This window comes from Dipodomys merriami, unplaced genomic scaffold (assembly GCF_024711535.1).
Source record: "Dipodomys merriami isolate MVZ:Mamm:240054 unplaced genomic scaffold, mDipMer1.0.p SCAF_379, whole genome shotgun sequence".
Taxonomy (NCBI): domain Eukaryota; kingdom Metazoa; phylum Chordata; class Mammalia; order Rodentia; family Heteromyidae; genus Dipodomys; species Dipodomys merriami.
In genome coordinates this window covers 205,491-277,385 of record NW_027205370.1, presented here as the reverse complement: position 1 = coordinate 277,385, position 71,895 = coordinate 205,491, and the positions used below count along the sequence as shown (strand labels likewise).

The following is a 71,895-nucleotide window of genomic DNA, read 5'->3' as shown; positions in this document are numbered from 1 at the left end:
CCCAGTTCACCTTGCTGTAGAATACTGTTTATTGAAGCATGTGTAATTCTGTTGCTTTAGTCTAAAGGGTCAGAGATTGAATCTTCTTTTTCTTCTTTCAGTCCAAGATTAGTTTTAATTACATAAGCACTGAAAAGTGGAAGGCCTTGAGTGGTGCAGAGATGATCTGTTAGTCCTAGAGCTCATCAGACTATGATTTTACTCGCGGCTATGTTACGGTTTCAAATCTGTCTGCTGACACTTTTCTTGCTTCTTTTCCGATTGCCTTGTCTGAGGACAAGGTATTCTTCCCTTTTCTCCCACCTCTATGAGCCTGCCTCATCCTCCCATCTTCTGACAGGGACAGGTAGGCCAACTGAGATCACAAAGTGTGTACTTACGCTTGTGGGAGGTAGAGTCTCCTCACGTAGGCGGCTGTTTTGCTTGGTCCAACCCCAAAAAGCAAAGGAACATGACTGAACATTTCTTTGTGCTCTTGGGGATTTCTGGCACAGCTTGGGTTTTCTTGATAAGCAGATGAGTCACACTATCCTGTCCTTATATGTCCTGTGTACCCTAGCATACTCTCTCCTTTATAAAGGAGTGTTTTAGACAGAGTTTTAATTTCTTAAATGAAATAGATGGCATTATTGGATAGTTTCAACTTAGATTTTAGAACTATACATGTTTTTAAAGCACAGTGTACTCTGTACTAAATTTAATGTGAATATCTCTTTTTGGGTTTGGCAAATTGTTTAGATGTATTCTATTCTGGAGTTTAAAAAATAGATAATATAGATAATAGATAATACTAAGGTTCTACAAAACTTGAGCAGTTTAGGAAGTTTAGGCACTTTCAGCTGGTTTGGCTGTTAACTGCTTTTTGCAATTTAGGCACTGACATACTGACCCATTGTGATATTAGTCTGTGTTAACTTGACTTCTCATTTACTTTACTGTGGTTAGTTCACTGAAGCAAAGCATTACCATGCCAAATTGGTGAATATAAGAAAAGAGATGCTGATGCTTCATGAGAAGACATCCAGGTTAAAAGTAAGTTGAAAACTCTTTTACATTCTTTATAAAACTGAAAGTTTGTTTTCATTTTTTGACTTTTTATATCTCTACCTGCAGTAACATACTTAAATCATTAATTTCTTCTAAAAAATTGTCATTTTGAACCCTTCTTAGCTTTACTGTTACCTTGGGCTTGACAAGCCCATATTTTCTGCATATACAACTACTATTTCATTTAATAAGGGTTTGGAATAACTAACACATATTTTGTTGAACCAAAGGACCATAAATTACCAAGATCATATTTATAAACCAAATGTGTGATGTCTTGATTATCTCAAGCCAAATAATCACTTTTTTTTTTTTTTTTTGTCGGTTGTGGGGCCTGAACTCTGGGCCTACGCACTGTCCCTCAGCTTTTCAGCTCAAGGCTAGCACTCTACCACTTGAGCCACAGCACCACTTTTGGCTTTTTCTGCTTATGTGGTACTGAGGAATCGAACCCAGGACCTCATACATGCAAGGCAAGCACTCTACCGTGGAGCCACCTTCCCAGCCCAAAGAATCACTTTTAAGTTAGGGCACCATTTTAAAATTAGGTCAAAAACTATAAGCCTTGATTGTTGACTTGAGTTTTAATTTTTATTTATTTTTTGACACAGAAAAGAGCACTTAAACTGCAGCAGAAGAGGCAAAAGGAAGAGCTGGAGAGGGAGCAGCAGCGGGAGAAGGAATTTGAAAGGGAAAAGCAGTTAACGGCCAAACCAGCTAAAAGGACATGAAAAGTCGTGTTTGTGTGCATTTTCTTTTCTTGTCCCATATTCTTTGGATGTAAGAGGAAGTGTGTGGAGTGAGGTTCAGGTAGTGCCTTATACCTTTGTGGTGGATAGTTTTAAGTCCTTGTTCCAGGATTTCTGTGCTCCATATCTTCCTTTCAGTCATTCAAGAAGCCTTTCTTCCTAAATAGTAGATACAGTATCATTTGTTTTTGATAATTATATGTACTTTTTCAACTTTTGCTTAATTTAAAAATTCATTCTTTTGATTTTAGAGTAATTTATAAAGTAGAAAATGCTTTGACTACAAGTATAGACTCAAACAGGCGCTGATGGCTTACACCTATAATTCTCGCTTCTCAGGAGGCCGAGATCTTAGGAACACAGTTCATAGCCAGCCTGAGCAGGAAAAGTCTGTGAGACTCTTAACTCCAATTAGCTACCAAAAAAGAAAAAAAAAAGAAGACTGAAAGTGGAGCTGTGGCTCAGGTGGTAGGGTGCAAGCCTTGAGCATAAAAGCTCAGGGATAGCACTTAGAGCTCAAGCCCAGTATACACAGAGTCTAGACTCCCAAGTATTCAACATGAGTCCGAATGTTTTAGCTCCTTGAGTGTAGACTTAAAAGTTTTATTTTAATATATGATATGAATTTGTTTTTTCTGTAGTGCAACACTCATTTTTGGTAATTGCCTTTTATTGCTTAGTTACTTAATACCAGTTGTTTAAAAGTGCACTGCTAGAAAAACGAGACGGTAAGTCTTTGTGAAGAATGTTATGGGAAAATATGTATATATAGGAAATAATAACACCTTAGATGTAGACTGTGGTGGGTGCCAGTTTCTAGCCATGTATTCTCTGTTTCTTAGTGTTGATGCGTATTCAGGTTTTGGCTTAACGTAGGTTACATCCATTCCTAAAGTTTGGCAGAGATCGCAGAGCTATCACATACTCATCTGTACTTAGTCAAATGTAGTAACGGTTTTCACATACTGAGCTACAGTTCCTATATGTACAGCTTTTAAAACTCCTTAGATGGATTGAAATGTACCAACTCCCCGCTTTACAGGTAACAATAGGATTGGTAGAAAATTAGTAAATAGTGTCACAAAAGAGGCGGCATGATACCTTCAGTATTATTTAGGATTTTTTCCGATATTGTATATATGAACTCCTTATGTGAGGGAAATTTGAGGTTATAAAACAAGCGTGTATTACTATTATTTTAGTATATCCAAATGGTCTCTGATGTCTATTATGTATGTACTGTAAAAAACCTGTGAAAGTGTGTGAGTAGAATGTATATCTTGTACAATCATATCACCACATGGTAAGCTGGAATCACTACCTCTGACCATCTTCAGGCCAATGACAGAGAAAGCATTAAAGTTGAATGTTAAGAACGGACCTGTTTAAAGGTTTAAACAATTTCATGAGTGAAATATGACATTACAATTCACTTGACTTGGACATTATATTGAAAACTATATTTTATTTGAGTAGGTGTTGGTCTCTTGCTAAGTTTGTGTAGTAGGACTTGCAGGCTAGTGTCTTCTAAATTGTTGAATGTACTTATTTATAATATATGATAAAGGCTGTGCATTGTTTTGCCAGAGTAGTTTTAGACCAACTTCAGTTGTTGTTTAAAATGCTGGTTCCTGGACATCACTTTTCAATCTGTTGAAGTTAATCTATTTTTATTGTTGTTGCTCTATTTTATTTTTGTTTAAAAGGTTCCCCCAGTGATTCTTATATACCTTGAAAGATCAGAACCACAGGTCTGGTGGCCAAGGTCTGGGCTTCTTCCCACACTAAGATGCATATCAGCTTCAGTTGGAAACTTGAAATATACACATTCCAAATTCTTGTTTATTAGTTCTGATGTGAAGACCATATGTTTTTAGAGTGCTCCTCAGATAAATGTGAAGAAAGAACCAGATGTTTAGAATAGTTTAGCCGTAGAATAGTTTAATCAATAGCATTTGGCATTAATTTTAAATTTTAAACTGCTGTTTTTGATATACAGTCAAATTTAAGGCTGAACCCTAGCTGGCAGGAAATAGATATGTAAATCTGGTAAACTGATTGAACTTTAATGAGTTGTATTAAAGTGAATCATGTTTATTTAATGAGTGGCAAGGCATATGGACTTTCAGAATTACATTGCTGAAGTTTTAAAAACTTAAAAATCACAAAGCAGCAGGGTGCTGGTGACTCACACCTGTAATCCTAGCTACTCTGAGGATCATGGTTCTCAGGATCACAGTTCAAAGCCAGCCTGGCAGGAAAGTCTGTGGCTCAAGTGGTAGAGCGCTAGCCTTGAGCTGAAGAGCTGAGGGACAGCGCCCAGGCCCAGAGTTCAAGCCCCACACCAACAAAATAAATAAATAAATAAAAATCACAAAGCAAATATATATTACCCATTATTTTAAGGTCATGGATAAATCCTTACCTTGGTAATTAAAATCTAAAACTTTAGCCTGTTACAGTAAACTAGAAACTTAACTAACTAAATTAGAGCCCGTACAGTTAGTCTTAATGTGTTTTTTTTCCCGCAAAACAGGGAATTGATTGAAAAAGTTGCCTTTATTTTGAAACTCTGAAATGTGTACTGAGCCGAGATTATGGGTACTGCGCAGTGAGCATTATATAAATATGCAGACACTGAATCTGGTACCGATTGTGTCCACAGGGAAGATTTTGATGGATTCAGCCTAAAATATACCAGTTACCAAACCTAAAACATTTGTCTGGTGTTTGTCTTGTAAAACAGTGATTACTTTTTGTGCATTTAATAAAATCTCTTAGTCAGTATTTATCTAGCAGCATCCTGTACATGGTGTGGTATAGTTCCTTCTTTGTCTATTATGCATCCTACTTTTTTGCTGTTCTTCTCTCTTCTTCCTCCAAGGTTCTTCATGGATTGAGTAACAAAAATGCCAATCTACTTCTCTTCAAGAAAAATGATAGGAAGTATGTGAAAAGTATAGTAGACATACCCTGACTTCATAAAGTTCCTTGTTGCTATTGTTATATTGTTATTTTGGCAATATTGGAGTTTGAACTCAGAGCCTCACACTTAGTATGGGCTGGTTCTCTACCATTTCAGCCACACCTCCAGCCTTCTTTTTTGTTGGTTATTTCAAGGTAAGGTTGTCAAGTTTTTCAGCCTGGGCTGGCCTTGAACTACAGTTGTTCTGTTCTCGGTCACTGGACTATCTGGGATTACAGGTATGAGCCACTGGTGCCCAGTTTCCTTTACAGTTCTTTTAGAATAAATATAATAGCTATAACCTAGCTGTCTAATCCTCGGGAGGCTGATGTGGAAGAGCTATGAGTTTGAAGCTAGCCTAAACTACATAGTGAGGTCCACCATTTTTAGAAAAGCTATTTTAAAAGTTTGGCAAAAAGTGCTTAGCTCGGTTTGCTTTGTGAAGCCAAATGCCATAGTAAGAGTAAAGCAAAAAACAAGTAGTCTAATGACTTGTGTCTGTAACCCTAGCTATACAGGAGGCTGAGATCTGAGGATTGTGGTTTGAAGCTGGCAGGGGCAGGGAAGTTCATAAGACTCTTATCTTCAATTAAGAAGCAGAAAATGAAGCTGTAGCTCAAGTGGTAGAACACTAGCCTTGAGCAGAAAATGCTTAGGGACAGTGCCTAAGCCCCGAGTATTAAAAAAAAAAAAAGCATTTAAAAGAAAAACTCCATAGACAATGTAAGTAAAGGAAAGGCAATTAGAAGATGGGTAAAATTTGGAGCATGGGTGATAATGTAGAGGTAGAAAAGGAAAAGACCATCACCAAAGTGGAAGGCCAGGACACTCTGAACATTCCATGAATAAGGCCTATAGGCTAGTAAAAAAAAATTTCACTTGCTTTTAGGATTAAAAAAATAAGTAATAGAAGGTTGCCCACTATCCTCCCTTCATTATCAACTGAAGAAAAGGCAGTTGCTCATTCTGGTTTATACCATGGATGTATTCCTGATGTACTCCAGGAAGTCCACAGTAGTCAAGTTCAGGTAAGGATGGAGCAGAAAAATGAGTGATAATGTGTGGATGCTGAATACTTATTTTTTATACTTGATGGTTTTATTAGTCCATTTGAAAAGATGGTTGGAATATGAAGAAATAATAAGAAACAAATGTCTATAGACCTGAACCTTCCTGGCCTCTGATGGTAAAATTTAAAAATATTTAATGCAGGGGCTGGGAAGGTGGCTCAGTGGTAGAGTGCTTGCTTAGCATGCACGAGGCCCTGGGTTCCATTCCTCAGCACCACATAACCAGAAAAAGCCCCAGAAGTGGTGCTATGGCTCAAAACTAGCCTTGAGCATAAAAAAAGCTCAGGAGCAGTGCTCAGGCCCTGAATTCAAGCCCCAGGACTGGCAATATATGTTCTTAAGACATTAGGTCCCTAGTAATAAAACGGCACTGTGGACTCTGAAGCAAGACTTGTCTTGGTTCATTTTCCTACTTGATTTGGGGTCTTGGAGCAAATTGTTTAAATTCTGTATGTCTTTTTTTTTTTTTTGGTCCTGGAGAGATCGAACCCATCATTGATATGCAAGCACTTTGCTACTGACCTACCTCCCAGCCCCAGTTTCTGGAAAGTTGGAATAACCCAAGAGTTTCTTGCTTCATAAGATGGTGAAGTTTTGCCAGTTTTTGTATAAAAGTCTTAATAGAGTTCAAAGGTTGAATGTTATCTGAGTGCCTAGACATCACAGGTACACTCAGGGGAGCATACTTAATTTTGCACCTTTTTTTTTTTGCTTATAAGTTTTCTATTGCCAGGCTGGGAAGGTGGCTCAGTGGTAGAGCACTTGCCTTGCATGCCTGAGGCCCTGGGTTCGATTCCTCAGCACCACATAAGCAAAAAGAAAAAAGCCGGAAGTGGCTCTGTGGCTCAAGTGGTAGAGCGCTAGCCTTGAGCTGAAGAGCTGAGGGACAGTGCCCAGGCCCAGAGTTCAGGCCCCACGACTGGACCAAAAAAAAAACAAAAACAAAAACAAATAAGTTTTCTATTGCCTAGAATCCTTTGTCCTGTAATCTCTGTCAAGACTCCATTCTTCACATCCTCAAGAACTTTTTTTTAGTACTTTCATTTACTCAGGATATTAAAAACCTTTTTTTTTTTTGCAGTAGTAGGGTTTGAACTCAGAACCAAACACTTCCCAGGCAGGTGCTCTGTTACTATTGGAGCCAGACCCCTATCAAAATCTTAGTTTTCTTTTCAAAATTTATTTTTAAAAATGTATTTTCAGTAGTAGAGTTGGAACTCAGCTCCTTGCAGATAGGTACTACACCACTTGAACCATGCCCCTAGCTCTCAAAAGATACTTTTTTTTTCCTGATCTGTAGTTGATGTGTTAAAGGTTTTCCAGAGAAACAACCAGTAAGATGCTTATTTTTTGGTGGTAGTATACACCAGTAGTACAAGAGGTTTTATTCATGTTTATATGTATAGGGAGGGGTACATGCATTCATGATAGGAATAAAAAAATGGGTTTGTGCATGTGAGAGGATGTGAAGAAAGGGAATGAGTAAGGTTAGACTGAGATGGAAGCTAGCAAGTCTGAAATTTTTAGGCAGGGTGGAGACAGAGGCTTAGAATTTATTTTGCAGTCTGAGTTCAGAAGTTGGAAGAATTGCTTCTTCCTCGGGACTTCAATCTTTTTTTAATAGAAAAAGACCTTCAACTGGGTTAAGCCCCTGTGCTCAGTTGAGACACCATAGGTAACCTGCTTCCCTTGAAGTGTACTGACATTGTTTTATGGGATCTAATGACTTTTCAGTCGAGGCAGGAAGGTCTCTAGTGAACTCTGATAAGTTCCAGCATATTTTACTTGTACTTAGCGCCAACATTGATGCATGGCAGAAAGTAGCCTTTGTCTCTCCTGTCTTTTTAAGAGGGTGTGGGGCAAAAATAGGCTCTGAGGTGTTGTAGAAAGTAGACTTGGGCTTGGCTTCACCAAGAAGAAAGAAGATCTCATTAAGAGGAGAGATGAGATGGAAAGTGGGATTACCATTATGCAGAATCCATGCCAATACAAGCTCTTACACTGGCTTTTTGGGAGGCAGGGATTAGTGTTGGGAATTACATGCATGCATGCTAATCAAGTTTAGTACTGAGTTATAGCCCCAGCCACTCAGATTGGTTCTTGAGCAGACAGGACATGGAGGATGGAAAATACAGCTATGTTCTTGCCAGTGGTCTGGACAACAAGCTCTATGAAGACCTGCAGTGACTAAAACTAGGGTCTATACAGGGTTGTGTCATACTGTGACCTCATCAGGTTACCATGTAAAATAAACCATCATTTTTCAGATATATTTGGGGATCTAATCTAGTAGAGAAAGGATACATTTTAAATGACTATAATGATTATACATTAAGCATCATAAAGTTACACGTTACACAAAGTATTCAATTTTTGAAACTCAGACATGTCTAAGGAACTCGTCCTAGTGGCTTGTTCAATCTAACCACTGCTTTCATGCCTACTTATATGAGACTAAAAACTAATGATAACAGGTACCAAGATCTTGGCATGAACTCAGAGAGAAAGAGTGGACTGTAGGACAGAAACGTAGATGCCACATATGTACTGTTTAGATTTATACTGTCTCTAGTTGGGGCTGGCCACATCTCAGAGGAGAGGTAGGTAATTCTAGAGCAAGCTCAGCAGCTGAGCCAGACGTTTTTTTTAAACAGCGGCTAAAGTATAGATGGCAGGATGCTGCCATCTTGTGGTAATACTCTGCCACTTCTACAAATTCTGACATTGTATAAACTTTATTAGTCTCGATAGGTTCAATGAGATTTGGCTAAGCCATTTAAACTACAGTTCTGGTAAACAGTAAATCTTCGAAAGTTATCTATGTTAATTATCTAAATTAGTTTAATTTTTCTCACTTTGCCTCATTTAATTTGATATTGGCCTGAGGACTTCTGAGAGTTTTGTTCTCTACCTATCTCTATCATTATATATACCTGTCCTCAAGCAAGCTCGGTTTCCCCTTAAAAACAGCATCTCAAGATCTTGCTGTGGGACAAAAGCCCAGAGAATTCTTTTTTTTAAAAAAAATCTATATTATTGATTGGATCTGGGTGAATACTTGCCTTGAGAACTGGTAAAAGCTGTGGCCTATAGTGCATTTCACTGGCTCAGTCACTGTCTTTAGCATTTTGGGGAAATTATAGTAATGATTCCATTTCTATTTTTATACTTTAATAGGTGAAGTGGTTTTTTTTGTTTGTTTGTTTGTTTTTGGGGGGGTCCGGTCATGGGGCCTGAACTCTGGGCCTGGGCACTGTCCCTCAGCTCTTCAGCTCAAGGCTAGCGCTCTACCACTTGAGCCACAGCGCCACTTCTGGCTTTTTTTCTTTTTGCTTATGTGGTGCTGAGGAATCGAACCCAGGGCCTTGAGCATGCAAGGCAAGCATTCTACCACTGAGCCACCTTCCCAGCCCATAGGTGAAGTGTTTTATCTCTCTCTGTCTCTTTCTCTGAGTCTATGTTGCCCCAATGCTGATCTTCAACTTTTGTTTCTCCTGCCTCAGCTTCTTTGGGATACAGATGTACTGGGGCTAGGATGACAGTTTCTGGTTCTCTTTTTTTTCCCCATTGCCAATTTGATTGATCTTTCCAAGAAACCAAACTTTTCATTTCATTTTCAAAATTTTGTTTATGATCTTATTTCTTCTGTTGATTTGAGATTTGATTATTTTATTGCTCTTAGTACAAGTTAGGTTGTTGGTTTGAGATCTTGTTTTATTCTCATCAAAAAGTCTTTTAAATGATAATCAGTACCCCAAGTAAGAACATGTAACACATTTTTGAATTGTATCATATAGTAATTTTGGTGAAGAGAAGTCCAAACAAGTATGCTAGTGTTCATTATTCTAAAACTTAGCCAGAATGGAGTAATTCAAGTTTGGCCATTGCTTCACACACATTACAAATTTACTAGTTTTTCATAGACAAAGCCCTGCCCTTCAAAAAAAGTCTAAGAGGAAAATTATTGAATACATGTTTTTTTCTTCAAAGCTCTTTTTCCTAGATCTAAGAAAAAAGTCAACATTGATACACATGTTGCTTGAATTAAATGACACAGAATAACATAACATATGCCATTAACTTTCTAAAAATATGAAGTAAAAGTGAAATGTTTGGCCAAGTATCAAGTCTGAACAAATAAGGTAGATTTTCTGCTGTCAAGGTGAAGGTAACCACTCTATGATGTATAAATAATACCTTTTCATAATAATGAGTTTTGGGGGCTGGAAGGTGGCTCAGTGGTAGAGTGCCTGCCTTGCATGCATGAGGCCCTGGGTTCAATTCCTCATCACCACATAAGCAGAAAAAGCAAGAAGTGGCACTGTGGCTCAAGTGGTAGAGCACTAGCCTTGAGCCGAAGAGCTGAGGGACAGCGCCCAGGCCCAGAGTTCAGGCTCCACAACCAGATAAAGGCAGGGAGTTTATCCACCATTCAGTTCATCCTGGCTCTGCCAGGAGGTCTGGAGGATGGTCATCTTCCCCGCTTCTCCTCTATTTCAGTGTTGCAATGATCATAGGATCCCAGTGTGGTGCCTTCCTCGATCTTGACCTCTCTTTTTGCAGGTTTCAGAGCTTCAACTTTGCCTGCTTCAGCCTGTGATTCTTTTGTGTACAGTCTTGGTATCTTGTTAACCTGCTTCTCAGCCTGAAGTAACTGCTGTACAATATGGATGGGCCATTGTGGCAGCCAGTGAGGTAAGTGATCTCAATTGATTCAGTAGCTCCAGGGGTCAGTTGACCTGGTACCTCCTGTCTTTTATAGTTTCCTCTGAGCATTGTTTTTACTGTGTCCCATAAAGTTTTTGTATGTGGTGTTTTTATTTTCATTTGTGTCATTTCCTTTGTAATTCATTTTTGATCTGTTGGTTATTCCCACAATTTTGTGAACATCCCAGTTTTACTTCTGGTATTGATTTCTAGCTTCATGCCATTTTTTTTCAGAGATAATTTGTATGACATCTGTCTTTTACCATTTATTGAGACATACTTTCTGGCTTAACATACCTGGAATATGTTCCATGTTCACTTGAAAAGAATGTGCTTGTTAGCCTTGCTGGGTGTACTGTAAATATCTGTAAGATCCAGTTGGTTTATTGTGTTAAGCCCTCTATTTTTTGAAATTTATCTTCTGTCTGGTAGTTCCTTTTATTTTTGAGGGTGAAATGCCAAAGTCTCCAGCTATTGTGAAGTTTTCTGTTTCTCCCTTCTATTCTGTCAAGTTTTACTTGATGCATTTTGATGGCTTGGTTGTAGGTAAATACATTCATGTTTATAATTGTTATGCCTTTTTGTGATATTGAACATTTTTTCAATGTATATTGTCCCTTGAGTCTTATAAACTTTTTTGATTCAAATTCTGTTTTGTCTAATCCTGTTTGCATGGAGTGTTTTTCTATCCTTTCACTTTTTTACATAGTTGTGACTTTTGATCCAGAGTGAGTCTTTTCAAGTCAGCAAAAGTTGGATCATGTTTTTTAATTCATTCTATCAATTGCCATCTTTTCATTGGAGAGTTTAATCTATTTACATTTTAAGTAATTATTGACTAGGAGGGATTTCTGTCATTTTGCTATTTGTTTTCTCTTTGCCTTAGAGCCCTTTTCTCCCTTATTTCCTGCCTTTATTCTAGTCTTATTTGGTTAGTTGATTTGTTTTTGGTAGTAAGCAATTAAAATTCTTTAAATTTCCTTTCATGTACATTCTATAGATTTTTTTTTTGGTGACAGTAATGGGTATTGCATTTAACATTAAGTTGTAACACGCTAAGATAAACTTTTGCTAGATGAACTTCAGTAACATATGGAAACTTTGCAAACTTAACAACTCTGTCTTCTACCCCTTTTGTCTGTTGTTATAACACATTTGAATCTTCATATACCATGTCTTCTAAATATCAACTAATCTTTAAAATATGTTACATAAAAATATGGAGTTATAAAATTATAATAATATGAGTTTTTAGGCTAATAATTGCTTTTTAAGTCATTTAGAAAACAACAAGTAGAGTTATAAACTACCTTGTAATAAAACCTTTTTGTAATTGCCTACATATTTACCTTTTTGGGTTCTAGTGATACTGGAGCTTGAACTTAGGGCCTTGTATTTGCATGGCTTGCTTGCTTAGCTGGCATTGTACCACTTGATCCATGCCTCCAGCCCTGCCTTTTGTTGGTTATTTTGGAGCTGGATTCTAGCAAACTTTTCTTTCTGGGCTGGTTTCAAATCTTGATCTTATTATTTCAGCCTCCTGAGTAGCTAGGTTTATAGGCGTGAGTCATAGGCAAGTAGCAAACTATTTGATAACTATTCCTATCACTCTCTCAGTCTGCTTTGTGCTGCTGCAACAGAAATACAAAATGTGAGTAACTTGTTAGGAACAGAAATTCATTGACTTGAGCTTGTAATGAACAGAAACAGAACTGGCTTGCAGTTTGAAGGCTGTTCAATGTCAGGGTGTGGGCACTCGATGCACATCATGGGTGTAAGGTGGGGGTGAAGAGGACAAAAGTGGCAGGATTTGCTCTTTTATAATGCCATCAACCCCACCCAGGAAAGAGGAACCCTTCCCACAGACCTGTACTTTCCCAAGGCCCCACCTTTAATACCCAGCTATAATGGCAATAAAATTTCAACATGAGATTTGAAAGGGACAGATCAGAGCAATGACATTACAGCTGTAATAACTAAAATTCTAGTACCAATCACTAACTAAATGCTTACTGTATTCTAGGTAGAACACTGATGACTTTTATGTAAAAATTTATGAGGTTTATATATGTTTATACATTTATTCATATGAAGTACTTTAAAAAATACCCACTAGTACAGTTAACTGGGGACAATTAATGCATTCCCCAAAGTAAACTTTATGGTTCATATTCCACAGACTGTAGCTCAAAGGATATGCTGTTTCATCTCCTAGCATACTCTTGGGGTAAAGGGATATATTTCAGCTATATTTTACACATAAGGAAATTCAGGAAAATGAATTGACTAAAGCTGAGTTTGGAACTAAATTTCCGAAACAGACTTGATTCCAGATCTAGTATTTTTCTTTGTTTGCTTGTTTTTTTTGGGTCCGGTCGTGAAGCCTGATCTCTGGGCCTGGGTGCTATCCCTCAGCACTTCAGCTCAAGGCTAGCACTCTACCGCTTGAGCCACAGCACCACTTCTGGCTTTTTTCTTATGTGGTGCTGAGGAATCGAACCCAGGGCCTCATGCATGCAAGGCAAGCGCTCTACCACTGAGCCACCTTCCCAGCCCTAGTATTTTTCTTATATCCTGAGGGAACCCTCTGGATGGAAAGTCTAGGCTTGTCTCTAAGCCACACCACTGATCTATAGCATATATATATATATATATATATATATATATTTTTTTTTTTTTTTGCAGACTTGGGGCTTGAACTCAGGGCCTGGGCACTGTCCCTGAGCTGCTTTTTGCTCAGGGTGAGTGGTCTACCACTTGAGCCACAGTGCTACTTCTGGCTTTTTTGCATAGTTTATTGGAAATAAGAGTCTCATGGACTTTCTTGCCCAGGCTGCTTTGAATTGTGATCCTCAGATCTCAGCCTCTGAGTAGCTAGAATTATAGATGTGATCCACTGACTCCCAGAGCTTTTGTTATTTTGTAAATAGGGGCTTACTTTTTTTTTTTCTTCCAGGGCATGCCTAGACCTTAGTCTTCCTAGTTGTATCTTCTGTGTAGCTGGGATAAGGGTGCTTGGGGCTAAGTGATGCAGGTCTCATGAGCTTTCTGCCTCGTCTAGCCTCAAACTTCAATCCTCCTAATGTCAGCCTCACTAGTAGCTAGGATTATAGGCATGTGGCACCGTACATTTTACTTTGAGCCTTTTAATAACCCCTCTTCTACTTAAGGTATCCAGAGCTGGTTTCTTGTTTGCAACAAAGAATGCTGACTGAGACAGAACACTGTATTTGTGAAGCACCTCCATATACATTAGTGTTTCTGGTCTGAAAAACAACTTGATCTTATATGACACAGATGAAGAAACTGTTCTGGAGCCTGATAGCAGTTTTAGTTATTATTTGATAAGCAGTTTGCCTGTGAGCAAACGAGCAATTTGGGAAGTGTAGTGAAGCATAAAACATAACCATTAATCTCTGTAGCTCACCTACTCTCTCCTGGTTCTGAGACTTCTGGCTTGATGAACAGTAGGGGCTGCATGGTCCTAGTGGACGGCAGGACCTCATCCCCAGCTCCCTGCCTGCATTTGCCATGCCCATACCCCGTCTCCTTCAGTGGGTCAGGAATAGTATCATTTTGCCTGGGTTGGTGTCCGAGGTTAGGGAGGAGGGTTTGTTGGGGGCCAGTGTATGCTGCCTCTCCAGCTCTTCCCTCATCCAGGAAGCATTTGTGGTAGGAAAAGGATTAGGGTGAAACTTGGTGAATGGCAGCAAACAGGTCCTATTTGAAAGGATGTACTGGCGGAAATGGCCTCTTTGCAGGATCGACCTCTTTGCTTTGCTTTTCCTCCTGGGGCTTGTCCTTTATTGTTATACTGCCGATCACGTTCTCCGTTCTATTCTTCATTCTTGCCCATTGCTGCTGTTAGCCCTTCCTACCACAGTCTTCTCAGAACCCTTTCAGTTTCCTTTTCCCTTTCCTGGATGTTTGTGACTTGTAATACATCCTTTGCAGTGCCGGTCCCTCCTCTCATATCCTTTGCCACTGTTTAACCATGCTTTTCCTAGTTTTCCATCTCCGTAAGTGCACATTTCACTATTCTGAAAACTTCACCTCCATATACATTAGTGTTTCTGGTCTGAAAAACAACTTGATCTTATATGACACAGATGAAGAAACTGAAGTCTGGTGTTTTTCAAGTGCATGCGTAGACAACAAGCACAGGTTTCACTTGGCACATATGACATAGACTCAAGAGAATATCCATTAGAAGAAAGAATAGCTATGAGTGAGTTAATTCTGAGCCTCCCCCTCCATGTCTGGCAGGCAGGTACTAGCTCCTGTTCTCCTTTGAAAGGCTCTTTTGCAGTGGGTGAGATAATGGAATGGTGTCTCCAGATGTGGGATTGCTCAGGAGATATTTCTTGAAATTTGATTGCACAGCCACCAGCTTCAATCCACTTAGCAAGCAGCAATGTGCCGTTTCTTCCCTGTCTGAATTCTTCCCAAGGGAATCAGGATTTCTTAACTGGGGTGAGGAGGTGGGAGGGTTACGGAGTGAGGTGATTCATTTTGGAAATAGAAGGGGGGCAGTTTTTATTAAAATTTAAGACACAATTTATTGGCATTTAGAGGATGGGAAGGAGGGATGCCAACCTCCTGGGCTATGTAGACAGTGCCATACCACAGGGATTCAGTCCTGAGTTCTACCCTTTATTCAAGTACACAGATTACTTCTTGGTAAAATAAGCTCAGTTTCGCTCTACTCATTGCAAAATTAAACATTTCTTTGTTTTTTCAAGATACTAAATTGTCTTAAGAATGGCTGTATTGGTGAAAATCAAGAGGAGATTATACTTTATTTTGTTTAGAATTTTGCTTCTGATTATTCACCATGGTAGAAATGGGGTCACAAAAGTAGGGTTGGGGGCATTGCTCAAGTGGTAGATTGCCTGTTCAGCAAGCTTCAGACCTTGAATTCAAACCTCAGGGCTGGGCATATGGATGGCTTAGTGGTAGAGTACTTGCCTAGCATGCCTGAAGCTCTGGGTTTGATTCCTCAGTACCACATAAACAGAAAAAGCTGGAGGGGCTGGGAAGGTAGCTCAGTGGTAGAGCTCTTGCCTTGCATGCATGAGGCCCTGAGTTTGATTCCTCAGCACCACATAAGCAAAAAGAAAAAAGCTGGAAGTGGTGCTGTGGCTCAAGTGGTAGAGCGCTAGCCTTGAGCTGAAGACCTGAGGGACAGCACCCAGGCCCAGAGTTCAGGCCTCACGACCAGACCCCCCCCCCAAAAAAAAAAAAGCTGGAAGTGGTGTTGTGGCTTAAGTGGTAGAGTGCTAGCCTTGAGCAAAAGAAGCTCAGGGACAATGCTCAGGCCCTGGGTTCAAGCCCACAAAACAAAAAACCCCACAAAAAAACCTCAGTACCACAAAACCCAAAACAGAAACAATGCTGTAAATGCAATGAAAATAAAAAATCTTTAATTAACATTTATAACTATGGTGTTTGTGGTGATTTTTACCAATAGATGCATTTAGGAAGTAGAGTTGTAGTTCAAGTGGTAGAGCACTAGCCTTGAGCAAAAAGCTCAGGGACAGTGCCCAGGCTCTGAATTCAAGCCCCAGGACACACACACACACACACACACACACACACACACACACACACACACACACACACACACACACACACACACACACACACACACACACACACACACACACACACACACACACACACACACACACACACACACACACACACACACACCCAGGACCAGCACACACACACACCCTGGACCAGCACGCACACACGCACACACACACACACCCAGGACCAGCACACACACACACCACACACACACGCACACACACACACACCCAGGACCAGCACACACACACACCACACACACACACACACACACACCCAGGACCAGCACACACACACACCCTGGACCAGCACGCACACACGCACACACACACACACCCAGGACCAGCACACACACACACACACACACCAACCATAAATGTATTTAGTATAGAAACTATTGCTTGAAACAAAAACCTCAAAAATTGTTAAAAATGCACAAAACCAAACTAAGTACAAAAACAAATAATTTATTTTTAAAAGTATTTTTTTGAGAGCCGAGCACGTATATTTCTAAAGTTATGAAAACTTGAAAGCTCAGCAAGCTGGCTCACACCTGTATTCATGAGGCTGAGATCTGGGGATGGTGGTTCAAAGCCAGCTTGGGCAGGAAACTCCATGAAACTCATGTCCAATTAACCATCAAAAAAACTGAAAATGGAGCTGCGGCTCAAGTGGTAGAGCACTAACTTGAAGCAAAAAAGCTCAGGGACAAACCCCGGGTCCCGAGTTCAAGGCCCAGGACTGGCACATACACACAAATAGTGTAGCAAGAACGTTGGGGACAGTTTGTGTTTGTTTAGAAAAGCCTCCTGATCTGTTCTGTGCAGTCTAGTTCTCCTACTTTTGTCCTCGGTAGGAAAGAAACAGCACATTGAAAATCATGAAGTAATTGGGGCAGAACACGGGGTGGTGGCCAGGGACTGATTGAAAGCCAGTTGGCCCGGGCCTGCAGTCACAGAAAGAAAGACCCTATGCTTTTCAGAGCCTGGTCTGCAAACTGAGCTCAGCAGAAGCTGCAAGGCTGTAGTGGGAATGAGGTGAGAGACGCAGGATGCATTGGAGCACCCAGTGCAAACCGCTGGGGCCTCTCTCCAAGTGCCCGCCTTGCGCCTTCCCTTTGCCAGTTGGGATTGTGCAATGCACCCAGGGGCGGGAGTATCAGGTGCCCCGGTGCCCTTGGCGCTGTGTGTGTGTGTGTGTGTGTGTGTGTGTGTGAGTGAGTCACCCCGCAGGCAGCTCCTGGGAGAGGGGGGCACTGGAACAATGGGGGTGGCTCTGTCCCCAGTGCAAGCTAATGACAGGGTTGCGGGGTTGCACTAGGCCAGGGTAGCAGGGAGACCTTTCTGGACTTTTCCTTTCCGGGCATGGAGAGCCTCGTTCTCCCCGCCTCGCCTGGAGCCTCCTCCTCCTCCAGGGCTGGGCAGCTGGGCGGCAGGGCGGGGCTCCAGCCGAGCCCTGATCCCCAGCAGGAAGCAACAGCTTTTGCTGCCAACGCTGTGGCCAGGAGGCTTCTTCGCACACCCTTTGGTAAGAAGGCTTCGGATGGTAGTTGGCCTCTGATCTCTATCTCTGGTGGACCCTTGCCAGGACAGGGGGACTGGGTGGGGACAGAGATCATCCCTCTGTCCCGCACCCTCAACTTATTCTTTCCTTCCAGACACCTCCTAGACGCAGATTTTGCCGTGCTCTTCTGAAACCCAGCTCCTGGGGACGTTTGCTTCTTCCTGGGAGCGTCAGAGCCTGGTCTTGGGGGTGGAGCTGTGGGTAGGCCGACCTGCCAGGGAAGGTGAAAGAAAACCTGAGGTCTGTAGGAAGGACGTGTCTCCGTGGGAATTTCCCATGCCTTTCACTTGTTGACTGTGTAGCTCCATGCGTGTCGTTGCCCTAGAGCAGGGGTGGGTGCTCAGCTTGGGGGATGGGCCCGATCTGGTTGGAGATCCCTCCATCTGCCCACAGAGATGACACTTTCACACCAGCTAGGCATAATGCAGGGTCAGTTGGGACCTGAACCCTGGGGCTGGCAGAGGAGAGCATTTAGGGCCACAGGCTGATTAGGAATTGGTAGGAAGGGGCAGAAAGACTGCTCAAAAGGATCCAGGTTGTAAGTAAGCGTAGCTCTGGATTTGCCTGGGTTGCCCCGTTATACTGCTGTACTGCAGGGTTTGGAATCATTTTTGTTCTCAGGTACCCCTTTGGCAGCTTTGGGACCCTTTCTCAGAAGAGTACTTTAAAGGCATGAAAGAAAAGGCAGAGTATTTAAAAAACAAGAGTTATGATGACATGTAGAAATATTAAAATAAACTGGGAGCCGGGCGCTGGTGGCTCACGCCTGTAATCCTAGCTACTCAGGAGGCTGAGATCTGAGGATCGCGGTTCAAAGCCAGCCCGGGCAGGAGAGACCGTGAGACTCCTATCTCCAATAAACCACCAGAAAAACCGGAAGTGTCGCTGTAGCTCAAGTGGTAGAGCGCTCGCCTTGAGCTGAAGAGCTGAGGGACAGCGCCCAGGCCCAGAGTTCAAGCCCCACGACCGACAAAAAAACAAAAACAAACAAACAAAAAAAAAATAAACTGGGGCGTGGCTCTCACCTGTAATCCTAGCTACTCAGGAGGCTGAGATCTGGTGGACTGCTGTTAGAATTCAGCCAGGGCAGAAAAATCCCTGTCAGTTAGATATAGTGAAAATAAAGATGTAAACACATTTTTTTTTTCTCCATCTAGATTCCTGGGCCCCAAATTAAGATCCTTTGATAACAGAAAAGGCATTGCCTAGGAAATTGGGTACCTTGTTCGGGGCTTAATAGTTCCATGGAAAGCCTGGTGGCTTTGGGTTTGAATCTCTTATCTGATTCTTCATTGTAAAATAGAAAAAAAAAAAACAAACCCAAAACACAGTCAGTACCTTCCTATATATTTTAAGGCATTCAGCACTGCACCAAGTATAGAGGGGTTAAATGAGTTCTATCTTTTCGAACTTGTCTGTCTCTTGCTTCTCTAGGCAATAGCCATTATTCAACCCTGGTATATGGAAGCTATTCAATCAATTTTTATTGACCAAATAAGTGAATTGGTGAAGGTTGCTTGTGACTATGTTTAAAACCAAAATTAATCAAGGAGACAGCTGGTGGTTTGGGAAATGACTGTTTAAATTTTGAGTTTTTTTTTCTCTCTTAAATCTGGCTGAATAAACACACAAACACCTGGAACTGGAGTACTTGAAATGTCAGTGAGGACCCATGAGTCTGTGTGTCAGTCTGTATGACTGGTGCTCTGCCAGAGAAAAATGAAATTGAATGTTGAAGGGAAAAACAGGAATCCTTGGCGGAAGTTTCTTCTCCATCCTGCTTGTGTTAAGGCTTGTTCATCTGCTGTGTTGTAACACAGGAAATGTCTTATAAGGAAAGAAGACAGACTCACGATGAGGCATTTCTGGATCTAGATGAACATTTATCTTCCCTCTTTTATCTTTTCCCAACCCCTTATTCAACACAAAATTCCTTTTGGACTCTGGAGACTTGGTAAATGGGACTTGTGTATACAGTTTGTTAAAAGTTGCCCAGATTAGGCCTGAAGCCAGTGAAGCCTTGTTTATAGATTGAGAGCTCCCAAGAGAGTGGGGTTATGGCTTTATTTTAAAATTTTTATTATTTTATTATTTAAGTAGTTATACAAAGAGGTTTCAACTCAACATGTCTATGAGCACAAAGTGGTTTTGTACTGAGAGTCTGTGTAGGATGCTTGAGATGAGATATGAGGTAGCACATTTTCTCTGGCTAACTTTGGTTGCTAATCATGAGACTCATGGTCCCAGGTGATCAAATCTAATCTATGATTTTGAATCATAGAACAAGAGGGCATTTCTTTCTTTTTTTTTTTTTTTTTTATCAGTTATGGGACCTGAACTCTAGGCCTGGGTACTGTCCCTTAGCTCTTCAGCTCAAGGCTAGTGTTCTACCACTGGAGCCACAGCACCACTTCTGGCTTTTTCTGCTTATGTGGTGCTGAGAAATTGAACCCTGGGCCTCAGGCATACCACTGAGCCACCTTCCCAACCCAAGAGGGCATTTAAATTGAAGTAGATATATCTGTTAATTTTATTCTCAGGGAAACGAACTCAGTGTAGTTAAGTGGTTTGCTCATGGTCCTACCACTTTGGTTTTCTTTTTTTCTTTTTCTTTGTGGTCCTAGGGCTTGAACTCTGGGCCTGGGCACTGTCCCTCAGCTCTTCAGCTCAAGGTGAGTACTCTACCACTTGAGCCACAGCACCACTTCCAGTTTTCTGGTGGTTAATTGGAGATAAGAGTCTCATGGACTTTACTGCCTGGGTTGCCTTTGAACCATGATCCTCAGATCTTAGCCTCCTGAGTAGCTAGGATTACGGGCGAGAGCCACCAGCGCCTGGCTCCTGGTTTTCTTACAAAGTGGGGATAATGTTTTCCACTTCTCTAGTTATCACCAGAAACTATACAAAGTGCATATCACTATGTCTGGCACATAGCATGCCTTCCACAAATGATTTATCTTCCTGATCCTTTTATTATCCCTTGCATCTTGCACTGACCTGTAGTAGCTATGCAGTGGATGAATCATAGTAGATTATGGTGCAATTACAGGACTTGGTGGAAAGATTCCTTCCCTTCTGACTATGTTGCGAACTCTGGCCAATATTTGCTACAAAAATTTTACAGCTGTTATGAACCCAAGGAGTTAGAACATATCTCAGTGTGACTACCTATTTGTGAATTTCCCTGTCACTTTTTTCCCTTTTCATTAGAGTTTTAGAGAAGGAAATAACCTTTGAAACTACCCAGGCTAGTCCTTTTTATGAAGAAAGCATGGTCCAGAATGGCTAAGGATGAGCTTTTCCTGGTATTACCTGGAATATGGTCCAAGGTCTCTTGACATTTGACATACCCTTAGACAAAACTTCACCAGGAATGGGTAGCTATGTGGTCTGGTTGGCCATAGGAAAGTCATGAGCTGTTAGGGAACCTGATACACCTATTAGCTTTTATACATCTCATTCTGTCCTATTAAAAGATTGACTGTAGCATCTCTCTAATCATCTTCAAGCATCATGTATAATTTGTAATTAAAGAGTCTTTTTTTCTCATTAGGACCTCACACACTGGATTCCAGGAAATGATATTATTGAGTAATGGCCAGTCTCTTGTTTACAAAGACACTACCCTTTCAGAGCCTCCTTGTCTGTAAGATTCTGGGCGGAGATCCCAATGCATCCCAGCTGATGAGTAATTTTATTGTCATAATGCAGATTTAATAAGTCAAGTTGCAAGTTGATCCTTGTGTGACTGGTAGCCAATGACTTCCATCCAAGCCTCCTTCTCCAGGGAGTCTGAGGATAGCAGCGTCTAGGTGTTTATAGTAGACCTTGAAAGGAAACCTGTAGTACCTGACTAGAGGCCAACTCTGCATGCTGGGTTGGAAGTGAAGATAGGTTGTGTTTGGCTTTGTTATTCATGTAGTATAACTTGAAAAGCCAAACTCCTATAGCAAAAAGGAAACAAGGCCTGTTTGTCTCTATATCACTTGGTTAAAACAATCAACTTTCAGTGATAATCCAATTTGCTGATTAAATATTTTCTTTTTTTTAGAGCTTGGATGCAAGACTTCTCCTTATGTGGATATAATTTTTCTTTTCTGCCTAGCAGTTGGATTGATTTAGTGAGATTTGCAGTCGTCCCATTACAATGTTTCCTCTGATAGGAAAGTGCCATAACTATAAGCTAGGGACACTTGTAGAGAATTTCTCAGGAGAAAAGGAAGTTCATGTTTCCTTTTATAGTTCTTTTTAATAATTCCCCCCCCCCCCCCCGCTTCGTCCATACTGGGGTTTGAACTCAGTGCCTCAAGCTTGCTTACTTACCCATTGCTCTACCACTCTCATGGCTTGCCTCAAGTCATCATCCTCTGGATCTCAGCCTCTAGAGTAGCTATGGTTACATATGTGAACCCTTATTAATACAGTTGACCCTTTAAAGAATTAGCGAACAAAGACTTCAATATGGCTCCAAGCTTTGAATCAACAAGAGAGCTGTGCACACTGCCTATTTCTTGGATGACTTAGTCCTGGTCTACTTCAGGAGCACTTGCTTTTCAGCTTAATATTTAAGCGAATGTTTGGATTGGTAATAGCTCTCAAGGGAGTATTCCATCATGGCCTGCAAGGCTAAGTGAAGATTGCTTCATTTTCTTTGTTTGTTAGCAATATAGTAATTCAACTCTTGACCAATGGGCAGGAGAGGGTGCTGTCATTACTCAAGAGGAAGGGTGCAGCCCGCATAGTCCCTTTGCTTTCTTTGTCTTACCACACTTTGTACCTTCATTTCACTTTGAGTAATCCCATATAGTTACTTGCATCCTATCTTCATTGTATTTACCTGGACGAGTGTATATAATGTGGTAGTTTACATCCTTCCTTCTTTATCCCCCCATAGCTCAGGACACAAAAACTCCTTCGTTGTCCCACATGCACCTTCACTTCTATTCCCACTGCCTGCACCCAGCTCTTGTGATGCCTGCAGTTCTGAAACAGCCCCTTCTCAGATCTTCATATTCCTGTTAAGTTGCTCTGATTGATCTGTCTCCCTGGTACCTATCACAATGCCTGGTGTTCAGTAAACGCCGACTTCCTTCAGGAGAACCCAACTAGAAGCCAGAAGACCAGGGCAGGTCCTCAACCCTTTCACTAAGATTCCTCATTCCACCTTCATACATGGCATCATGTTCATTGTTTTTCATAATTATTCACCAACCCCTTTCCTTACCCTTATCCTCCATAGTTGGAATCATGTTCTATGTGTATATACATATGTACGTGCCTATGAATATGTATGTGGTCTAGCGTCTATATACAAGCAAAAACATACAGTATTTGGCTTTTTGTGGCTTACCTTATTCTTGTCATATATTATTAGCAGCTGGTATTCCCTTAGCACACAATCTAATAGACTGGGAGTGGGGCAAGGACCATCAGTGTGGGTCATTAGTAGATGCTCAGTGAATACACTGAAAACATTCTTTTTTTTTTTCTTTTTGGATTCGGTCCTGGGGCCTGAACTCTGGGCCTGGGCGCTGTCCCTCAGCTCTTCAGCTCAAGGCTAGCGCTCTACCACTTGAGCCACAGCGCCACTTCCGGCTTTTTTCTTTTTGCTTATGTGGTGCTGAGGAATCGAACCCAGGACCTCAGGCATGTAAGGCAAGCGCTCTACCACTGAGCCACCTTCCCAACCCCATTAGAAACATTCTTAAGTAGCAGCCTGATAGTGGCCATATATATTTCATGTGATCCTGTTTCTTTTTGTAGGTACTCTCACACAGTTAGAATAGCTAAATGGTGTTTAATGTGTATGCTTTTGTGCAGGAAATAAATTCTAAAAGTAAAAATATACATCAGATTGTGTTTTCTTATTTTCAGTTCTGAAAGCACTGCATGATTGAGACAAGTTCAATATGGGAATAAAGCTGAATTTGCACACAAATCTAGATTTCACAGGAAACTCATTCCTTAAACTCCTTTCTAAGCATTTCTGTCTGCCTCTTTGTCACTGCTAAGTGGGTGGGAGAGAGGTAAAGAGTTTCTTTGATGGAGAAGGTATCTCAAGTTTCAGTAGAGTGGATGGCAGAGTGTGACAGAGAAAAGGAAAACTGGTGCTTCATTCCTCCAGTAATTACTGCATTAAAAAGTCAAAATCTAGCTATGTTATTTAGTTGCCAAAATCTGTCCCAATCATCCACATAATTACAATATTTTTGAGCAAGAGGTAATCAAATTGCTTTTTAAATGCCATCCGACAGTTCAGCAGAATCTATAAGGAGAAGGAATGGAACAAAAATTGGTTACACATGCAAAATCTTCCATCTGACTGAGCAGTTGGCACATGCATTTTAATGTAGGTGTCTTAAAAATGCACCTGGGATTTGCTTTAATCAAGAGTGGAGAAGCCATCAGATCAGGAGATGACTGCCATGAAGGAAGACATTTTAACTCACACTTCTCAAAGGCATCACACATCCTGTAGTCCCAGTGGGAAGCACATGGGTAGGTCAGGAGATAGAAAAAGTGAAGGCAAAGATGGAAAAAGCTTCTATCGTAGTTTTTGTGAGACAGGAAGGGAAGCCTGCCTGGGTTTGGAAGCGGCCCATTGGAATACTTTTAGTGGATTCTCAGTTCTTGGTGCTGGAGAGGTCAGGGCAGAGGAATATCAGTGTGTCCTGGAAGATAAAAGGCAGATAGAGGAAGTAGTTTGGAATGTGGTCCCTGGATGGTCTGTTTCCATAGCACAGGTGTGCTGACAGGTCAGTCCTTTACTATCTAGAGGTTAGCTAGGTCTTTCAAGGACTAGCAAATCTCTAAAGCATCAAACCATTATGAATACAGAAAAAATAAACCTGATTATTACAGGAGGACTGGAAATACCTCCAGGAAGAGGAAGCAGCCAGTTTTTTTTTCACAGTTTCACAAAGCGTTTAATGCAGGGTCATGAATATTATTGCATGAATATAACAGTGTCATGAACATTCCTTGCATGTACTTTGGGTTAAGATGAGGTCATGAGAAGGGACCATAGAATTTGTGAGCCAGTGTCTGACATTTTCTTGGCACTGAAGTAACTGCTCACTTTTCCAGACTTAGACCTGACTTCTGTTTTTTTCAGTCAGAGGGTATGATGGCTAGTTTTATATTTATCAGCTTGATTGGCTATGAGGTGATCAGATGTTTGATCAAACTATTCTAGGTATATCCACGAGTGTGTTTATGGACAAAGTTAACATTTTAAAGGTAGACAATTCTTCCAAGACAGGGTCTTGCTAACTTGGTCCAACTTGAGATCCTCCTTACTCTGACTCCTTTCTGTACCTGGAATGATAAACATGTGTGACCATACCTTGTTTATGACTATATTTCCAAAAGATAAAACCTCTTAAAATTACACCAGTACTTTTATTGTAACTCCCATGTCCCCAGATTTTCTTTCTTTCAACTTAGCTAAAATTTCCTACCATATATGTTCTCTCATCTTACTCCTTGGGATATAAACAAAGAACTTTAAATCTGAATGAAAGTAAAATTCCACAAAGTGGATATTTTTCTGAATTATTGAGGAATCCGTTTGAATTAAACCCTAATGCTTAATATAATTGGGTGAATGCCTGCACCTGGATAATTTATAAAGAACAGAGATTTATTAAGATTCTAGAGACTGGTGGAAAGTCCAAGGTCCAGGGACCCACATAGGTGTGAGGAACCTTTTGCTTCATTATAACATAGTAGAGAGCATCACATGACAAGACACAGCAAGAATGGGCCAAGCTCACTTCTCCAACCTACTCCCATCATAACATTAACCCATTCATGAATTAACCACTTGTTAAAGGCTCTACCTCTCAATACAGTTGCAATGGGAATAACTTTCCAACACTCAGGTTTGAGGCCATGTCATAGCAGTGACCTTAGGCAAGTTCCCTCACCAGGTAATCTAAGCATTACTTTTCTCATCTGCAAAAAAGAGATACTACTTTCAGAACCTATGAGGCATAGAGCCGTAGTACAACAGCTAGTAAACACTGACAAATGTTAGCTGTTATTATTATAATGGTTTCTCTATGCTTTTTCCATATCAGATCAAGTTTTGTGGAAATCATTTGGTTGAGATGTATATAAGTAACTCTTCTGTAGCCTGAGGGCAGGTTTACTTAAGTAGGCCAGAAGGCCTGAGAGGAGGATCTAATTGAAGAGTTTCCCAGTTCTACCATGTGGTGAGTGCACTGAAGGCTCGTCCTTTTATGCCTCAGGGACTGCATCCCACAGTGCTCCAGACCTAACAGCTCCGAGGAAGTGTCTACCTAATGTCTGGTGGGAAGCCAGGGGAGCAAAGCTAGATGCTGTTTGTTGTCTGTGTTCCTCTTTGATTTTGGACATATTCTCTAAGATTGGTCTTGTAGTTATTGAAACCTAAAACCAAATGAGGCTAGGCTTGGGTAGGCTTGGGAAAAAAACAATTGTAACCCATATAATACTTTTTTCCCCACAAAATAAAAATAATAGCTGAAGAATTGGTAACAAGCTTGCTAGCTTGGTGGATCTTTTATTAAGAATGCTGTGGCTAATTCTTGCATAGATACCGGCTATATTTAAACTCAGCCAGGTGTCCAAGCTGCTCACAACGGAGTGGCATGTCATGTGACATAAGATGAACAGCTTTTGACATAGGCCATCAACTATTTATCCTGGAAAGTCTGGCTGGGGAAAGATGTGGAGTCCCTAAGACCTGTCCAGACCTGGGCAGGGAGCCAGCCAGGAAGCTATATAAGGTAGCTGCCTAATCGTTCAATCAACAGGGATTTTATCCTTCTAGTTAGACTGTGGATTTCTAAAAGCATTTATTGAGGTCCTTTGATAAGGTACATGACTGAGGATTAACTGAGGAAGTTGTATCTGACTTTTTTGTTGTTGTTGTTGGTCATGGGGCTTTAACTCTGGGCCTGGGTGCTGTCATTGAGCTCTTCAGCTCAAGGTAGGTACTCTACCACTTGAGCCACAGTGCCACTTATGATTTTCTGGTGGTTAATTAGAGATAAGAGTCTCATGGACTTTCCTGCCTGGGCTGACTTTGAACTATGATTCTCAGATCTCGGCCTCCTGAATAGTTAGGATTGCAGGCATGAGCCACTGGCACCCGGCATCTGACTTTATAGCATTTAATTATAAAACATACTGCATGTGCTATTTAGTAAATGGAAGTTAATTTTTGTCCTATTGAATTTTTCAAGTGTGTGTTTGACCCAATAAGAACATAGAGATCAAGTCACACCATCCTTCTGTACCATTGATAGTTCATTCTTATATCTTAAACAAGGATATACATTTCAGGAACTGGCACTGTGGCTCAACTGGTAGAGCACTAGCCTTGAGCTGAAGAGCCGAGGGACTGTGCCCAGTCCCAGAGTTTAAGCTCCATGACAGACAAAAACAAAACAAAATAAAAACACCTGGAAGGATATACATTTCAGGCATCTTCTGGGTGAATTTGAAAGTTATAGTAGATTCTTATTTCTTCCTTATGTTAACAGAGGGTTTCCATGTTTTCTCTGCTGACTTTGGATGTTTGCCCTTCTTTTCTTTTCTTTCTTTCTTTTTTTTTTTTTTGTCGGTCGTGGGGCTTGAACTCTGGGCTTGGGCGCTGTCCCTCAGCTCTTCAGCTCAAGGCGAGCGCTCTACCACTTGAGCTACAGAGCCACTTCCGGTTTTCTGGTGGTTTATTGGAGATAGGAGTCTCACGGTCTCTCTTGCCCGGGCTGGCTTTGAACTGCGATCCTCAGATCTCAGCCTCCTGAGTAGCTAGGATTACAGGCGTGAGCCACCAGCGCCCGGCCTCCTTCTTTTCTTTTCTGTCTTCTAGTTAAGGTTGCAATCCACTTCCATGGATTGTCTGGTTTTCTGATTGTTGCTAGAGACTTGGTTTATGTCAATGCCAGAAATCCCTGTTGGTTCCCAAGTGATGTTCTCTGACAACACTTCTAACACCAAAGTCTGTTTTCTCCCACAAAACCAGCAAGTTCTCCTATACCAACTGGGTACCTAACAGTTCATTTTTGATATTTACTCTGAGTTAGCATAAATGGTACAAGGTTCAGTCCTAAAAGACTGCCCCACCCACTTCAGATGCCCAGCAACCAAATGAGTGTCTGATTAATACTGATTCAGAGTTTCCAATAATCCTCTCACATTTGAAAATTATCTGGAACTACAAAAACTCAGCAAAAACATCTTACTCATGTTTATGTTTCGTGTGTGTGTGTGTGTGTGTGTGAGAGAGAGAGAGAGAGAGAGAGAGAGAGAGAGGAGAGAAAGGGAGGGAGTGAGGGAGGGAGAGAGGGAGAGAGAGAGAGAGAGAGAGAGAGAGAGAGAGAGAGAGAGAGAGAGAGGAGAGAAAGGGAGGGAGTGAGGGAGGGAGAGAGAGGGAGAGAGGAGAGAGAGAGGATCTGAAGACATAGACCAGAACTCTAGGCTGGCCTTGAACTCTTGACTGAGTCAGGAGTGCTGGGATTGCAACATGACCAGTTGTGTGCTGTGCATATACAGGCTACAAGTCAGGAATGAAAGGTATGGGGACACAGAGCTTCCCTTCCCTCTTTGGCACACCACTCTCTGGAACACCGCTGGGGATTTTAGGATGAATGTTGGTTATTAATGAAGCTGATAAAACTGGCTAAGAGAGTCCATTGCTACCATGGCTTCTGGTACATTGGCAAAGCTTAAGATGCGGGATCTTCTGGCCAAGTGTCTGCGGATTCATATTGTTAGAGCATTCATTATCTCTTTGAGGGTCTCAGCTCTCTATAAGTTTGGTATGGCTGAAGCAAGAAATAAGGCATATGCAGATTTCTACAGAAATTATGATTCCATGAAATATTTTGAGGAGATGAAGAAGGCCGTTTCTTTCAGAATGCAAAGTGAATTTGGAATGTGAAGAATTTCTTTGGATAGACCTGTGTTCCTGAACTATGAAACAATATGTAGGCTGATGAGTAGTTTCTCTTATAAACAAACAAATACTGTCGACCCCCCCTCAAAAAAAAAACTGGCTAAGAGGACTGAGTGTTTATGTGGGTTGAATCCAGAAACACGTTTTGCATAGCCACTGAAAGAAGACAGAACTAGCCTTCTTGGCTGAGGGAAATATTTGTGCAAGTTTCAAGAGGTCGGATAACTCAATGTGCAGCTGGGTTGACTGCAAGCCAGAAACTTAGCCTCTTCTTCTCCAAGGTTGACTTATTTAAAAGCAAAGCAAAATAAAACAAAACTCTTTCCATGGAGCTAAGAGGTAGTATGAGGACATAGAAAAATATTTTCCCTTTTCTGGGAAGTGATTCTGTTATTCTGCCGGCATCTAGAAAGGAAGCTAAGGTATGAAAGATGTGTGTTCAACACAAAATACTTTCCCTATTTCCTACTAGACAGCTATATATACTTGGTGATTCCTTCCACAAGTCAGTGTTAAAATGTATTTGGATATTTTAAAATGTAAAATGTAGAATTCTTAAAGAAAACTTGATAGTAAGTATATACAAAAGAGAGGAAAAGTATCATTAATAGATACATCAAAACCATTGTTAATACTTAGGTGTCAGTGTCATGAAAAATAGTTCCCTCTTCTGGAAAGTTGTAGAAAATATATTGTTCTCCCTCCATTTTTTCCCCCGATGCTATGAGAGAATTCCAGACGGAATTTAAAGGAGGAAAAGTTTCCTTTAGCACATCGTGTCAGAGGGTTTGGTCCATTGTCACTTCTCTGTTGCCTTGGACCTGTGGTAAGGTGAGAATTCATGGCAGGAAAGAGCTATTCATTTTATGACAGCTGAGAAGCGAAGAGAAAGGGACCAGGATCCCAATATCTACTTCAAGGGTACATTCCCAATGACCTAACTTCCTCCCATTAGGCTTTACCTCCTAAAGGCTCACTTCCTCCCAATAATATCACACACTGGAGACCAAGCCTTCAATACCTGGGCCACTGGGGGAAATTTAACATCCAGACTATCACATTGCTGATACATAATTGTTCTAAAGAGCACAGAAATAATATCATGTTGTAGTTGGAAGTAGAGGCTCTGATACCAAACTACCTGGAATCAGATCATAATCTACCATTTATGGGCTGTGTGTCCTTTAGAGCGTCCTTGAAATGTTGTCTGCTTCAGTTTTATCATCTGTAAAGTAAGAACAATGATGGTAGCCCAGTCACAAGTTAAATGCTCACAGATGGATTGGAGATGTGGCTCAAGAGGTAGAGTGACAGCTGTGAGTGAAAATCCAAGTGAGAGCACAAGACCCTGAGTTCAAACACACACACACACACACACACGTGCTCACAGAAAGGGCTTAAAATGTTAGTTACTGTCATTGAAATTAGTATTTTATTATAAATATTGATATATAGGAGGAACTTTTGTGCAGAAAGGTAGAGAAATAAAAGTCATTATTCCCAAACCCAGAGAAAATGATTTACCCACTGTGATGATTTTGGTTGTTTTTATTATGATGCATTTTCTCTTACTTAGTTGTATGCTCCAATAAATATACTATATCATACTAAATATAATAGTTTATATCAATTTGTATCTTAACTGTAAGCATTTTTCTTTCTGTAAACATGATTTTAAAAGGTTACAAGAATCATCTTGGGTAACCATACTTTACTTAACCTTTTCTCAATATTTTGATATCAAAAATACTTTCTGTCCCCATATTAAGTGGAAATAGAGGTTAATCTCAGTTAAAACAGTCAGGAAACTAAATCTGTCCCTGATCAGGAACCAGAGCTGTATGTGGTCTGAGCAGATCCTGCAGTTGTTTGTTTCTGTCCCAAGATGTAATCAGGAGTAATGCACAAACCAGTCAACTCAGGTTTGACCATATTATGAGAAATACCTTTATAATAGTTTTTGCTTCTTCAGTATTAGAGGTTACTTCGTGAGATTTGACTCTCAAAAATAGAAACACAGGATCAAGAAGATAAGTGTTATTTTCTTTCTTATTTATTAGCTTACATTAGTTATACATTATTACATTCCATATCACAGCTGTTATTTTTATTTTTGTCAGTCGTGGGGCTTAAACTCAGGGCCTGGGCACTGTCTCTGAGCTCTTCAGCTCAAGGCAAGCACTCAACCACTTGAGCCACAGCGCCACTTCCACAGCTGTTATTTTCTAGGACAGTAGTGTGATTTCAGTCTTGCAGTCAGAACCTATGAGCCTGTCTGTGGTCCTGCAAACACTTTCCCTTCTCACCGCCCCCGCCCCAACTCTAGGCCATTTGTCCGATTCAGTATGTTGGAGAATATTGAGCCTCAGGGATATCAGAACTGTGGGATGGAGTTAGTCTTAATTAAAATGGCCATTCCTTGTTCTTCTTCCTCATAGCCTGTCATTTCCCCCTCTCCTTGGGGTCTTTCTCACCTCCTTTCACAGCCTCCTTTCCTGTTAGCTGTATCTAATCCCTATGGCACTGATAAAATTAAGTCATGCCCATTAAGAAGTTAGTGACCTTCGCAGCTAGAAACATTTCTCCCCTGTGTGGTATTTGAATTTTATAAAAGGTCTTGGGGGCAGTGTTGAACCTCTAGAACTGATAGGGATGTTTGAGGCACGGGGGAGCTCAGAGATGATGAGGCCCTGGATTTGGGCCCTCAAGCTGTACAAGTCAGTGTTGTCCTCCATGTAAGCACAGGTCTATGGACCAGCAGCATTAAAGGCTGGTCTCTTGAGAAGCCTCAGTTCCCCCGCTACCAAAGCACCAACTGTTCAGAGTAGAAACACACTTTAATGTCTCCCAGAGGAGCTACTAGGGAGAAACTGTTGACTGACTTAAATTAATAAGACTGGTCAGAAGCATGTGCAGATTCTTTACATAAAATATAACTTTATGAGACCAGGTAGGGCTCCTTTTATAGCTTTGCTTTAATCATCGGGTTGAAATTGCTTAAGGTGTGGAGGGCCTTTGCTTGCACATCTGTCACCAGTGATTTGATTTAATGGCCTGTGCCTGGGCCAGCAGACCTGCAGGGTCTCCGCGTGGTGACTGAGGCCCTCATTACCATCTTCAGAATTCTTGAGTGGCTGAAGGTGGGTCTTTCGCTGGGCTCTCTCTCATTCCTTCAGCAAGGTCACAGGGATCCTGTATGATACAGTGTTACAAGGTCTCTGTTTCCATCCATTGTAATGGATTGAAAAAGCTAAGGAAATGAGAAGAAGAGGAGAAATGGAAACTTTGCCATTAGCTAGACATTAGTTGAATGTTCACTAGGGCGCATAGGAGGCCAAGTAGTCTTGCCAGGCGATTGTAGGTAAAGCTGGCATTGGGCCTGTGCCAGCCTTCCCTTCCTCTGGTTCTGGAGTGGTCTTCCCTTGTGACTCACAACCTTCTCTGTTCCCTTCCAGCCTGACCCAGCCTGATGATGGTCCCATTGGCCTCTGTGGTGTTCAGCCCCCGTGCCCGGCTCTTTGCCCATTTTCTCAGGCTGGGCACTCAGCAGACCGGACCCCTCCAGCTGCACACGGGGGCCAGTTGTGCAGCAAAGAACTACTATGAGGTGCTTGTTCTGGGTGGAGGTAGTGGTGGGATCACCATGGCCTCCCGCATGAAGAGGAAAGTGGGTGCGGAGAACGTGGCCATCATTGAACCCAGTGAGGTAAGGATTCCCTTTTGAGTGCATGTGTGTGTGGTAGTGGGTCACGGACAGGCTCTGTCTGGCCTTTGTGTCCTCATATCTTCTTACTGAATAAGGAGCTGCCCATCCAAAAGGATGGGGAGAAAGTGGAGGGAAGGAGGGGGGAAGAGGAGAGAGAAGAGAGAGGAGAGAGGGAGTGCAAAGAAGAGAGGGAAGGAGAGAGGGAATGAGAGGGGGGCGGGAGGAAGAGAAGAGGGAGGGAAAGAAAGAGGAGAGGGAGAGAGGAAAGAGAAAAAAACAGACTGCTTGGCTTTTTGTACTTTCTTCTGTTTTGCTTTCTTAGGGCTGCCATAACAAATGACTACAAACTAGGGGACGTAAAGCAAAAACTGTGCATCTGTCACAGTTCTGAAGGGAGAATTTCCACAGGGCCATGCTTCCTCTGAAGGCGGGATGGTGATTTTGGGCAGAGACATCTCTTCCATGCTTTCTCCTGGCTTGGTGGCAATCTTGCTACTTCTCGGCTTGCAGCAACGTCCATCCATGCGCTGTGTGTATATCTTAACATGGGGCTCTGTGTTACCATGTCTTCAGTGTCCTCCTCATAAGGTCATCAGTTACTCAACTTAGAGAGCAACCTATCCAAGTCTGGCCTCACCGTAACCTGATTAAATTCGCAAAGACCGTATTTCCAAATAAGGCCACTTTCACAGGACCTTCATCATACTGGTTTTTGGGGAGACATGATTTAATGGATAACCTCCTCCCACTGTCACCTCCTTGTGCAGAGGAGAACCAGTGGGTGTTGTCCTTCCATGTTTGCTCCTGTCTGAAGAAGGGGGGTGGCAGGAGCCTTCTGGGAAATTGAGAACCATAAGCTTCTTATACGGGAGAAAAGGAGGGGACACCAGTGAGGCGCTGTTCTCTGAAAAACATTCTACGATAAACATTTTAAGATGAACACTTAAGATTCTATCAAAGCGTTTCAAAGATACTCTTGACTTTTGGTGAGTTGTCTAGTGTTTCCCAAGGAAGGAGCTAGGGGGAGCATCAGTTAAGATCTGCCTCCTTGGGAGGAGAAAGTAAAGTGGAATAAGTGTCTGTTTTGAGGGCAAGGGTTGGATAAGAAAGATAAGATGTCTCTCCAACAGGAATGAGGTCATCCAAGGTCGTATGGCAAAGGAGAGACAAGGGGACATTTTCTGTAATCTTCTTTATTTTTATCGTGCTATGACTTGAAATGTGGGTCTTGGACATGCATAACAAGCTTCCTACCATCTAGTCACAACTCTAGCCCCTGTCACTTTTTTTTTCTTTTTTGGTCATGGGGGCTTAAACTCTGGGCTTGGGTGCTGTCCCTCAGCTCTTCAGCTCAAGGCTAGCGCTCTAACGCTTGAGCCACAGCACCATTTCCTGTTTTCTGGTGGTTTATTGGAGATAAGAGTCTCATGGACTTTCCTGCCTGAGCTGGCTTTGAACCATGATCCTCAGATCTCACCCTCCTGACTAGCTAGGATTATAGGTGTGAGCCACCAGTGCCCAGCATTGTCTTTTTGTTTTTTGTTTTTGTTTTTCAACTCAAGCATGCCACATTAAACAACAGGGCTCTGGGCTGAAATGCTCTGGGAGCATTATCAGGTGCTGTCCTCTCTGGTGCATTTTATATTGTGGTGAATTCATGGCTGGCTTCCCAGCAGTGCTTCATTTTGTGGTAGGCCTAGCTCTTCTGCCAGAACAATTCAGTGGACCAGAATCCTGTGAGCCCTGTCCACAGGGAAGCCCATATGATTGGAGTCACCTATCTTGCTGTACCTGGTTTAGTGATTGCTGGAGCTATTGATAATCTGAACAAATTCTGAAGTTGTCTTTTTGTTCCTCTTCCTCTTCAAGATGGACTTGAACGTGTTGAGTTCTCACAGCTAGGGACCTCTGCCTCCCTCCTCCATAATTACATCCATCATTGGCCATAGGGAGACTCAAACCATTCTTTTATCTTCTTCCTTTCCCTGTCACTTTTGGCTGCTCTGGCCACTCAGTTTGGAGCATTTTGGAAATATCGAGAGTTGTTGATCCCTCGGTCCAGTTCCTCAGGGGATCCTCAGAGTACTAACCCAATCTGCCCCTCTCCCCCTGACCCTAGAAAGTCCATGAGTAACTTAGATCAAGAGCAGAGGATTTGAAACAAGACAACTCTAGAAGATAGTGCAAGTTGGAGTGTGCTTTGTGTTTTTGAGTGGGATCTGGTACCCATTGGGCTGAGGAAGGGAAGGAGGAGTTAATTGCAAGTGGCTACAACTCCTCCATGGACTTGGGGACCAGACTGTGTAAGCAGACATGGTACCTCACTGTAATCCCAGAAACTCAGGAGGTGAAGGCTGGGAGGTCTGTGGTTTGAAGCCAGCCTGTAAAAATAGTAACCCCCAGTAAATAATCTAGGCATGCTAGTAAGCATCTGTAATTCTAGGAAGGTATAGGAGGATCATGGTTTGAGACCAGCCCAGGGCAAAAAGCAAGATCCTATCTGAAAAATAAAGCAAAAAAGAACTGAGACATGGTTTAAGTGGTAGAGTCCGTGCCGAGTGCTTAAAAAAAGAAGTGTGGCTGCAAACTTCCCAGACTTCCCTTCCTGTTGTCTTCATATACTTCTGAGGACCCCTATAAAGGCTTTGTGACTGTCCATTTAATGTAATAAGAATTCACATTTTGGAGACATTTCTAAGTGGTGCTTAAGGGTTAAGAGTAATTAAGAAAATCTAACACCTGTACCTTTAACTGAGATCTTTTAGATCAGCTCCAAGTTGAAGTAAATAAGCAAATCCTTTGTTTTTCAGAGACATTTCTACCAGCCAATCTGGACACTGGTGGGTGCTGGGGCCAAACGATTATCCTTATCCGGCCGTCCCACGGCCAGTGTGATTCCATCTGGTGTAGAGTGGATCAAAGCTACAGTGGTTGAGCTGAACCCAGACAAGAACTGTGTCTACATGGACAACAACCAGGAGGTAACCACGAGGGGCCTTCAGATTTTTTTGTTTAACTGAGACCTTATATGAGCACACTGCCCTTCTCAAGTTGGATGGCTTCATGGTGATAGAGACCGTGTGTTTGTGTGTGTCTGTGTGGGGAGGTGTTGAGTACTGCACAAGATGGTTAGGTGGTAAATGGAGTATAGATGGCAGGACCAGGTGGTAGTGAACTAATCAATAAACAACCATATAACTATTTGTTAAATACCCATTGTTTACCCTGTTGGTTAGTGTAGGATCTTGTACCTGAATGTTTATTGAACAAATACGATTGCTCCATGTTAAAAAAACAGGCATCCCCTTCCTTTTCTTCCCCTTGAAGCAGCCAGGTTTTCCGTGGTTTTCTGTTTTTTTCCCCCCTCACATCTGGCCTCCCAAAGGAATGAATGGGGGTATTAAGGAATAGCTATTTGCTGTTTCTGAGTCACACAGCGGAAACATGCTGGGCTCACATTAGGGGGCGCTGTGCCAGGTTGAGGGGAATCCTGTAATGGAATGTTGGAGAGGATTATGGGACATTCTTGCAGGTAGCACTTGAGGCTTCTCATGGCTCAGTACCATTTAGAACATTTATAAATGACTTCTTTCCCATGCACACCACTCCAGGATTCAAAGCTTTTTGTTTTTTTAAAAGCAACTCTGTCCATATATTTGCCTGAGGGGTTGAGACCCAAGATAGTGAGACCTCCAGCTCAGAGTCTTCCTGTGGCTCCAGAGGAGGCCAGAATAGTTGCAGTCAGTTGTGCTGGGCCTTCACCACCCTGGGGTGCTTGTTACTCAAGCTTCTCCGCTCAAACAGGCATTTTCACAGAATTGTCGAATCTGAGAACTGATCTGAAAGGTTTCCCTTCCCTTCCTCTGCGATGGGTACTCTCAAGCTTTCCTTGGGTCATGATCTTTCTGAGAACCCTATAAAAAACCTCTCTAGAGAAAATGCAGATATGTTTCAAATTTTGCATTTAATTTCAGCAAGTTGGGACATTCTGTGGATGGTGATGGGGACTTCAAGGGGTTTCACAGTTCTTGATACAGCACTTAAGATTAGGATTTCACGCAGGTATAGCAGAAGAACCATGAAGCTAGTCAAGAGTGATTTATTAGGAAAACAGAATTACATCTCAAGGGGGGAAGTGGAAAGTCCAGGTAAAGATCGGTTGTGGAAGGTGTCAGGGATTGCAGTCTTTAGGCATTGCAGAATGATAGCCCTTCTTGTCTTGTGGGCCTTCTCAAATAGTTTGGTCCCTGCCGAGGCTGCTGGGTGTGAGAGGCATAGGCCTGCACATTTGATCCTCTGTGTTCTTCCCAGTTAAGACAGGGAGGTGCTCCATGAGGACATAGGTCCGTCCTCATAAAAACTGCGGTCATTTCCTCATTCCTGCTCGTGTTTGCCTAATTGCCTATGCTAACAATTCTTTGGAGACTTTTTCTGTACCCCGTCAAGAGTACTTGTCTTATCGGATTGATTGTCTTTGGCTCTCTGGACTGCACTCATTCATTCATCCATCCATCCATTCATTCTACAAATATTAAACATCTACTCCAAATAGGGGTAGTTTTAGGCATTTGGGATATGTAAATAAATGAAAACTGGCAAAACCCTCACTGTCCTAGATTTTATATCCTAGAGGATGAGGACGGATAAGTAAATAATAGAAAAATAAGTAAATTATACAATATATTAACATGGATGAGTATTAATGAAAAAAAATACAGCTGATTAAAGGGGGATGGGACCCATTGGCATTCAGCTTAAAATAACTTGATATTTAGACCTGACCCCCCAGCCAGGGAGTCATCTGCAAATAAATTAACCCTCTTCAGGTTTTAGACAGGCAAGTTATATGAAAGTCTTGTCTTTTCTGAGTCTCAATCCACTTTGCTTTTTTTTTTTTTTTGTCGGTCATGGGGCTTGAACTCTGGGCTTGGGCGCTGTCCCTGTGCTCTTCAGCTCAAGGCGAGCACTCTACCCCTTAAGCCAATGCGCCACTTCTGGTTTTCTAGTGGTTTTTATTGGAGATAAGAGTCTCATGGACTTTCCCGCCCAGGCTGACTTTGAACCGAGATCCTCAGATCTCAGCCTCCTGAGTAGCCACCGGTGTGAGCCACAGGCATGAGCCACCGGTGCCCGGCCCACTTTCCTTTTAATCCTTGTTCTTTCTTGGGCCTCCAGGCTATTGTTGCCCTCAATTCCTTGTTTCTGCCCTCACTCTGAGAACATGTTTTCTGAAGGGGAGCCTGCAACTCTTTAAACAGGCTTCTTACATTCTGTGTAAGTTCTCTTTTCAAGTAGACGTGTTCCCTCTTCCCACACCCCTCAGCCTTTTCTTACCCTTCATGGATTCCAGTCCCTTCAGTCCTCTTTTAATCCCCATGGAACATCATTTGGCTTGTTTCTTTCTGTCTCGGTGAGCGGCCTGAAAGAGAAGGTATCTACAGAACAATCTAGAATTCAGCAGGCTGTACTCTCTCACAATCGAATGCTGCCTCTGCAGATCTGCCTTTGCAGTGACAATCAGCACAGGACTGATGCAGATCCTGTCTCGTCTCTGAGTCCCTCCTGTGTGACCCATTGTGACGTCAGGCTTCACAATGATGGCTGGTCATTTTACCTGAAGGCAGGAAGGGATGCATAGACATAGAAGTAAATATCTATAAATATGTTATGTATAATTATAATTGTATACATAATATATAATATATAACTATATAATATATAAATATTATATAATTATGTAATACATAATATAAAATACATGTCGTATATAGGTTATATATAAAATATAAAATATAATATAATTATAATATAATCTTAATTAAAAAGTTAAATGTGTACAGATTGCTGTCCCCCTGATGGTTCAGAACATCCTTATTTTCCTGTGTCGTAAGTCCAGTCTGGGCTAGGGAGCTGTTTACATTGCCAGTTTCTGGTTCACAGGCCAGGAGGCCTTTCTTACCCTTGGTCCTGCAGGACCTACCTCCAGGCCTCCCATGTTCACTTGTATTTATCACATCCTTGTCTCATCTCTTGAGAATGAGAGGCACGAAGTAGGGGCTGTCCTTCATGTGGCCTGTTTGTTATTACAAAAGCTCAGGGACCCAGGGAAGTTTTAGGGTCTAGTTTTTTTTTTTTATTGTGAAAATACTATACAGAGGGGTTACAATTACATGGGCAAGATAATGAGTACATTTCTTATCAAGCATTGTAGCCTCCTCCTTTGTTTCCACTTCCCATCCCTTCCCATCCTCCCCCCTGCCCCCCAATCCTCCCCGCTGTCCCCCCTCCCCTGCACCAAAATGTAAAGTTCCTTTTCGACATAACGACTTGTACATGTCATTGTTGCAATGGGTCCACCTGTATCCCTATTTAAATGATTTGTTTTTCCCCTTCCCCTCCACAAATTATACTGACATCAAACACAGTGAAAGCAGGGGTTACACTGTGGGGGAGGGACATACAAAGCAACAAAGAAATAATCTTATAAATGTGTTAGAGACAATCGCATGAAAGAAAAAAAGCATTTGAGTACATATCTTAGGGTTCATTTCCCTAACATCACCTTATCTGACCTTTTCTGCTTGACTTAGACATATACTAGATATTGCAAATAAGAGAAACCATGGGACCTATGTTTCTTTGGGCCTGGCTTACTTCACTTAATATAATTTTTGCAAGTCTTTCCAATTCCTAACAAATGGGGCAATGTCATTCTTTCTGATGGAGGCATAGAATTCCATTGTGTGTATATACCACATTTTCTTGATCCATTCATCTACTGAGGGGTATCTGGGTTGGTTCCATATCTTAGCTATAGTAAATAATGCTGCAATAAACATAGTTGTGCTGGTAGCTCTAGGGTCTAGTTTTAAGGAGGAAGTTGCTACAATCTAATGACTTTCTCCTAGGATTTTAGGATGCATTTGTACCTTATAAACAGATCAGAAATCAGCAAATAACATCTTATGTGAGTTAGCATTTTGTTTTAGCTCACCCTCCCCACCTGTCTGGATCTTTTGGATCTGTTATTCTTGTCATCCACCGAGCAATTTTTCTTAGCTGTTATCTACAGATGCCTTCATTTAAGTTCAAGGTTTCAATTCTGTAACATATCCTTAAAGAGCTTTTTTTAGACCACAGAAGTTAATCAATATTCTTTAGCAAATATTATTCAATTCACTAACTCAGTCCATTTTTAGTTTATACCTCCTTATTCACTAGGTGAAAGATGGAATGCAGACCACCACTGCAAACTGGACTGAGTGTCTCTGACTGCCCAGGCTCTTTGTATATACTGGTCCCTCCTCCTCCTTTGGACTTCTCTTGGTTTTATTCCTTCCTTCCTTCACGCTTGCTTCTTAGTTTCTCAAATGCCTCTGTCTCCTAACCCTAGGACATTTTGCACATGTTCATTCCCACCTCTACCCCTAGCTAACACCTATTTCACTTTAGCTTATATTTAATAATTGAGCCAAGCCTTTGACCCACCAGGCTTGATCAGGTTCTACTTTGTCAAGCTACCTCAGCCTACTGTGATCATTTGTATGATATATATTTGTGCCTGTACTAGGGCTTGAATTCAGGGCTCAAGCTCTTGCTTGGCTTTTTAAATCTTGGCTGGCACTCTCCTTGAGCACCTCCACTTCTGGATCTTTGCTAATTAACTGGAGATAAGAGTGTCAGAGATTTGTCTGCCCTGACTATCATCCTGTGTAGCTAGGATTGCGGTTGTGAGCCACTGGTGCCAGGCTGTGATTATCTGAAAATATTATCTTTTCTACTAGTGTAGGTAAGAATTATGTCTATCTTATTTATCTGGCATACTCAGAACCTAACACAAAGAAAGTACCCAGAAAGTGGGGCTGGGAAGGTGGCTCAGTGGTAGAGCACTTGCCTTGCATGCCTGAGGCCCTGGGTTCGATTCCTCAGCACCACATAAGCAAAAAGAAAAAAAACCAGAAGTGGCGCTGTGGCTCAAGTGGTAGAGTGCTAGCCTTGAGCTGAAGAGCTGAGGGACAGCACCCAGGCCCAGAGTTCAGGCCCCACAACCGGACCCCCCCCCCAAAAAAAAAGTACCCAGAAAGTATTTGTGAGCAGCCATATCTCAATTTCTTCATTTGTAAATGTAATACTTACCTAGGTTGTTTTGATCATTAAGTGATTGGAAACACATAACACACTACCTTGCACAGGACAAATGCTCAAGAAATAGCATTATTGTTTTTAAAAGAATGCATATAAAAGGAAACCTTGAGTACAGGCTATTTGACAGCACAGTTCTTGATCCCTGATTGAAAGCAGGCTTATCATTTCTGATAAGCATCTTGTTGAAGCTCATTTTTTTTTTTTTCTAGATCACTGAAACATCCAGTTAGTCGCCGAGCTTAGGATTTTGCAAGGAATCAGCAGCAAAACCTGTTAGGTTCTTATTGTCAGGATTCCTCTTTGCATCCTGTCTAACTGTCTCACATTGACTGTCTTTCAGCTGTCTGTCCAAGTCTGCCCTGATGTCTTCAGTTGCTCAAAAATCTTGTCTACAAGTGTTTGCAATTCCTAGGACTTAGGTTATCTGGCTAGAAAGTTGAACTCAGTGAGAAGGTTGAGGCTTTTCTTTTGTTCTCTTGCTATCTAGGACTTGTTTCCTTTCTGTCTTCCCCACCACAATCTTAAGCTTGTTTGTGTTTAGCACTTAGTATTATACTCTGATAAAAGCACTGCAATCGCCAATAATCGGGGACCAGTGGCTCATATCTGTAATCCTAGCTACTCAGGAGGATGATATTTGAGGATTATGGTTCAAAGCCAGCCCAGGCAGAAAACTCTGTGAGACTCTTTACTCCAATATACCACTAGAAAACTGGAAGTGGCGCTGTGGTTCAAGTGGTAGAGCACTCCCTCAAGTTGAAGAGCAAAGGGAAAGCGCCCAGGCCCAGAGTTCAAGCCCCATGACTGACCAAAGAACAGAACAGAACAAAACAAAAAAACCACTGCAATTTGCACAAATCAGGAGCTCTTTTCATTGACAGCATTGCTGCCACCTCTAGATCCTCATCCTCAGACCCCTCTTCCCCATCCATACCCATCCACAGGCCTGCACACCATTCAGTCCTCTATGCATTGGGCCTACTTCCCTACTGAGCTGAATATTTCAAGGTACCAGTTCTCTGTGGATAGGCAGAGTGTACAGATAAAGATGTGTTTATTATCTATCCATTTTGAGAAATTGTATTTTTTTATAATCTGAAATTGCCCATCCTTTTATCCAATGCACATTACTGAATCCTTACTTCAATCTACTAACTATGATAGCATCTTGGAATATAGGGAATAAGATGTGACTTTATACTCTAGGAATGTTCCATATTGGGGGAGGATAGCTAAGGGAGCTTCCAGAAGGGCCCATGGTGGAAGTGAGTTGCAGGAAAGCCTTGTGTCCTTGGAGCTGAAACTCCTGGCTGCTAGGATAGGGTCTCTCCCGTGACTTGCTTCCCTCACTCCCTAGGTGGACTGAACACTCTCATGTGTTGGAGTCCTCTCTCTTCACCTGGGATTTGCTCAACTTTCTGGCTCTGCTTCTCCCTTTAACACAACAGCATGGTAATTCTTACTGGGCTCCTGAGTTGTATTGTAATCATTCTTCATCTTTAGTTTTTAAGGCTTATTCTTTTATTTTACAGCCTCTTTTCCAACTCAAGTCCATGTGTTTGCTAGGCAGGCGCTCTACTCTTGAGTCATGCTCTGAGCCCTTTTTGCTTGTTATGTATGTATGTAAGTATGTATGTATGTATGTATGTATGTATCTATCTATCTATCTATCTATCTATCTATCTAACTGACTAGCTAGCTAGCTAGCTAGTTATCAATCTATCAGACTTTATTAAATTATCTTTTAGTTGTTCAAAGGAGTTTCAATTTAACATGTCAGTTTAATTATCTTCCTATATATGCTTCCTACATAACTGAGATGATAGAGTATGCTACCATATCCTTTTTTCATTTTCTTTTTCTTTTTTTTTGTCGGTTATGGGGCTTGAACTCTGGGTCTGTGCGTTGTCCCTCAGCTCTTCAGCTCAAGGCTAGCACTTTACCACATGAGCCACAGCACCACTTCTGGTTTTGTGAGTGGATCATAGGCACGAACCACCTTGCCAGCTTATCTTATGGGTTTTGTTTTTGTTGTTGTTCATTTGCTTGTTTCATTTTGAGACAATTTTTCATCATTTAGCCTGGGTTGACATTAAACTCTTCTCCTGATCCTCCTGCTTTAGCCAGTCCCATTCCCTCAGTGCTGAGATTACAGGCATGTGTCACCATGCCTTATTTAGTTGACTGTCTTTTAACATTAGAAGTTCATTTTCCCACCTTTCGATATAAAAAAAGTTTATTGCACAAATAATCACATCTTTTTTTATTACCCTCCACTATATAAACAAAAATAGGCAAACACCCTAAGCCTTTGGAGAGGGGTCTGGTTACACAGTATTTGTGAGTACTGAGCACTTGTGAGGCCATAGAAAATGGAGTAGGATGGCCAACTGGAGCATTCATCCCTCCCACTTGCCCTGCCCACCACCCTCCTCCCCAAGACATTCACATTGAAGCATAGGTGCATGGCACTATTGACACACATCTGGGGCCAATGTCAGTCCTGGAAGTGTTGCTTTTAAATCCTGGTCTAAAAACAACATCTTTTTGTGTTGCAGATCTCCTACAAATATCTTATTATTGCTCTTGGAATCCAGCTGGACTATGAGAAGGTACTGTATGAAGTGGTTCATATGTTACAATTGGCCTATTTTTGCCAAGATCAGACACTGCATTTGGTTGCTATACATTCATTTTGACAAGAAAGTGTTTCTAAAAAATCCTCTCCTAGCTTTATTTCTCAGCAGTCTTTTGTGGTATATATATATATATATATATATGTCTTTTCTAAAATTCCATTGATAGTAGCAACATTTAGCTTTAAACTTGAATTGGAATTCAACATGTCCATGCAAAACAACAGGCCTCTATTCACTAATAGAAAATTTACCTTTCTACATTGAACTGAGTTGGTTGTATTAAAGATTAAGATTTTATGTATGTATGTATGTATGTATACATTTATGTCAGTTATGGTGCTTGAACTCTGGGCCGGGTGCTGTCCCTCAGCTCTTCAGCTCAATGCAAGCACTCTACCACTTGAGTCACAGTACCACTTCTGATTTTCTGGTGGTTTATTGGAGATAAGAGTCTCATGGACTTTCCTTGCTCCGGCTGGTTTTTGAACCATGATCCTCAGATCTCAGCCTCCTGAGTAGCTAGGATTACAGACGTGAGCCACCAGCACCTGGCTAGATTAGGAATTATTAAGTAGTTAGCTTGTCAGACACTGGAAGGACAACTGAGTTTTACCATATAATTTCTGAGTTTTCTAGTAGTGAACAAATATAGAATAAATACTGCCATAGACATGCCTCAGATCTCTTTTCTGTGAGCTTGGACCAAATGCCAGTTGTCAGCGGTGAGTTTCAGGTTTATTTTTGTAAACTCAATGGAGCAAGCCAGCAGTTATGATGTCCAAAAGTTTGTTGGGGGACAGTAGGTCAGTAGTTGGAGCATATAAAGCACAGGGCTAACCAGCTCACAAACTGCAGCAATGTGATCCCAGAAAAGGCCCGGGAAAGGCCTTTGATGTAAGATTAAGCACAGAAAGCATGATTCAGGACATGTCCAGGTGAGTGTGACGTATCTGGGGGTGTGTTATGTGAATGTTCAGATAGAGAAAGGCACCAACCACAAGTTCTTTTGGGAGGTTCAAGTATCCTCCCTGTAATATTTGAGTTGCTATTTACTGGCAGAAAGTTCCTCCTATTGTCTGGCCTCAGTTCCTCCTGCTATTGGAAATTTACTCTCTCCCCTGAATCCCTTTTCCTTTGGAAAAGAAGGATGTCCATGAGAACAAAAATGTAAAACCAGAAACCAGAACAAAATTATTGATAAAGGGTAAAACCCCTTGGTAAAGGAAAAGGCTAACTACTGGTCAGCTTTAGCCTCTTTTTCCATCCTTGCTAAAAACCCAAAGAACATCTCTCCCTCACTCAGGTTTACCAATCTGGCAGCTTTGCAGAAGGCTACTGCCAACCTCGAGGCCTATCACCAGCTGCACTGGGTGGCTGTATTAGTCAGGAGCTTATAATAAAAATCATTTCTGTAATAGTGTCAATAGCATTGATAGTATTGGTCATGCTGGCCAAGTCAAGATTATGTTTTGCCTGTGCTCCTGGAACTCAAGGCTATGTTTTTGCTATGTGTTGCTTCTGTAACCTTGCTGGCTTGCCTCAGTAACAGGGCCTTAAGACCACCAATTAAAGACCACCACTGAGTGGCCCCACGCAAATGATTAAATTATTAAATAATATGCAAATTATTACATATGATATTTACCATAAAGAACAAATGAATTTAAAGGTCATGTGAACATAACCAATGAAAATGTGTCAAACCGGCCTTGCATGGCTTGTCTATGTAACTCAATGTAAACTACCCCTATAAAAACACACCATACCCTTTCTCTTACTTTCCTGGTGGTAGGAAGCAGTTCCTGCGCAGGGTGGTAATAAAGTTCCTAACTCCTTTAACTCCCTCCCTCCTGTCCTCCCTCCTGTCCTCCCTCTTCCTTCTTTCTTTTCTTTTCTTTCTTTTGCCAGCCTGGGCCCTGAGCTTCTTTTCTTCAAGGCTAGCACTATACTATCTGAGCCACAGCACCACTTCTTTTTTTTTCTGTTTATGTGGTACTGAGGAATCGAACCCAGGGTTTCATGCATACTAGGCAAGCACTCTACCACTAAGCCATACTCCCAGCCCCGGATAATTGTTTCTTGATGTTAGAGTTGAACCTGCTCTTGCTGAGAATTGGTGGTTACATTTAATTTGATTTGTGACATCTTCAGTATGTTCTCTGCATCTTCTAACATTTAGCATAAGTGTCTAGTTAATCTTACTGGCTGTAATTAACATAAAGTTCTTACTGTGATCATACATCATTTCCCCAATCCCTTTACCTACGTCTCATTTGCTCCTGTCCTATGAAGTACATTATTTTATCCCCATTTTCCAGATATTCTCAAATTATCAGTGTGTGTCAGTCAACTGGAGGAAACCTCTCTCCCTCCCTCCTTCCTTCCTTCTTTCCTTCCTTCTTTCCTTGGTCCTGGGGTGTGTTATACTTGCTAGGCACTCTACCCCTGGGTCAGGCCTCCAGCCTTTTTTGTGCTGGTTATTTTTGACATATGGTCTGACTTCCTGCTTGGTATGCATCAGGGCTTCAATCTATCTATTTTAGTCTTCTCATTGTAGCTAGGATGTCAGGTGTATTCTACCATGTCCAGCTGTTGGTTGAGAAAGGGTATTGGGCACTTTGCTGTCTGGCTGGGCTGGCCTTGAACAGCAATCCTCCCAATCTAAACTAGCTTCGAATCCTACCAATCCTCAAGTAACTAGGATTACATGCATGAGTCACTGGCACCCAGCTGGAGGGCAATTTCTGAACCCACATACAGTTTCTGATTCAGTAGATTGAGGGTGATGCTTGGAAATATGCATTTCTAGCAAGTTTCCAAGTGGAGCTGTTGTTGGTCTGATAGCCACAATTAGAGACTTATAGGATTAGAAATAATAGATAATTCCTTCTAGTCGAAACAGTATTAGGTAGAAAAGCCAGGATACAAACTAGCTCTGTGAGACTCCAAAGTCCATGCTTTTTTTTTTTTTTTTTTTTTTTATTGTCGGCCGTGGGGCTTGAACTCTGGGCCTGGGCGCTGTCCCTCAGCTCTTCAGCTCAAGGCGAGCGCTCTACCACTTGAGCTACAGCGCCACTTCCGGTTTTCTGGTGGTTTATTGGAGATAGGAGTCTCACGGTCTCTCCTGCCCGGGCTGGCTTTGAACCGCGATCCTCAGATCTCAGCCTCCTAAGTAGCTAGGATTACAGGCGTGAGCCACCAGCGCCCGGCAAAGTCCATGCTTTTAATTACCTGACTTTACTGCACTTACCAAGGGTTTGGATCTGGTACAACCTGATAGAGAGTAGTTTGTTTTGGTATTATTGGCAGTATAAACGAGTGGCTCTTGGTCTAGCCTATTCTCTTCCTTCCAAGTAAGGCAGATAGTTCTCCTAAAAGGAAGTGTGATTGACATCTTGCCTTTACTCTGAAGGTGGAGGGAACTTGATTTGAATCACAGCCTCAAGGCCATGGAGCGGGTGGGGAGAGATCTTTGTGGACTGGGCCCATTCAGCAGCTTGACAGAACTCTTATTCTCCTGCCTGTTCCGTTTTGTGTGAGTTCTGGGGAGAAATAATAACGCGGGGATATTTGGCAAAGAAAGGCATCTGTGCTGTTGCTTAAAAAAGTTTTCTCTCTGCTTGGTTGCAGATTAAAGGCCTACCTGAAGGTTTTGCTCATCCCAAAATAGGGTCTAATTATTCAGTTAAAACTGTAGAGAAGACCTGGAAAGCTCTGCAGGACTTCAAAGAGGGCAATGCCGTCTTTACCTTCCCAAATACCCCCGTGAAGTGTGCTGGAGCCCCCCAGAAGATCATGTATTTAGCAGAGGCCTACTTCAGGAAGGTAAGCCTCCTCTCTAGGATAGTGTGAGGCCACATAGAAGTTCATTGACATCCCTATCACAGACGCTTTTTGTTTCTAAATTTTTATTATATTGCATACATTAGGTGTCTCCTTTAATAAAGCTGCTGTTATCAATTTGAAATGTCCTTCTACAGTTTAAAAAATATGGTCACAATCATAATGTACAAGAGAATTTAAATGTATTACATGTTATTAAATAGTCCTTATGACATAGTTTTTAAAGATACACTAAAAATCTGCTGGGGGGATATGTTGGAGAGTGTTTAAATACTTTATAGTTAGATAATTAATTGCTCATTGTTTACTTTTATATACAATACTATCCTTAATTGCTTCCAATCAAGTTCAAGGTCACATATATTTTCTTGGTTATGATACACACACACACACACACAAACACACATGCATGCATGCACACACACACGCAAATATAGGCAAAATGCCAGTTTGAAATGTAGACACAGTGTTGACATGGAACTTCAAAGCTTTATGGAAAGAGAGCTTTAGGGAAGCCATTTTTCACAAGGCACTTTCTGCTCAACTTACCCCAAACTGCTTGTGTCTGCAGACAAGGTCCACTTGCTGTGAGATTTTACCTGCCCTTGTCTAAGATGTGGCATTTTGTTTATCAAATCCTTGTTTGACCAGAGACGCTGCTAGGGTTTGAAGGAGCCTGTGATTCTGTAAAGGGGAGAAATGGCGAGAAAGATGAAACTGAAGAATTGTTAAATGGATGGTTGTGAGCAGGCAGCTCCAACACCTCACTGGAGTTCCGTAAATCACAACAGCCCTGTCGGGTGGTGATTGAGGAGACAATTTTAGTGATCATTTCTGACTCTGAGAACGTTCTGGATTCGGGGGACAGGGGACTAACACAAACATTTTAAGACTTCTCATGTTGAGATTCAGGCAAGCAAGGCCTAAAAGGAACAGAATAAAGGAAAGAGTGGAAGACCAGCTGTTTCCTCCATTCTGAGAATTAATTCCCTTGGTATAATTCGTTTCTCCCGAGTCTTGAATGGCTGAAGAGGAAGGTTCTCTCAGGTGCCACAGCATTTTAGCATGTGGGAGAATACTAGCCAGTTCCAAACATGAGAACAAACACCAAAGGGACAGGAACTTCACCAGTGCCTAGAATAGAATCTGACCAGCTCTAGGCCTTACTAAATATTTATTGGGTGAACAAGTCTATGAATAAACAGTTGGCGGTCTAATCTTTCTTAACCTTGATTTAGTCTTCACCTTTCACCTTTGACTAAGCAATGGCCATTTCCATCTCCAAATAAGGAGGCATTGGACCGATACACACATCACTGCACCATAGTGGGCTACAAAGCAGCCACTGACAGCAATGCAAATTGCTGGCAAGGTCTTCTGGGGGGACAGGTGCCTTAATTTGTACCTGGGTTAAAAAGGAGATGGCTGGCATATTGCTCTGGTGGTAGTTGTTTTCTTCTTTCCTTTTGCTCAGACTGGGAAGCGATCCAAAGCCAATATCATCTTCAATAGTTCTCTGGGAGTAATTTTTGGGGTTAAGAAATACGCAGATGCCCTTCAGGAGATTATCCAAGAGAGGAACATCACTGTTAACTTCAAGCAAAACCTCATCGAAGTTCGAGCGGATAAGCAAGAGGCTGTTTTTGAGAACCTGGACAAACCTGGAGAGACCCAAGTGATTTCAGTGAGTGTCACAGTTAAACTCTCTGCTTGAGGCTTTGTCTGCTATACTGGGCTGTAGACGCTGTGGTACCACTTCTCCGACCACGACCATTGCTTCCTAAGAAAGGCTGGTTGCAGTGAGCACCTGAGGGCAGTGATTGGGTGGGATGGTAGACCAAAATGTGTGGGGGAGAGCAAGATGGAAGGGGGAGGCGAGGGGGGCTCACATGCTTGTGCATGAAGCTAAACATACTTCACAATGAACATACTTCGTTATTGCCTAGGGAGTTGAAGGAGGACTCTTCAAAAGCAGGATCTGGTGATTGTCTCAACTTGTGCTTGTAAGCAAGAAGCAACACTATGGGGAGCTCAAGAGTAACCAGAGGCTGTCGGGTGCCAGTGGCTCACACCTGTAATCCTAGCTACTGAGGAGGCTGAGATCTGAGGATCAGTGTTCAAAGCCAGCCCAGGCAGGAAAGTCCGTGAGACTCTTCATCTGCAGTTAACCACCAGAAAACTGGAAATGGCACTGTGACTCAAGTAGTAGAGCACTCTCCTTGAGCTGAAGAGGTGAGAGACAGCACCCAGGCCCAGAGTTCAAGCCCCACGACTGACTAAACAAATGAAAAAAGTAACCAGAGGTGTCGTTCACCTGTGACACACAGGCATTGGACAAGGCTGTCTGTGAACATCTTTCAACCGTGATAAAAGGCAATCCTTGAAAGTCTGTCTGTCTTTCTTTCCTTCCTTCCTTCCTTCCTTCCTTCCTTCCTTCCTTCCTTCCTTCCTTCCTTCCTTCCTTCCTTTGTCTCTGTCTCTGTCTCTTTCTTCCTTTTTTTTGTTGGTCATGGGGCTTGAACTCTGGGCTTGGGCGATGTCCCTGCACTCTTCAGCTCAAGTCAAGTGCTCTATCGCTTGAGCCACAGTGCCACTTCTGGTTTTCTAGTGGTTTATTGGAGATGAGTCCCAGGATTTCCTGCCCAGGCTGGCTTTGAACCGTGATCCTCAGATCTCAGACTCCTGAGTAGCTAGGATTACAGGCGTGAGCCACTGGCGCCCGACTGGAAGTCTTTCTTAAGGATCTGGCAGAGCAATACCTTCCTTGGAAAGATCTGACCTTTGTTGTATGGGCTGGGCTTTTATATGTCTGTTTCTTCGTCCATGAAGTAGGAATAGTACTTTTATAGAGGCAGGACAATTAAGAACAAAATGTAGGACATCTGGAGAGGAATACTTCTTTACACCATTCTGGCAATGGTGTTGGCAATGAGAAAGCATCACACTCCTACATCTTATTCATTGAGCATTTAAGGATAAAGCATTTAAGAAAAAGATTTTAGGTGAACTGAAAATCAGCCTTCTAAACATCAAAATGTCACATTTAACACTTTCTAGCTCAAGCTCTTTCTCAAATTGATTGTGCACACTGTTCCTTTCTTAAATGGAGCACCATTAAATATGTCGGTCATGGGGCTTGAACTCTGGGTCTGGTCACTGTCCCTCAGCTCTTCAGCTCAAGGTGAGCACTCTACCATTTGAGCCACAGTGCCACTTAGGATACAGTCTATAGTCAAAAAATGCATTTAATTGTGGTATTTCTTTAGGTTCCTTTAGTCTGGGATCTTTGTACAGACTTTTTTTTTCTTCTATCATATTGACATTTGTAACTATACAACTGTCCTTCCATCACTTAAAAAAAAAGAATGTTCCTCATTTTGGGATTGTCTATTTGCTAGTGATTAGTTTTAGGCTATACTTCTAGACTGGACAATTTGCATAAGTAATGTGTTCTAGGAATCACATTTGCACATATATAATGTTCATTAGTTCATTGTAGATGTTCATTTTGATCACTAGTCAAGATATAGTCCAAGATATGGTTCATTTTCTCTCATTAATAAAAAAAAGTCCATGGGAGATATATTTTAAGACCATACAAACATCCTACTATTTAAAATCTCTCCATATACTTGGCATCCATTCATGATTCTTACCTAATCTTACTTTTACTATTGCAGTTGCAAAGTGATTTTTCTAGCTCTACAATTATACCCACATTTACCATTAGAACTTGGCATTTTGTCAGTAGTAACTCTTTGCTATTTTTTTTGTTGCTGTTAAATTAATTAGAAACTGGTTTGAACTCATGAATTTAATTTTTTCCCAGAAGTGTATTATACCTTAACATTATACTTTAATAATGTTGATATTCAAATTGTCTCAAATTTGGTTAGTAGGAGCCCCTTCTGGCTCATGTGTTCCTGTGACATTTGATCATCCCGAATTTGTATATGTTAGTGATCATTTTACAAAGGATTTTTTTCCCCCTCTATGTTTTTTTTTTTTTTTTTTTTTTTTTTGCCGGTCATGGGGCCTGAGCTCTGGGCCAGCACTCTACCACTTGAGCCACAGTGCCACTTCCAGCTTTTCTGCTTATGTGCTGCTGAGGAATTGAACCCAGGGCCTCATGCATGCAAGGCAAGCACTCTACTACTGAGCCACCTTCCCAGCCCCCCTCTATGTGGGTCTTAAAAAATTAATTTCCAGTTTTCTACCTGCTAGGAAGTTGTGACTTTGGAAAGGTCCCTTCAGCTCCTCCTCCTCCCCCTCCCCCTCCTCCCCCTCCCCCTCCTCCCCCTCCCCCTCCCCCCTCCCCCTCCCCCCCTCCTCCTCCTCCCCCTCCCCCTCCCCCTCCTCCCCCTCCCCCTCCCCCCTCCCCCTCCTCTTCCTCCTCCTCCCCCTCCTCCCCCTCCTCCTCCCCCTCCTCCCCCTCCTCCTCCTCCTCCTCCTCCTCCTCCTCCTCCTTCTTCTTCTGCGTGTTAGCTCGAGTGTAGGGAATTACTATGTGATTTGTTTCCTTTTCCTTTGGTTCTCAGTTGTTTTCTGGATAGTTGAGGTTGTAGGTAAGACTTGGATAAGTGAATGCTTATTGCTTTTCTGTGAGATTTGAACTGTAGAATTCCAAGGAAGATATGCTTTGATTTCCACTCTCGAAAACTGAATTTTGAAAAACATCATCAAAGGCCTTCAAGCAGTGGCTGTCAAACCTCTCTGTGTTGGAGTCACTTTTAAAATGCCCTGATGTCTGGGTCTCCCCAACAGAGATTTTGATTAATGGGTTTGGATTGCAGACTGAAGATGGGAGTTAAAAAGAACAATTTAAGATGGGAAAAAAAATACCTTTCCCCTCTGCTTTTCTTAGCAAAACCGGTACTGAGCCCCCTTTCTACTTCTCCACAGTGCTAGATAATTTTCTTCTCATTCTCATTTTCTGCTGGCACTTGAAGTCATGGTCTTGCACTTGCTAGGCAGGGGCTTTACCACTTGAGTCACACCCCGTTCATATCATCCTTAAAAAATGTTGATTTTAGGGCTGGGAAGGTGGCTTAGTGGTAGAGTGCTTGCCTACCATGCATGAAGCCCTGGGTTCGATTCTTCAGTACCACATAAACAGAAAAAGCTGGAAGTGGTACTCTGGCTCAAGTGGTAGAATGCTAGCCTTGAACAAAAAGAAGCTTGGGGACAGTGCCCAGGCCCTGAGTTCAACCCCCAAGACTGGCAAACTTTGTTTTTCATTTTAAATGGATGATTTGGTACTTTTCTTTATGTGTTTTGTAATGATGATCTATATTTGGAAATGTTGCTTGCTTACCAGCTCTTACATGCCATTTACAAGTTTCAGAGACTCTGAGTACCTCCTGGAATAAAATGAAAGTACTAGACATTACAGGTTGGCAGCTAGGGATCAGAGACAGAGGAACCAAGCTATATCACTCCCTTAAATTTAGTAATAATAGAAACATCAGTGGACTCTTTCAGAGTATTAGTGAGTTCTACTGTAAAGCCTCGAGGTCCTCATTGTCTTAGGAGCTCACGTGGGCTCAGGGAGATCGGGTCAACCCAGAGGTTGACAGCTGTTTAGTTTATCACCATTCTCCAGGTAAGGTGTTGGACAAGGTGTGAATTGGTCTAAGCATTAATTTCATAGTGCTCCATGCAGCCAAAATAGAGTACATAGAGTAAGAATGGTGTGGGAAAAGCTATAGGATATATGAATATTGAAAAGATCTAAATTTGGGTGCTCTTTTGTGTAGTATGAAATGCTTCATGTCACACCACCAATGAGTTCTCCTGACGTCCTCAAGAGGAGTCCTGTGGCTGATGCTGCTGGCTGGGTAGATGTAGACAAAGACACTCTTCAGCACAAGAAATACCCGAATGTGTTTGGGATCGGGGACTGTACCAACCTCCCCACGTCGAAGACCGCTGCTGCAGTAGGTAGGACACCCAGCTCCGCTTCCCTTTCTTTCGAACTGACATCTTCCTAAGGTACCATCCTAGCAGCAATCAAAGTTTGTTATGAACAACATCCCATTAATAATGGAAAAAAACTTTTATGGACAAACATGACTCTGACCTGCCTGAGACAGAAGCAAGTTGTCAGCGAACCCAGTATTGTATGAAGAATTATCTTTTGAATACTTTTCCCCACCCCCATGATCATATCTGTTTTTTTCTGGTCCCCAGGGCTTGGTGTCAGGGCAGGGGCAACAGAAAGAGGGCATTTCACCCAGCCCTCCGGAATTCTGCTACTTTTCACAATGCCAAGCTTTTGTCGCTAGTATTCATAGCCCTTGTGCCAGGCAAGTTGGTTGTTTTTCTTAGGCTTGAAACACCTAAAAAAACAAGGGAAACATTTGTTTTTCCATAAAATGCATGCAAGTCAATGGAAGTTTGCAGAGTAGAAAATTGTTCTGTTGAGACAAATACAGTGGAGCATGGCCTGATTGGTACATGATTAAGATCTCAGTCTGGAAAACGAAATTCTTTACCTTGCTGTTCTGCACTAGCAGTGATGGGGAGAATTGCCTTTTAGATTCTGTTCTCTGCAGACAGGAGTTGTCTTTGGATGCTGTGAAATGTGGACCTTCCCGCTGATGGGTAGTGTGCTTTGTGGGAATTAAATACATGCAGGACATGTTATGTTACTTTCACTATTTCAACATTAAGAGAGACTTTTCTTGGAAATCTACTGGAAGTAGATTTTCATTTTTTAAAACTCTTTTTTTTTGTGTGTGATGGTCTTGGGGCTTGAACTCAGAGCCTGGGTGCTGTCCTTTGACCTTTTTTTGCTTAGAGCCAATATTCTACTATTTGAGCCACAGCTCCAGTTCTGACATTTTGATTAATTGGATGTAAGAGACTCATGGACTTCCCTGTCTAGGCTAGCTTTGAACCATGATCTTCGTCTTTCAGCCTCCTGGGTAGGTAGGATTATGGGCATCAGCCATTGACACCCAGCTGGTAGTTTTCATTATTAATTTCAAAACTCTCAAATCAAAGAAAAGCTTGGAAAAGAGTACAAGAAATACACATATGTCTTTTGGCTCTTAACCAATTGTTAATATCTTGTGATATTTGCTCCATCACTTTGTGTGTACTTTTTGGTTGAGTTATTGAATGAAAGTAATGTTTCACTTAGCTTTTTAGCCTATTTCTCTGAGGTAAAAAGGACATTTCCTTCCTTTCCTGTAGGATCCTTATCAAGCCCAAGACATTTAACATTGCATAAAAAAACATCCCGTGTACTATCCAGTTTGAATTTTCCTGAAAACATTGTTTGTGGTACCCCACTGGCTTTAAATCCACCAGCCTGACACAACACACACTAAATTGGTTATGACTCTAATCTGTGTATGTGTGTGTGTGTGTGTGTGTGTGTGTGTGCGCGCACGTGTGTGTGTGCGCACGCACTTGTGTAGAACTGAGGATTGAATTTAGGGACTCATACTTGCTAGGCAAGTATTCTACCACTGGAGCCATATATCCGGTAATTTTTACTTTTAGTTTGTTTTCTTGATAGGGTCTCATGCTTTTCCTTGGGCTGAACTGGGTCCTTAGTTTTCTTACTTCCTCCTCTTTTGGAGTACTTGAGATGACAAGTGTATAACACCACATCAGGCTTGACTTTGAGATAGGGTCTTGCTGTCCTTTGCCTAAGCTAGCTACAAACCATGATCCTTTGATCTCAGCCTCCTGAGTAGTTGGAATTACAGGCTTGAACCACCATGCTTGGTTTTTGGTCTCTTTCATTCTAGACCAGGTATTTCATGAAACTGCCATTTTTTTTTCATTCATAATATTTGTCTTGTATTGTTGTTGTTTGTTGAAAAAGTTCTCTTTATGTATCTCAGGCTGGTTTTGAATCCTGAATTTTCTTCCCTTTCTCTCCTGAGTTCTGGTATTATGAGCATTTATCACTATGTCTAACAGACATGGGCATTTAAAACTCAAGATTGTATTATTTTGTAGGTTATTTCACAATTTAGAATTGTCCAGATGTTTTCTTATGGCTGTATTTAAGTTAAATGTTTCAGCAAGAATTTTGATACTTGAGACTTACATACCTCCAATGGAAGTACCTCAGGGCTTGTCCTGTCAAATTTATCTTGTCTTTGGTAAAGCTGGATTTCATCATTGGTGTTCACGGTCTCCTCCTTCCCCCTTCTGCGCCCCACCCCCCAGAAGAGGACACCTTTTCTCTTTGTAATATACAATAGTCTAGATGCAGTAATTTGAGTTGATATTCACTTAATGTAAGCCTACTCCATTTCTGTGGTAGAAATGCCTGTGCTATGAGGCCCTGCTTATCCAGCTTTTAGTCTCTTTCAGTGAACAAACATTTCATTCGGTGTTTGAGATAGATAATATTCCTGTTTGAGATAGGTAATATTCCATATGATTAAGCAAAAAGTTAGGTGAAAAGTCTTGCTCCAAGACCTGCCTCTCATCCCCAACCATGTAGAGCACATACTTGCTGGTTTTTACATCTGTGTTTCAGCATCTAGTTTATTATATGATTGCCCCAGAATTACTAAAACAGTCCACTCTCAGTTTATCTTCATTTGCACTCATTTATTTCAAACAGTACTGTAGAGAATGTTCTTTGTCATTCCAATGTGTGGATATCTATTTACTCATTTTTTAATGTCTAAATAGCTATTGTTCTCGGTTTCCCCAGACAAATCTGCATTTCTTACTACATTTGCGTTGTGTTCTTAAGCAGCGCCCACACTTATTCAATACTTCCCTCCTTGGGTTTACTTGCCTCCCACCCTCTGTCCAGACTACTAAGCAACTGCGAGTGAGAGCCTGTCTTACTGTGTTGAATGTGGCTTTCCTGTAGCTCAGGCTTCTTTCTTTGCTTGTTTCTGTGCCAGGATTTTCCCTTAATTGTCCACAGTACAGCCAAGACAGGAAGTGGCATTTATCAGAGTTTGCTGAAGGCCTGGGCATAATAGAAGAGGATTATCACACAGGAAAGAAACATGACTCATGTTGGCTTTGTACACATGCACACTTTCAAGCTGGGCATTGAGGACTGCTTCCTAAGCTCACAGCCCTACCCTCTCAGCATTGGTGCCCCTGGTCAGCTTCTTTCCTTTTCCATTGACCTTGATGCCCTGGGCAGGGGCCTCCTCAGATCCTCTCAGTGCAGATCCCTCAGTTGTGTAGCCTCAAAGATGAATAAAATTTTCTCCAGGGAGGCATGATCTTTGGAGATATTACTTTGCCCACAGAAAAGACAATCATTTAATAGTTGTAAGCATATCTAGCTATCCCTTACTTTTTGGAGCTTCTTCATTCTAGAAAATAAAAACAAAACAAATAAACCTCATTGCTTTTCTGATTTGAGTGTCAGCCAACTATAGTTTAAGCTAAAATGTAGTATACAGCCTTTTTTTTTGCAGCTGACTACAGAATGCTTTCTACAGATTAATATTCATCATCAGTTCAATGATAGGAGACTAGTTCTCATTCTAGAAACTCTCCTCATTCTAAAAAGATTCCCTTATTCTATTAATGAGAACTAGTAAAACTCTATTACAGATTATTATCATACTTGGCATTCTAGCAATAAGATTTTTTTAATGGATTTTTTACTCTTGTTATATAATATCTTTGGTTTTAGGCCTCTTGACCCACAAGGCCTAAAAGTTTTCTTTGCAGGAAAAGTTTTATGACCCCGATTTTGGGGATTATTCTTTAATGAACACTTTTTAGTATAAAAATAATTTATTTTCTCTCAAAAGTAGATCTATCTCTAGAGCCACAAACTGCTTATAGCTTTAAAAGGATACTCTTCACTAGTCAAAATTGAACAAAGGTTGGGATTAGTTGATATCAGGAATTCTTTTTTTTTTTTTTTTGTTGTTGTTGTTGTTTTTGGTCTGGTCATGGGGCCTGAACTCTGGGCCTGGCGCTGTCCCTCAGCTCTTCAGCTCAAGGCTAGCACTCTACCACTTGAGCCACAGCGCCACTTCCGTTTTTTTCTTTTTTGCTTATGTGGTGCTGAGGAATCGAACCCAGGGCCTCATGTATGCAAGGCAAGTGCTCTACCACTGAGCCACCTTCCCAGCCCATATATCAGGAATTCTTGCTAATGTTTTTCCATGTGAAAATCCTACTGTGCTTGCATTATAAACATTTTTTATACATCAGAGATGTGCACAAGGAATATTTGCAGGTGAGTAGTTAGGATGTCTGCTCTAAAAACATTTTGAGAACAAGTAGCACATGTGATGGGATAGTTGAAACAAGAATGACAAAGTTTGAACATTTTCATAATTAAAAAGACAGTGTCTCCACTCTGCCATTGAAAAAAGCAAGTATATACAATACGGAAAGACTAATGTAGATACATATCTATATCTATCTAGTCCAGCTTCAACCAGAGCAGTGTCTTTGACAGTCAAGCCCAGTGTTGTGCCTGATTGGAAAATCTAAGCCGGGAGCAGATGACTCGCACCTGTAATCCTAGCTACTCAGAAGGCTGAGGATTGTGGTTCAAAGCCAGCGTGGGCAGGAAAGTTCATGAGACTCTTATCTCCAATTAACCACCAGAAAACCAGAAGTGGTGCTGTGGCTCAAGTGGTAGAGCGCTCACCTTGAGCTGAAGAGCTGAGGGACAGAACCCAGGCCCAGAGTTCAAGCCCCATGACCAAAAGAAAGAAAGAAAGAAAGAAAGAAACAAAAAGAAAATCTAAGGCCACCAACCTAGATTACCTGCAAACAGCAACACAAAAATGTCAGGATGACCTTAAACTACTGGGAACCCAGACAAATTGATGTCATCAGTCCCCAAGAAGACAGGAAATGTGTTGAGGTAGGGCCATCCTTCCAGCCTATTGGAGAGAGTTGGCTCTTTCAATTCAAACCAAGAGAAACATTTTTGTGGGCCTTTGATAAATTTACGTACTCCTGGGAGTCAGATCTTCAAGTTGTAAGAAGAGTATTGTTCTACTTATAATCTAGAGGAAGAATGGAGGAATCGAGTCTCCTTACATGTTTATACTAAAGTTGTTTGTAAATCTATTTTCATGGAGAAGCTAAATGTGCTTTGTTTTTTTTCTCTGACTTTTCTATTTCTATTATAGCTGCCCAGTCAGGAATACTCGACAGAACAATTTCTCAAATTATGAAGAATCAAACACCAAAGAAGAAGGTTTGTATGCCTAGTAAGAATTACCACCTCCCAAGCTGTGTGAAGGTAGTGTTCTCCCACAGTTTTTGGTAGAAACTAATTTCACTAGTTTATCCAATATGAGGATTTTGATTTTAGCCTTTTATGCCATTTTTTCATGACAAAATTTTTTATATTTTCTTGTGTGTGTTTTGTGTGTGTGTGGGTGAACTCAGAGCATTGCAGTGTTCTTGGCTTTTGTGCTGAAGGCTGATGTTCTACTACTCAAGACATACCTCTGTTTCTGGCATTTTTTCTGGTTTATTGCGGATAAGAGCTAGCATTTGTCTCTCTGTGTTGACTTTGAACAATGATTCTCAGATTTCAGCCTCCTGAGTAGCTAGGATTATAGCTGTAAGCCACTGCGGTTGGCTGACATAATTTATATCTTTTTTTTTTTTTTTTTTTTTTGTCTGTGTGGGGCTTGAACTCTGGGTCTGGGTGCTGTCCTTGAGCTCTTCAGCTCAAGGTTAGTGCTCTATCACTTGAGCCATAGCGCCATTTCTGGTTTTCTGATGGTTAATTGGAGATGAGAGCCTCACGGACTTGTCCAGGATGGTTTTGAACCATGATCTTCAGATCTCAGCCTACGGAGTAGCTAGGATTATAGGCGGGAGCCACCAGTATCTGGCATAATTTACAATTTTTAACTATAAAATGTTAGTATATGCAAAAAGTATAACTTCAGAAAAAAATAAATTCTGAACTGTCTGTATACAGCAACGACAAAAGCTTCTTCCTAGCTCAGTCTTTCTTACAATTTTAGTATGATGGCTACACATCATGCCCACTGGTGACTGGCTACAACCGTGTGATTCTTGCGGAGTTTGACTACAGAGCTCAGCCAATGGAAACTTTCCCCTTCGATCAAAGCAAAGAGCGACTTTCGATGTTCTTCATGAAGGCTGACCTGATGCCTTTCCTGTATTGGAATGTGATGCTCAGGTGAGTGTATCACCTGTCCTGGTGTAGAGGATGCACCTTTTACTGCATTGCACAAAGTTGTGCAGGTGTGATTGTTTCCAGGAGCCTTCCAGCTTCCACCTAAAGCAACATTTGCTAATGGGTTCCAATTATGTGCTATTTTATTATGAGTTGATGACTGGCGCTCTGAAAGGATGCCAAGCCTCAGTCACACTTAGGAAAGAGGGCTGCCCTGGGTAAAGAAAAAGTTGTGGCAATCTACCATGTACAAGGGATGTAGCTTCTTCTTTTCATTATTAGCAGTGATTAAGTCTTCTGTTTAGCATGTTCTGGCTCTCTTTTGCTGTTGGATAAATATTATTATTATTACTTTTTTTTTTTTTTGGGTCCGGTTGTGGGGCCTGAACTCTGGGCCTGGATGCTGTCCCTCAGCTCTTCAGCTCAAGGCTAGCGCTCTACCACTTGAGCCACAGTGCCACTTCCGGCTTTTTTCTTTTTGCTTATGTGGTGCTGAGGAATCGAACCCAGGGCCTCAAGCATGCAAGGCAAGCGCTCTACCACTGAACCACCTTCCCAGCCCTGGATAAATATTATTAATAATAATAAAATACATACTTTCCCCATATCAAGTACTTTCTCATCTGTGATTTTATAGTTGCGTTGACTTTATTCAGGGAAAAAATAGAAATAACCACAAGCAGGCTTTGGAATCTGACCTGTGTCTGAATCATGCTTTTACCATTGACTAGCCGTGTGTTCTAGGGTAAGTTACTTCAGCTCTCTCCAATTCATTTTCTGCAAAAGTGATGTAAGGAAAGTAATATTGCCTGCCTTCTAAGATGGAGGCTGAGCTGATACATACAGGAATAGGTGATAGTAGGCACTGTATAGATAGGGTAATATAAATGAGTAATTCCTCTTTGTTACAAAACAAAACAGTGATCTTTCTACTCAAGTTACATGAGTTAGCTGTGTGCTGTGTGCTGGTGCCTTACACCTGTAGTCCTAGCTACTCAGGAGGCTGAGATCTGAGAATCGTGGTTTGAAGCTAGCCCAGGCAGGAAAGTCTATGAGACTCTTATCTCTTATCTACTTAGAAAAAGCTGGAAGAGGTACTGTGGCTCAAGTGGGATTGCATTAGCCTTGAGCAAAAAGAAGCTCAGGGACAGAGCTCAGACCCTGAGTTTAAGCACCAGGATCATCACTGAGAGGAGGCGGGGAGATGGAGAGAGAGAGACAGAGAGACAGACACAGACACAGAGAGACAGACAGAGAGAGAGGATAGAAAGAAAAAAATAAATTACATGAGGTTGATTGATTCAGGATATCTATGCCAGTGTTCTTCAATCAAGGATAGTTTTGCCCCCAAGAGGACACTTGGCAATATTTGGAGACATTTTGGTTCTTACAACTGGAGTGAAACTCTTGGCATCTAGTGAGCAGAAACAAGAGATAGTGCTAAACTTACTGCAGTGCACAGGACAGCCATCAGAATAAAGAAGTACCTGGTCCAGAATGCCAATAGCTGAAATTGAGAATCTCTGACCTCCCTGGAATTGATGAACAAGTGAAGGAAAGGAGCAATTTAAACATGGCAGATGCTTTCTACAGGTTTGCTGAGTGGTCTGGATTCATGGAGGAGTCAGTGTTTAAGCTAAGATGCAGGCTGTAGGGCTCTCACTACCTTGCTAGCAAATCTTGGTATAATTCCTAGCTTCGCCTTTAATATCTTGATGGCTGAAGTCACCTAGTTTCTTTTGTCTCCAATAACTTCTGTTATTTTTTGCAGGGGATACTGGGGAGGACCAGCCTTCCTGCGGAAGTTGTTTCATCTGGGTATGAGTTAAGAATGGCTCGATGCTGGTTCTCTTTGGATGGCTTCTGGGCCTAAATCCAGTCATTGAATGACCCAAATGGCACAAAGGACTCAGAACCTAACCCTGTAAGGAGTTTCTTGCTGGATTTGAGGACCTCAGTACTTTAAACAGCCACTGTATGGGCAGCTCAAGACGGCGTTGACTTTTTGGAAATCATCAAATAATAGACTTGAAATAATGAAATCATGAAATAATAGACTTCTATTTTCCAAATAAAAGTTTGTCATTGATTGATTTCTATGAGAAAATTTAACCTTCACCAGTAGGAGCAAAAACTTAACACACTTAGGAGAAGAGGCTGGTGTTGGTGGGTTAACTAACTTGCTATCTGCTCTGAGTGTTCCATAGCTAAATATAACTTTATACACATAATTAAGTCACAGCAAAGAATAATTCCAGAGATGACATTGCTTTAAACACAGTGGATGGAAACCCAGAACATGACTGCTTAAAAGTTCTAGTGCTAGACACGGTAGGTTGGATTGAGAGTCTAGACACTGCCTTTAGGCTTCTCCATCCTGTTTCTCTAGAGGTCATGGTTTCTCCAAGCCCATGATCAACTCCATGGGGCCTTGGTGCCTGTTTGTTTTGCAGGATATGGGATTCCTCTACTGGGCAATTTTGTCTCTCTGCATCCCTTTTAGTCTAACTGCCAGCACTGTAGTGATCTGAGGTCTCCCTCCCCCATTCTCCTCCTGCAGTCTCTCCTTCGGGGGTCCTCGATGCATGTGGGTCTGAAGGGCTATGCTACCTTTCCCTTTCCTCCTCCTTTTCTGTCACAGGCATTTGTCCCACTAAACCTTTTGCCAATTGGATTTTCTCAGAGAACTTATATACAATGACTCAGATTAGAGGAATTCTGATTTTGTGGCATTTGTTCAGTTTGGTCTCAATTTAGGTCATCATAATCCAGATGGATCTGAACCAGCATATTTCAGGAAGTAGTTTTATTTGAAGTCCAGCAGTCACTTCAAAATAATTTTCTCCCAATCAGTTGATGGTAGGCATTTGGTTTCAGCCAAATGGATATTTTACAACTGTGTATATTTCATACTTAGAAATGCTACCAAGGTGAAAGGTCTAACAGGCTGTACAATGCCTTGTAAAGTTAGAGGTCAGACCTTGGATGTGTTATGGGATTTTTGTTGTGACAGAGCTGAATGTAGAGGAGACAGGGAAGACTGGTGAGGATAGGGATTTGGAGGTTGGATGACTCCCAGGCTTGGGTGACTGTGATGAATTGTGGTGTCATCATTGGAAGGAAGAAGTACAGAAGAGAGGGATATTGGACAGGAGGGGAGGCCATTGGGAGGTTAGATTCCCAAACCCCTGCCAACGGTAGAGTGGAGTCATGGCCATCTGGTCCAGTGGGGTTTAATCAGATTTATTCATAGAGAAGAGCCATAAAGTACTTTTGACATAAAAAGAAATTGGTATTCCAAACCTGGGATTCACAGTTCTTGCTGTGGCTGATGAATATCCAGCTCGCAGGCTAACACAGTTGTAAATCTTCCTTCGGTAGGTTTAAAGAAAACCTTCTAGGAATTGGAAAACATTGGCAATCTCTTGGCTCAGGGGCCCTGTTGGCAGGCACAGTCTTTTGGATGCCAGAGGTGGGTGTGGGAAGGGAGAGAGAAAGAGAGAGAAAGAAATAAGCAGAGCAACAGTGAGAATATTAAATTGGAGGGGAGGCAGTAGGAGACAGAGGGTGGAGATGGGAGAGAGCGGGGGAGGCTTCATTAACAAGATGATATGTTACTTAGTCCCCGTGCGGGAACCTGTGGGAGAAGAGCATGGGGACCGCACCTGCTGAGACCTCTAGTATAACCAGGTTAGTCAGGACTCGCCATCTCTCCCCAGACCAACCTCCCTACTGTTGACTAGAGATCATATTCTGAAGCTTGACAAGATTGTGGCAGAAAACTTTCCCCAGACTCGTATCTGAGAAGAGACCCAAGAATCTCTCTTGTAGGCCTTTTCACTCTATAAAGATGAGTTATTAGCTTTGCTTCCCTCATTTGGTAATATTCAGCTTATAAATCCATTGTTACACACTACTGTGACATCTTACACCTAATTAGAGATCGGTCATCTAAGTTAGGGATGCCTTCTAATAGTTCTTAGGTGCACAGGCAATATTGTGGGTACTGAAACTGACTGTGAAAACAACATAGCAATTGAATGCACTGAATGTTGGTGTCCTATTCTTACATTAAAGCCTGAGCCCCGGTATGCATGTATTTAGAAATAGGGTCCATGCAGAAGTAATTAAGTGAGCTTTCAAGGGTAGGTTCCTGATCCAGTAATTAGTATTCTTACTACAAAAGACACAACAGTGGGCTTTCATTCTCTGCCTGTGAGGATGCAATTAGAGAGTACTTGGTCGGCACCGGTGGTTCACGCCTATAATCCTAGCTCAAACCTGTAATCTTAGCTACTGAGATGTGAGGATTTTGGTTCAAAGCCAGCCCTCAGGAAAGTCCATGAGACTCTTATCTGCAGTTAACCACCAGAAAATTCACACTGTGGCTCAAAGCCTTGAGTGAAAGAACTCAGGGACAGCACCCAAGTCCTGAGTTCAAGCCCCACAAGACAGAGAGAGAGAGAGAGAGAGAGAGAGAGAGAGACAGACAGACAGACAGACACAGACATAGAGAGACAGAGAGACAGAGACAGAGACAGCAACAGAGAGACAGAGAGAGAGACAGATAAGAGTTCTTACTATTATCTGATAAAGCAGATTCTTTGATCTTGGGCTTTTAACAGCCAGAACTATGAGAAAAATTTCTGTTGCTTAAGTGTATTAGTCATCTGTTGCTATGACAAAATACTTGAGGCAATCAGCTTATAAAGAGAAACTATTCTGGCTCATGGTTCCATGATCAGTTGTCTACATTGCTTTGGGACTATGGTAAAGGCAGCATATTATGGCAGGGATAGGTGATGGAGTAAGCTGCTTACCTCTTAGTATCTGGGAAGCAGAGAGAGTAAGGATAGGTCTGAGGTGCCAGTATCCTTTTCAAGGGCCACCCGCAGTGATTTATCTTTCTTCTACTAGGTTCAGCCTCTTGAAGGTCCCAACATCTCCCAACAGTATCTCAAGATGACCCCGGTCATTAGACTCCCAAGTCTGCAATACATGGGTCTCTGGGGTCACTTCCAAGCCATAGCATGAACCCTTTGAGTTTATGACATTTCGTGCTGCCCCACAGCCTAGGTTCCCTCCTCCTGCCTCCTTCTTGGAAGTATTCAGCAAACATCCCTCAGACAAAGGAGGATGTAAGTGAGACAGTGCACAGGCTCATGCTCACCACTGCACAGAAGCATCCAACGGTAGGATCTTGTTATTTTCCTCCAGCCTCATATTTAATTATGAGGCATTTATGGGCCAAGTAGTCACAGGCTGATTAACACTGATTTCTAATTACTCTTGTAGAGTGAGACATGACGGTTGGGGTGATGAGCTAGTAAATGAGATGTGGGGCTGATGTGTTCAGTAGGTGAGGTTAGGGCAACGATAGAGAACAAAATAAAGTCAAGGTTAAGTGTCGTCATTTTGGTTAAATTCTGAGATGTCAAAAGCAGAACCATTTCCTGCTAGGTGAGCCTGTCCAGCCCAAATGATCACAATCGTGGTAAAAAATATGTTCGTAGTTACAGGAACTTTGAGGCATAAACTGGGACCGGGGCTTTAAATTTCCTTATTGAATCCTCAGGATCTCCGTAAGAGTGGGCATTTGTGTCTTATGGAGGACTGAAGATGAAGTCACTTGTGCAGGTCCTGTGGCTAGAAAGTGACCTTTCAGGCCATAGCCACACGAGGGCGCACTTCCCTTTTCTATTTGTCCTGTGGGCCTGGCTTTTCCACACACACTTTGACGTGTGTGTGTGTGTGTGTGTGTGTGTGTGTGTGTGTGTGTGTGTGTGTGTGTGTGTGTGTGTGTGTGTGTGTGGTGGAACTTCACAAAAATACATCCCCTTTTACCTGTCTGTGGCCAATAAACCTTACTGGTTTATTTCAGGGGACAGAGAGGCTTTCTGAGTATGGTCTGTAGGTAGGATGAAAATTTTTCGTAAAAATTATGCTAGTTTACTTAATTTTTTAAGATTTTTTTTTTTACTTATGTCTAAGCTTTTACTTATTTTTTTTCTTTATGCTTAAGAGCAAAAGTTTTGCACTCAGGAGTTTTATAAATTCTGTGATGTTAGTTGTCAATACCGTAGCAGATGAAACTAGAATGATCTGGGAAACCTTTGTGAGCTGGGATTGACAGGAAGCATTTACCTCGAGCTGTCTTCAGGTTGGTTCGGGTGTTCTCCCTGGCTTGAACCTCCACATGGTAGGTCTACGTTCTCTATTGTTCCCCGAGAAGTAGTGTTGGTCTTTCCTGGTGATCCCATCTGTGAGTGAGTAACCCCTCTAGTTTCTGACTGTCAGCTAACTAAAGGTGATGGCTTTCAAGCCTTCATGAAGGCTTTCTGTAACCCCCGATCTCCCCATCAGATTTTAGGCGTCGGGAGGGCAAAGACCCCGACTACTTCCTGCACTGAACCCCTTCTCTGTATCCATGTTGGGTCTCGCTGCTGGGTCACTGTGGATCTGTGGCCTCCAAACCTGGAGGTACATTCTAATTAGCTGTTTTCAACTATGGCCTCTAAGCTCCTCTCTTAGAGATCCTGACTAGCTCCATTTTCTTGAATCTGTGTTGTGAAAGCAGGTGGCTCCAGTGCTCATGGCTACCTTTGGCTCCCTCAACTCAGTCTGAGGCTTTATGGGGTAGCAAGGGGGGGGGCTCCTAGGACCCTTGGGTCTGTTAGTAGGGGCTGAATGTGGACTGCGGCTGCACGACTGCCTCGATGTGCAGTGGATTCAAAGGATGCCCATCTTTTCATTCGTAGCCCGAGCTACGCCTCGAGGGTCCAGTGTGTGTGGTTCTGTATATATACATGAGTACGATTTTGCCTTTTCCCTAAATAGATAAGCCTTCATTTTGATTATTATTCATCTAGCTCTATTCTGAGGTCTCAGGGCTAGCATTTCATTAGAATAACTGTCAAGGTTAAAATACCAGCAACAATAAGGATAATTGCCAACCTCATTGGGATATTCTGGGGTTATAATCAGATGTTTGGCTAAAAAGTGTTTTGCCATTCAAAAAGAACCACTGCTATACTGGTGCGTTGCTAAATGCCTATTATTATTATTATTATTATTATTATTATTATTGCTTCTATCCAAATGTTGGGGAGTGGTCAGACAACTTGGTCCTCATATAGACTTTACCTTCTTACATTGAAGAGGTCAGTTTTTTTCACCCTGGTCAGAATGGTAAGACACTGTTCCCTTCTCTTTTGTGGGAGACAACTGACTAGTAAGGGGGATAAAACAAGTGTCGGGTGCTTTATATACCATTGTATGTAATTAAATATAAAACCTGTTGTATGTGGTCATTATTATTATTTTTTAATGAGCCATTTAAAAGCAAACTATAGACACTCATTCTTTCAAATGCACCAGTGGCTCTTTTTCTGGAAAAAAAAAGGGCTCTTCAAAATAAGCACTATACAATCATCTGAATTAAAAAAAATAACACATGACATTGGAACATGCATCCATTCTGTAGACCCATGAACTCAGCTGTCACCAAAAAGTTGTGTTTTCCCGTCTTGTCCAGAATCCATCCCAGCATAACACCCTGTACTTGGTCAGGATGCTGCTTTATCTGCCTTTGATCTAGAACACTGCCTTGGCACTCTGTCTCGCACGACAGAGGCTGGCTCAGAGGGAATGGCCTCTCCTTCTCAGGGCTGACCCGAGTCTGCTTGTTGTGTCTCCATGGCCAGATCCACGCCATGTTTTCTTGGCAAGAATCCCACCAAAATGATCCTGTGGTCTTCGTGCATCACATTGGGAGACGCTTGGTGCTGACTCTTTTCATACTCACCTTGAGATTTTGTCATCTTGCTTTCTCTACTAGGAAGTGACTGGTTTTTCCATTGTGATTAATAAATACTTTGTGAGGGAGGCGTTCTGGCATTATACCAGTATCCTGCTCCTCAACAAATCTGTTTATCACCTTCAGCAATTATGGAGGACTTCCTTAGCAATGGTCACCAAACTGTGGTTTTCTGTTTTCATCATTCCATTTACATTTATTTGTTGGTATTGGGTGAAAGGAAGACCCTCTCCTCCCTTCTCTTCCCTTCCCTTTCCCTCCCCTTCCCCTTCCCTCCCTCCCTCCCTCCCTTCCTTTCTTCCTTCCTTCCTTCCTTCCTTCCTTCCTTCCTTCCTTCCTTCCTTCCTTCCTTCCTTCCTTCCTTCTGGCATGACAATATTACAGGCATTGATCTAGGTACTGACAACATAGCAGTGAATGATGAATGTTCCTCGGCTTATCATGGAGAAAGTAAGTGCGCGTGCGTGCACACACACACACACACACACACACACACACACATGCTGATAAATATGAGAAAGAATAAAGTAGGATAAGGGGAGTGGATGAAATGGTGTGTAGCTGATGGTGTATCTGTCTCTGCCTGGTGCATGTGTGGGCGGGTGTGTGTAGTTTTATGTAGGGCCCTCTAGTCCTTTTCTACTTCCTTAGCTTTGTGCATATAATTGTTTCTATTAGCCATGATGTTTGAGCTTGAACTTGAAGTATAATTGTTCCCTCCTCATTGAAGTCTTCTTTCACTCAGAGATCTTTTGCTTCTCTGAACAGAGAGGACTCAGTAGAAAACATTTTTGAGTGCTATATATTACAGCTTGTTATTTTGAAGTGGTAACAGATGATGCTTGGCAGTATCAATGGTAGGAGTTTTTAGGAGTGTCCTTTTGTTCTCTTCCATCTCTTTATATCTCGCAGTAGATGGCTGGTCATGGCTTGAGACAGAGACAGAGAAGAATCAGCTTTCCCATGCTAGTGCAAGAGGGAACTGTGGGTCCCTTCCAGAGCCCTCAGCTGTGCTCACTCCAAACCCCGCCCCCCAATAAGTTTAAAGGCTTGAGGGCTTAGGGGCTTATTTAACAAATTTCAGAGAGGGCAGGTGATTGACTGATGGTCACACATCATATCTCAACGTCCAATGCTCTTGATGATTATTTCTGACTGGCTTTACTCCCTGTTGAATTCCTGTACAGATCAACATTGTGTTAGAAATCATTCTGTCAAAATGAATACCAGGAAGCTAAAATGTGTTGTTGGGTGGTGGGGAGGATAATGGGGGGCTATGGACGACAAACAGAGGAAGAATTGGCGTATACAGTCTTAATGTTCAATATAAATAGGTGAAGATGACACCAGGTAAGTTGAGGGGATGTGTAGGATTGGGACACGTGGGCGAAGATGATGGAAAGGGGTGACATTGATCAAAATGTGTTATACTCAGAAGCTGATGTGTTGAATTGAAACCCCTTTGAATGAAAAAAAAAACTCCAAGAAATCAATTCTGTTAATCTAAAGCAAGGGAAAAACCAAACCAAACAAAAAACCCAAACTGACAACTCATATGACCATCAAAGCCTTCTCTGATTGATATATATATATATATATGTATATATGTACACACACCTACTGTCAAACACGATTCCTGCCAAATTTAAATACCAACTCAGATGCTTTCTGACTTTCACAGGTAGCAAAAGGTGTTTTTCCAGTGCTTCTGGGAAGAGGGCTGTGAGCAGTTACTCCCACTGTGCTGTAGGTGGCGCTGTGTACCCGGTGCTCTGCCTGGCTGTACCAATGTCTTCTAAGATTTCCTTTTGGAGAAGAGATGGAGCCTGGCATCTTTTTAGTTAAACCTAATCTATCTGTTCAGCTTTTATGGAGCAAGTCTGAGAAACAGATTAGCTGATTTCTGACCCTAAACGGAGGGTCAGCCGTTCTGTGCTCAAATGTAGCATTTCACTGTAGTAGGGAAGATCATGTCCCGGGCTAGGCTTTGGAATGATGCCCAGAGGCTGTGAAAATGACCCTAAGGTGTTTCTCCCCGAGCCTTTGCCTGGGCATCGCTTCTGGGTTTTGTACCTGAAAGCACAAACTACATTAGCTTCACATTGCTGGCGTGTGGGAGGTACAGGGTTTGGATTGGAAGTCTCTCAGTTTCCTTGTCAGCCGCATGGCTGCTCAGTGTTTTAGCTGATGGGGCACAATTTCTAAATCCAATATTGTCCTATAAAGTGGCCACCGACCTGAGCAAGGTCTTTATTGCCCCCATCCCATCCCCAAGACATCCAAGCTCCTTCTTTGTTAGAAACCATGACTGCCACCGAGGAAAATAGGTCTAGCCGCACAATTGTAGTGCTGTGGATGCAGGTCTTCTCATAGCAGAAAACTGGGCACTGAGCATGTCATTTGTTAGCTGAGCTGCAGGATCTCAGATTCCTTAATTAAAATGGCAAGTTTCAGGTTTCATCTAATGAATTTGTTTTATTTGTACAGAATTTGAGCATGGAAGATTGAAAGAACTGAAGAGCTCCTTAGAACAGTGGGTTAGCTGACCTCCCAGTTTATTACAATTCTGATTCCCTAAACACATTCTCTACAGGCATGCCTGACTTTGAGTGTCTCTCATATTTTCTTGCATTGAAGAAAATGAGATGACACTTCCCATCACATTTCTAGAATGAAGTTATTAAAGTTGAATTTATTTTTCCTATTGATTGATCGTAGATTCTCTCTTTCTCTCTCTCCCTCCCTCCCTCCATGGCATTCCTTGAGTTGACATGTTTGGTACCTTTTTGTGCCTGAAAGTATCATTTTTGCCCTGGCCAGTGGGAAAATCTTGAGTTGTTTAATTCAGTCTCTCTATCTCACAGGTCAGGAGAATGGTTGAAGAAGAATCTCTTTCTTCCATACCGTCACCATCTGTGCTCTCTGCCTCTAGGTCCTTGAGAAACAGGAGTTGCATGTGAGTGTGTAGAACACTGGGCTGTCCACTAGAGTAGTCAGATAATTACTATCTCAGGGGCCTATTTGGGCATCAGTCTTTTGTGTTGGCTACTGTGGGTAACAGATCTATAGCAAATGACAGAGGAAAGGGAGGTTAGCATAGATTGGCAGTGCTGGTAGATAGAGTGCTTACTCCAATGGGAACAAATCTGGACCCCCAGAACCGATTTAGCTTCCAATTGTTTCCAGGGTGCTGGGGGAATTATTGTTCTAATTCAGGGGGGGTGGATGTGAGGAAATAAGTCTCAATACTACTTCCTGTGGTCCTATCCACATAATCACAAATAGTGATCCTTTGTTAATTCCTGTCCTCACTTCCTTCTTTACCCTTTCCTATCACTCTAGTCTGTGTTCCGAATTGCATATTTTTTTCCCCCAGAATCTTCTTGTCTTACTTTTGAGGTTGAGATAGCTAGCTCTCCAATATCTGGGTTTCCTTTCATTCTTGGCACATGTAGACATGATGATTTCTAGACCTCCAAGTTATGTAACTTGTTATAGCCAATACAACTTTAATGGGTGTGATGCTTCCTAATTCTAGGCTGTGATGCATTGAATGGGGTCCCTTTTCCACCCCTATCAAGGCTATAGGTTTAACCTTCAATGCAACTATATTTGGGAACAAGACCTTGAAAGGATAATTAAAGTTAAATGAGGTTATAATGGCGGGGACTTATTTCAATATGCCTGGTGTCATTATAAGAACAGGAAGAAACACAAGGGATGTGTACCCTTAGATAAAAGGCCAATGAAGACCCAGAAAGAGAACGGCCCATCTGCAAGCCAAGACGAAAGGTCTGAGAAGAAACCCCATCTGCCAACACCTGAATCTTAGACTGCTAGCCTCCAGAACTGTGTGTAATCAATTTTTGTTATTTGAGCTATTCAAAATCTTCAATGACAGCTGATATATATATATATATATATATGATATATATGTATATATATACATATGACACATATGATATAAAGGCTGAGGATCTTAAAGTGAGGGTGAATTGTTCATTTTCTCTCCCCTTTTGCTGCATCATCCTTCAGGGGGAATGTTCCAGATGATGTTGTTAAGCGTTGGAGTAGGTAGCCCAATTGAAGTAACATTTTTGTGCCAAGCTCCTGATATTTCTGATTCAGTTCTTCCTGCAGTGTGGTCTGATGTCAATCAGTCACACTCATTCAACCTGGACCTTGTCTTTTGAAAGCAAAAGGCTAAACCATTGGACCATTTGGTTTTTCCTGTTCCTTGGGATGAATCCTCCTGTTGGCAATAGAGGTCTCATAGTTAAATGCCTAGATTGGGTTAGTCACTGGGATTGTGGAGGTGAAAAGAGTTGTTTAATTTAGTGCCTAGGCCCTGACTAGGTTCAAGCCCTAGTACCAACGCACATGTACACGCACACACACACATGCACATGCACAAAAGAGTTGGTCCATTGATTATAGAATTATACTGTGTCATGTACATTTACAAAAGAGTTGGTCCATTGATTATAGAATTATACTGTGTCACGTACATATTCAAAAGAGTTGGTTCATTGATTATAGAATTATATGGTGTATAGGGCTATGTGTGCAATTTAAATGAGGAAATCTGTTGTTAAAGAAAGTTTCTAAAAAGAAATATAGACTTTCTAAGCATACAAAGCCCTTGTAGCTTGAAGTTTAGTTTGTTCAGCCAGTTCTCTGTGATAGATTCAAGGGCATAAGCCTTGGTTTAGCTCAGCTCCTTGATCTTCTGGGTGCCTTGAAAAAAATTCTTGGCTCATGGAAATAGATTTCCACAAAGTAAAATAATTATATATAATAAGTATATAAATATAATAAAATTATATATTAATTTGCATTTGAGAAAAATTTATGGAAAATACCAATGACACATAATGATATAAACAGTAATACTAAAAACACAGACTGCAAAAACACAGTCTAAAGTGCATTTGTGTTTTAAATATTGCTATTCTCCACTCTGTACAGACAGTACTAATTG

General features: G+C 41.8%; 2 protein-coding genes across 3 annotated transcripts in view; both read left to right on the top strand.

Moving 5' to 3' along the window:
- LOC138804883 (biogenesis of lysosome-related organelles complex 1 subunit 6) overlaps window positions 1–4,596 on the top strand; it is a 15,861-nt gene extending 11,265 nt beyond the window's left edge. For both annotated transcript variants that reach the window (XM_069989398.1, XM_069989397.1), the window contains exons 4-5: window positions 946–1,032; window positions 1,659–4,596. In XM_069989398.1, the coding sequence (XP_069845499.1) occupies window positions 946–1,032; window positions 1,659–1,778 (207 nt within the window). In that variant the 3' untranslated portion in view covers window positions 1,779–4,596. The remainder of the gene's footprint in view (window positions 1–945; window positions 1,033–1,658) is intronic.
- A 12,958-nt stretch (window positions 4,597–17,554) lies between these two features.
- On the top strand, window positions 17,555–61,191 carry LOC138804881 (sulfide:quinone oxidoreductase, mitochondrial-like). Its single transcript, XM_069989395.1, has 10 exons — window positions 17,555–17,657; window positions 32,094–32,344; window positions 35,155–35,325; window positions 43,048–43,101; window positions 46,759–46,953; window positions 48,446–48,655; window positions 52,728–52,911; window positions 58,071–58,138; window positions 58,923–59,101; window positions 60,870–61,191. Exons 2-10 carry the CDS (start codon window positions 32,108–32,110, stop codon window positions 60,925–60,927), a joined length of 1,356 nt encoding a protein of 451 aa, XP_069845496.1. The 5' UTR covers window positions 17,555–17,657; window positions 32,094–32,107; the 3' UTR covers window positions 60,928–61,191.
- Window positions 61,192–71,895: the final 10,704 nt, after the last annotated feature.

Excerpts from the sequence above, each read along its gene's own strand:
- LOC138804881 (XM_069989395.1), top strand. The coding sequence starts at position 32,108 with ATGATGGTCCCATTGGCCTCTGTGGTGTTCAGCCCCCGTGCCCGGCTC. Across the intron at positions 35,326-43,047 it reads ACATGGACAACAACCAGGAG|ATCTCCTACAAATATCTTAT; the intron begins GTAACCACGAGG and ends TTTGTGTTGCAG. Across the intron at positions 46,954-48,445 it reads CAGAGGCCTACTTCAGGAAG|ACTGGGAAGCGATCCAAAGC; the intron begins GTAAGCCTCCTC and ends CCTTTTGCTCAG.